General features: G+C 43.6%; 1 protein-coding gene, 1 non-coding gene and 1 pseudogene across 2 annotated transcripts; 2 read left to right on the top strand and 1 right to left on the bottom strand.

Annotated features, from left to right (window-relative positions):
- Nucleotides 1–369: 369 nt before the first annotated feature.
- LOC118857202 (aldehyde dehydrogenase, dimeric NADP-preferring-like) lies at nt 370–17,676 on the top strand. Its single transcript, XM_036767850.1, has 10 exons — nt 370–531; nt 1,620–1,848; nt 4,203–4,288; nt 6,799–7,007; nt 8,086–8,203; nt 8,887–9,028; nt 13,552–13,718; nt 14,996–15,095; nt 15,598–15,728; nt 17,593–17,676. Exons 1-10 carry the CDS (start codon nt 370–372, stop codon nt 17,605–17,607), a joined length of 1,359 nt encoding a protein of 452 aa, XP_036623745.1. The 3' UTR covers nt 17,608–17,676.
- A 7,831-nt stretch (nt 17,677–25,507) lies between these two features.
- Nucleotides 25,508–25,578, bottom strand: TRNAL-UAG. The gene has a single exon. It is a non-coding gene; the product is annotated as a tRNA-Leu (tRNA).
- A 25,315-nt stretch (nt 25,579–50,893) lies between these two features.
- Nucleotides 50,894–58,629, top strand: LOC118857461 (annotated as a pseudogene).
- The last annotated feature ends 2,319 nt before the right edge of the window (nt 58,630–60,948 follow it).

Below are 60,948 nucleotides of genomic sequence, written 5' to 3'. Positions count from 1 at the left end.
ATGCCCTCCTTCCTCACCTCTGTATCTTTGGGTAGCTCCCATCAAATCACAGCTCAGTGGCCATCTCCCACACCAGGCCTTTCCTGATGACTCCCCGTTGTTAGGGCTCCTCACTTCCCACCCTGAAACTACTTTGTTCTTACCCATCTGTGTACACACTTTAGACTCTCAGTAGAAAGTAAGTTTCTTGAGGTCAGGCACTGGTTTTTGTTTTTGTCTTTATATTCCTGATACTTGCTATAGGACCTGATGTATAACCTCCCCCTGACAAGTGTTTGTTGGATAGAACTGATTGGAAAAGATGAAAATGTTCATTTTCAGTTTCTAAAAGGCCATCTCAGTCTTTTATGGTCCTGTTTCTCAGACACCATGAGTAAGATCAGTGAGACTGTGAAGCGGGCCAGGACTGCCTTTAACTCTGGCAAAACCCGGCCCTTGAAATTCCGGATCCAGCAGCTGGAAAACCTCCAAAGGATGGTGAAGGAGAGAGAAGAGGAAATTACTGCAGCCCTGTATGCTGATCTCCATAAGGTACTGATTCAGTCCGTGAGCCCCACCTTGACCAGGAGCCCGTGCTAGGGACTATGGGATGTGCCAGAGGAATAGGGGCAAACCACATCTGCCCTCAAAGGGCTTAGGGTTGAACTGGGGAAATTATACTCACAAAATGGCTCCTTCCAGCTCGCAATCCTATGACCCTGTAAATACAAGGGTAAAGTGCCAGACAATAGGGGCGTAGACTTTTATGGGAAATTCAGAATGGAGGAAAGAAGGTAAAGGGAAATAATTTGGGATGACTTTGAGATGGGGGGTGAGGAGGTTAGGACTCAAAAGAATGGGGCAGAAGGACAGAAGTGGGAAGGAGATTCTACACAGATAGGAAGTAGAGCAAAGATGTGGAGGCCAGAATGAGCCCAGATTGGGGTGGAGTGGAGGGTTTGAGGCAGAGATATGATTGTACCTTGTAGAGGAGAGGGCACTGAAATCCAAACAAAGATTCACAGTAGCCTGAGCAAGAAGGGCACTCAGAAATGATGGCCTCATAGGCTCGTGGGTGGCTTTCCAGCCTCCATCCAACAAACCAAGCCAAGCCAAGAGTAGAGCTGGAAGAGATCTCAGACTTGGCCTAGTCTGACCCCCTCAGTTTCCAGAAGATGAAAGGAAGTGACTCATCCAAGCAGCCATAATCAAGCTTTCCTATTATGCAGTGATAGCCCACTACCTTCAGGGCCCCTTTACAACCTGCTATACACAGTCAATGTCTATTCCTGGGACTTTGTGGTTAGGAGCCTAGACCCAGCTAACAAAGAGCTGGCATCCAGGGGACTTCTCAGCAGACAGACAATCTTCCCAGTGGTTTTTGGTTTGGCTCTCTGCCTTTAATTTGGGGGGTAGTATCTGGTACCTTTTGGTAAAATGTAAAAAAAGACAAACTCTATGACCAAGGACTTGGGTTTGAATCCTGCTGCTGGTAATTGCTTCCTGTGGGATGATGGGGAAATCATTGCTTCACCTCCCTTGGTCTCCATTCTATCATTGTATAAAATAAGAAGGTTGGGGTAGATGGGGTCTGAGGTCCAGAGACTCTGATCTCACCCTGAATGCCATTGTCTTTACAGAGCAAGCAGTCTGTACTCTATGAAGAGTGCATTTATTTCTTGCAAGAGGTCGAGTATGCACTTTCCAACCTTCCCCAGTGGATCCTGGATGAGCCTGTGGAGAATGATAATACAAAGGATGAACAGCTTTACATCCACTCAGAACCCCTGGGTGTGGTTCTGATCATTGGGAGCTGGGATTACCCCTTCGTTCTGTCCATCCAGCCATTGGTGGGCGCCATTGCTGCAGGTGGGGAAAACTTCTTTCTTCTGGATGATAGATAGGCTTCTAGATTTACAGCTGGAAGGGACCTCAGAGCCCATTTAACAAATTTTACAAATGAGGAAACTGAGGTCCAGAGATGCTGAGTGACTTGAACCTAAGTCCTCTGACTCCAAATCCTGTGTTTTGTGCTGGGAGGAAGGAGGGCTCCTTGTGGATCTTAGTGTTTCCTAGAAATAGCTGCAGGATAGCCCACTGGACCCCATCACTAAGAGGATTGGTCAGTTCAGTCAGATTGCCATAAGATTCATGATCAAATTGGGCACAAGACTCAATTCTTGAGTTAGAATTCATCTGTAGTCTCATCTAGCATACCGAACATTTTAGGAGACCATCCTGCTTGGTTACTGGCTGAGTCACTGGTCACTTGCCCAGCAGTTTCATAAGATCAGAGATTTAATGTTGGAAGGGGCCTCAGAGGTCATCTAGCCTGCCCATCTCCTCATTTTGCAGATAAGGAGACTGAGGTCCAGATAAGACAGTGATTAGTCACTTAGACATTAAATAGCTGAGGCAGAATTTGAATCTAGGATCAGGTCTAAATCTACTTCTTGTTCTTATTGGTCCTTGCTTCTCAAAGAGGACCATGACAGGCAAGTGAATTGGATTTAAGTAAGGCAGAGCTGTGCAAAGTCACCAGCCTCACTTTCTCCTCTGGAGCCATCTGGGTCTAGTGGGGAGATATAGATCAGGACAACTGGAGATGGCCCTGGATGCAGTGGGAGACCTTAGCTTTTTAAAGCCAAGATCTTTAACAGTTCTCCCTTTGACTGAGGAAGTGCCCATTCAGGGATTAAGCCCAGGTAAAACATGAGTCAGAGAACGGCCTCTTTACCTAGTCAAAAAAAAAAAAAAAAAGACAAAAATAATCAATCTGGGAGGGAAAGATACTCAGGGTTTCTGTCCAAAACAGAAAAAAAATGCTATTTATATTCATTCCGAGCCAATCAGGGCCCAAACAATGACCAAGTAGGGCTTGGCCTGGGACCTATTATTGGCCAATCAAGGAGTGCAGAGTGATTTGGGTGTAAGGCAGGGTCCTGAAGAAAAAACAAATTTTCAGCTATCAAAATTCATATTCCTTTGGGCAGAACACCTGCAGGTAAGGGGATGATACCTTATGTGGCCAGAGACAAGATGAGACAAGATAAGACAAGACAAGAAAAGACAAGAGCTATGTTGCCCAACTGGCTGGTTTCAGTTGGGTGCCCAGTGGGGCAACTCCTCTTTCTACTCACAGAGGTTATTGTCTGCCCTTAGTTCTCAAAGAGGACCATGACATCAGGGAGGTGCTGACGTGACATGCAAGTGAAGTGGACCAAATCTGCTTATTAGCAACATGGCCTTGAACATGTGGGCTAAGCCCTCTGGGTCTGTTTGCTTGGCGATACAAGGAGGATGATCTGCAACTCCCCATGTTTTCTGAGTCTCCCATTTTACAGGTAGTAAGAAGGAGAGTTAGGATTTAAATCTCTGACCAAAGGACCCACATTCTTTGCACCCTATATTGCATCCTCCTGTTAGCTTTAAATGTTTACTCTGCATCTGTCTTCTATTTATCACCCCTTTCTTTCATATTCGACTATCTGGGTGCTTCAGTGGTTAGAGTAATGAGCCTGGAGTCAGGAAGAGTTGAGTTCAAATCTGGCTTCAGACACTTACTAGCTGTGTGACCCTGGGGAAGTCACAACCCCTGTTTGCCTCAGCTTCCACATCTATAACATGGATATAATAATAATACACAGCGGGATGTTGTCATGATCAAAAGAAATAATTGTAAAGGGCTTGGCACAGTGCCTGGCACTTAATAGGTAGTATATAAGTGCTAGCTATAATTATTAACTATTCCTTTGTCTTTCCAAAGAAATGAGATATGGAGAAAAGATTGAGGCTCATGGTCTGAGTTGGGAGACTAGTCAGGATAGGGGGTTTGGTCAGGGCTGGAAGACAAGATCCAGGTGCAAGCAAGCCATAGCACTGCATTAGACAGGTGTGTTGCAAGTGTGGGTGTCTATGCACATGTGCATGAATGCAGACATGCTGATGTGTGTGTATGTGTCTGTGTGGTTTGTTGTGGCCTCTGATCTCTGAGCCTGGGGGCTCAGGTCAGGAGAGGACTAGGAGGCTGGGGAATGGAATGGTGGTCACTATGGGAAGGAAGATGGTACCTCTCTCTCTCAGAGGTGCCAAAAGCTGGATTTGCCCTGTATTAGTTAGAGCTTGATGTGGAGGGGCTAAGGGAATACTACGTTTCTTGTTTTCATAGTACAAGAGTCTGGCGTGACACTCAGAGTGAAGGTGTGTTTTCTTGTATCCTATAGGCAATGCTGTGGTCCTCAAGCCTTCTGAGGTGAGTGAGAAAACGGCCATCCTCTTGGCCACACTGCTCCCTCAGTACCTGGACAAGGTGAGTCTCAGCCTCAGACCTTCTCTTTGAGGGAAAGACTGGGCCCTTGGAGTCCCATGAGCAGAATTGAAAGTGGGGGCAAGTAATTCCTGCAGAGCTGAGGGATCCCAGCTGTCTCCTATGCCCCTCCTAGTTGGTGAGAGCTGAAAGTGTGGGACTCTATCTTATCTAAACTTTATGCTTCCCAGGTCAGTTCTGCACTCTTTCTGGGGCTTAATTAATTTTACTGAATTGGCAAATCCCTCACCTGCTCCTTGTTATCTCTGTGAGCTCAGGCTAATCAGGTAACTTGTCTGGCCTTCAGTTTACTCCTCTGTAAAGTGAGGGGTTAGTCTAGAATCATGTCTAAGATCTCTTCCAGCCATAACCCTATACTCCAGGCATTTTAGAGAGCAGGAAACTGAGGCCCAGAGAGAGAATGTGACTTGTCTGAGGTCACACAGCTAGCTGACAGCCCCTGATTCCCAGTTCAGTGTCCTTTCCCCCACACCAAGCCCCAGCCTTCCATACTTGCTCTTCCTATTAGTAAAGGAGAGGTCTGGGGGGAAGGAAGGGGACTCTGGGCTCACCATCGTCCTTCGTTCTGCCACATTCCCCAACTAGGAGAAATGACAATGGAGGCTCTGAGTCTCAGAACCAGTGATCCCCCCTGCCCGCTCCCCTCATCCCCAATACTTCTGAACAATGGTCCACAACCATTCAATTTTATTCCTTTAGTTTCAGCAAAGTGCTAGGTTTTTCAACAAAGTGTTCTAGGTGCTACAAGAAAGATGAATTTTAAAGAGAAAGCTTCTGCCTTCCGTGATCTTACAGATTAATGGGAGGATAAAACATGAGTCCTTTGAAATTGTCCTGGATCGTTGTATTGCTGAGAATGGCTAAGTCATTCAAAATTGATCATTATTACAATGTTGCTGTTATGGTGTATTCTGTTCTCCTGATTCTTCTCACTTCATTTTGCATTGGTTCATACATGTTTTTCCAAATATTCCTGAAACCATCTTGCTCATCATTTCTTATAGCACAATAGATACCACATTAGATTTATACAACAATACAACATTACATTTATATACCACAACTTGTTCCCCCATTCCCCAATTGATGGACATCCCCTCCATTTCCAATTATTTTCCAGACCCAGTTATGGTTTTGCTAAGTCAAAGGGTATGCATATGAAGAGTACTGAGGATATAACTTTTGAGTATAGTTCCAAATTGCTCTCCAGAATGGTTGAAGCAGTTCACAACTCTACTCACAGTACATTAGTGTCTCAATTTTTCCACATCCCCTCCAATATTTGTCATTTTCCTTTTCTCTCATATTAGCCAATCTGATAGCTGTGAGGTGGTGCCTCAGAGTTATTTTAATTTGCATTTCTCTAATCAGCAATGATTTAGAGAATTTTTTCATATGAGTGGGGGATGCATTGATTTCTTATCCTGAAAACTGCCTGTTCATATTCTTTGATCATTTATCAATTGGGGAATGATTTGTATTCTTATAAATTCAACTCAGTTCTTTATCTATTTGAGAAATGAGGCCTTTATCAGAGAAACTTGTAAAAAAAAATTCCCCCCAGCTTTCTGCTTTCTTTTTAATCTTAACTGCATTGTTTTTTTTGTACACACCCTTTTTAATTTAATAGAATCAAAATCACCCATTTTACATCTTGTAATTCTTTCTCTCTCATGTTTATTCATAAATTCTTCCACTATAATGGATAAGAGTTTGAGGATGAATTGGGGAGGAAGGGGAATTGCAGGGATAGGGAACAGTGTGAACAAAGATACAAAGATGGGAAAGACAATGCCATTTGACTGTGGTTATGAAGGGAATTGGCAGGGGGTAAAGCTAGAAAGTCAGGGGGTACCAGATGGTGGAGGGCACCTGTTTGATTATCTATCTGTGGAAGGGTAACCAGGTATCAATCAGTCAATAAACATTTATTACATGCCTACTATATGCCAGGTACTGTACTTAGTACTGGAGATACAAATATGAAAAACAAAAACAGTCTCTGCCCTCAAGGAGCTTACAATCTAAGGAGGAAGGACAACATCTGAATGAAGCTAAAAAGGCAGGGTGGGCAGGTTGAGGGAGGAGGGGAGAAGAAGGTAGCCAGCACTGGGGCATGGTGGAGAAATCCAAAGGACTCTAACTGAGTGGAAAATGAAAAGATGATTGGCCTGGGTACCCTCCTTAATCAGAGGTTTTAGAGGACTTCATCACTCTATCTTCTCATCAGAGGACAGATGATGAAGTGTCAGTACCCAGGCTGATGCAGTCTTGCATGATGATAAGGCTCCTGGGGGGCATGATGGAGAAGTGGGAAAGAAAGCCATGATACTATTCAAGCCAAGGGATCGTAGGAGCACAGATTTGGAGCTGGCAGGGACCTTCAAGGCCATTTGGATCCTCTGATGCCAACTCTAGAGATTTCCCCACTGGACCACCTGAGTTTCCAGACGAAGAGTGTTACTGTTCTCCTCTATGTGTTTTCATGGCAGGACTTGTTTCCAGTTATTAATGGTGGTGTTCCTGAGACCACAGAATTGCTCAAGGAGAAATTTGACCACATCCTCTATACTGGCAGCACAGGAGTGGGCAAGATTATCATGACAGCTGCGGCCAAGCACCTGACCCCAGTGACCCTGGAATTGGGAGGAAAGAGTCCCTGTTACATTGATAAGGACTGTGACCTTGATGTTGCCTGCAGGTGAGACTGGATATCAGAGAATCCCAGACTGCTAGAGAGTGTGGGAGTTGGGAGAGGCCCAAGGAGATCTTTTTGAGTCATAGCATCACCGAATGAATGAATGAGAAAGCAGTAGATACTATGTGTCAAGCACCATGCTTTGTCCTGGGGCTACAATAACCAAAGTTAAGATAATCCTTGTGTTCAATGAGCTTATGTTCTAGTAGGAAGAGACACACATGGGCAGGGTGGCCAGGGAGGAGTACTTAGGTTTGGAAAATCCAATGGCGGTGAGTAGGGTCATAGCTTAAGGCAACTATCGTATAGTAGAAAATCTGTTGGGTTTGGAGGCAAGAAGGCCTGGCATTGCTCCTCATTATCAATGTGACCTGGGCAAGTCGCTTCACCCCGCTCTGAACCTTGTTTCCTCCTTTGTGCAATGACAGAGCTGGGCTAGACAACCTCTAAGGTCCCTTCTGGAGCTAAGTCCCGGGAGCCTGTGGCATCCATGCATGGCACCACATGGGACATTTTGTTTTTGATTTTGGTGCATGGCCAGGGCACAGATGAACCTTACTAGCCCATATACATGAGAACAGTGAGCAGACCCCACAGGTTCTGGGTATGTTAACATACCATTAAACCAACTGTCAAGTTTTACCATTTCTGTTGGGGGGAATAACTGGCCTCCTGAATGCTACTCTTTCTCACCAGTTGTCTTGATGTGGGGGAGGTACAGACTGAACATTCCACTTGACTCCTCTCCCATGAGCCTGTTGCCTTGGGTTCCAATCCTACCCCATCTGGAAGATGCTACTGGAACTTCTGTTCCAGCCATCCTCATGAAGTAGGGCAGGGAGAGGTGCCATGCCTTGCATCCTACAACTGCTGATGGGGCAAAGTGCCCCTGCCCCCGAGGAATGGAAAACCAAGGAGTATATGGAAGATTATTTTTCAATAACCAGGGCTGGATTGTATCCTCCAGAAGCCAGAGTTATGACTTCCTCCAGAACTCCCAGCAAATGAAAAACACACAGCGTCCCTATTCATTATTCATGATGGGAATGTTCTTGATTTCCTTGGAATTTGTTTTCTTCAGACGTATCACCTGGGGAAAGTTCATGAACTCTGGCCAGATTTGTTTGGCTCCAGACTACATCCTCTGTGATCCTGCTCTGCAAGGCCAAGTAGTGGAGAAGATTAAAAAAACCCTGAAGGTGAGTCAGAGGATTGTAAAATCACTTATGCTTGCCTCACAGACACTCTGAGTGAGGGCAGGGCTATAGGTCCTCTCAGAAGGAATGGATTTACTCTATAGCCCCGACCTACCACTTCCTTGGTGCCACACACTGCACTAAGTGTTGGGGAGGGGAAGAAAGGTTAAAAAAAATCTCTTGCTCTCAAGGAGCTAATATTCTAATAGAGTAGAACATGGAAAGAAAGAAGTACATACATGATATAAAGTGAATGGGAACTTTTTATAGACATTCTTTTGACAGATTTTGATTTCTGAATTCTATCTCTCCTTCTAGCCCTTCCCCTACCTTTTCAGAAGGCAAGCAATATGGTACCCATTATACATGGGAAGTCATAGAAAACATAACTAGGTGCTTACAATGTGCTAAGCCCTGTGCTAAATACTGGGGATATAAATAGAAAAAGGCTGACAGTTCCTGCTTTCAAGAAACTCACATCCTAAGAATAGGGATGGGGCCAGGACCTGTGGTTTCATTGGGTAGAAGGAAATTCCAGGTGAGTGAACACTCTCTATCAATGCAGGTCAGGGCCCCCTCTACAACTTTGAGTTTTAGGGAGTGCTTTTTGTATCTGAAATATTTTAAAATGATTTTCTGTACATTCTATCATAACCTCTTTTAATGCCCATGCCTCTTTCCTAAAGGAATTCTATGGAGATGATGCCAAAAGTTCTCCTGACTATGGAAGAATGGTCAACAGCCGTCACTTCCAAAGGGTGATGAGCTTAATTGAGGGACAGAAAGTGGCATATGGAGGGAATGGAGATGAGGCCTCTTGCTATATAGGTGGGTTGCAACTGTCTGTCCCTTTCCATTTAATGTGAAGAAGGCAAGTTTGTATTTTTCAACCAGTAGTATTTAGGCCGGTGCTTAATAAATGTTGATGGATTGATTATATTGAGTGGGGCTGAGATGGGGGCAGCTCTGTCCCCCTGCCAGTGTGGTCCTTGGTGTTGCTGCCCCCCAGGCATGTCCTGTTTCTACCTTCTGCCCTGTGACTGTGGCTTTGGGCAGAATGGGAGGGAGGGAGGTGAGATCAAGTATTTGGTTGAGCCCTTAGAGAATCCATAGCATTTTGTTTTTGTTGTTTTATTTTTCTTTTGTCTTGGAACCTCCATTTTCTTAAGGCCAAGGCAGGTTTTCAGGAGGTTCCAGGACAAGTTGATACAAAGGATGACTTTGGTGCATATGGATTAGATACAGTGATAGGTGCAAATGGATTAGATTTCTCTGCCCCTTTAGAAGACCTCGTAATTGGGTGTGGTGTTACTTAATAGTCTGATAATGATCTAAGTATTGCAAAGATTTGGGCAGGGGTGATGAACTGCATCCAGAAAGGTGTGTGAGCTCTCTCTCTCTCTCTCTCTCTCTCTCTCTCTCTCTCTCTCTCTCTCCTACCATCTCTCTCCCTGCTTGACCCACTCAGTCAGTGTTCCGATATTCCAAACTAACATTTCAATTCATCAGTCAATCATTTATTAACAGACTTCAAGCATCTTGTTGTTATCAATGGAGATCTGCCCTTGGAGCCAGGAAGACCTGAATATTAGCTGTGTGGCCTAGGACAACTCACTCAACCTCTTATTGTTCTCAGCGACTTTCTTGTTGTTGTTGTGTGTCCTCAGGTCTCAAAGAGGACCGTGACATCAGGAAGGAGATGTCATGACTTGCAAGTGAATTGGATTATTAGTGCAGCAGGGCTGTGCAAAGTCACCACTAGCCTCAGTCTCTCCTCTGGAGTCATCTGGGTCCAGGGGCAACATATAGATCAGGAAACTGGACATGGGCCCAGATGCAGTGGGAGACCTTGGCCTTTTTAAGCTTAGGTCTCAGTTTGAGGCCAGACCCATTCAGTGAGTAAAAATAAAGCAAAAAATGGCCTGTTTTAACTAGTTAATAAAATAAATGAATAAATAAATGAAATAAAATCAATCAGGGAGGGGAAGACTCTCAGGGTTTCTCACTAAATGATAAACAATCGCTATTTATTCATTCTGAGCCATCAGAATTCAAATAATGACCAGTAAGGATTGGGCTGGAACCTATTGGCCAGACAATGAGAGCCAGAGTGATTTGGGTTTATGGCATTTTACATAAAAAAGAAATCTATCCCATGAACCTCAAGATGTCTTGCTAGGTTTCAGCAATCAAATTTTATATTCCTTTGGGAAGAGCACACTCAGGTAAGGGTATGATTCCCTATGTAGATGGAGGGAGAGGAGAGAGAAAAGGCAGATGAGAGAGAGGGGGGAGGAAGGGAGGAAGAAAGGAAGGAAGCAAGCAAAGAAAGAAGATATGAAGGGAGGAAAGGAAGGAAAGAAGGAGCTGTGTTGCCCAACTGGAACTGGCCACCTGGGTACCCAGTGAGGCAGCTACTACTCCTCACAAGTTGTTTGTCCCTTGTTCTCAAAAAGGATCAGGGCATTAGGAAGGAGATATCATGACTGTACAAAGTCACTAACCTCATTCTTTCCTCTGGAGCCATTGGCTCCAGAGTGCTGTCTGGTAAGGCATAGGCTGACTCTGATATTAGTGTAAGTGTAATGTAAAAGATGGCACTGGAAATGAGACTTCGAGGAAGCAAGGAATTCCAGAAGGTGGAAGTGAGGAAGGAGTGAATGGCAGGCATGGAGACTAGACCAGGCAAATGCTCTTGTACTTGAACAGGTAAATACACAGATAAGTATTAACACAAGGCAGTTAAGTGACGGATCAAAGGGGAGATCCAGACAGGCCCTCTCCCAAAAGCAGAGGAAAGAGACACTACTATTCCCCAGCAAGGCTTATGGAAGGAAGTGGTGGCAGAGGATCATGAAGGGTAAATCGGCTGAGGCTGTACATTCCAGACTGAGGCGGGACAACAGCCTCCTGAGTTCCAGGAAGAGCTGGACATCCAGTTTAATAGCAAAGTGGTCTGGAGTGCATGGAACTTAACAGATTGCTGGACTGAGGAGCTGGAAAGGAAATTGGAAGTCATCTCTCCAATCTCCCCTTAAGTTTTTAAGGTTTATTGATGCCTTTTGTTTAAAAAATAAAAGTCATTTCCAGATATAGGTTCTTCTTAAAAAAACCCTCCTTTTAACAAACAATGACTTTCTAAGATGATAATCACTGAGGTAGAAATCTGTACTGGTAGAGGGAGTTTCCTCCCCTGGGAAGAATTTTCAACATAAATGAAATCACAGGTCCATTCCCTATTTCTGTGCCTATATGGCAAGCATAAAAACAAAACCAAGTTCTGCCTTCAAGAAGCTTACATTCTATAAGGAGATACATCTCCTAGTTAGGTCTTTCTTATGAGGACATTCTTTTTTTTTTTTTGGTGGCTATCAGGGTTAAGTGACTTGTCCAGGGTCACACAGCTAGTAAGTGTCTGAGACTGAGTTTGAACTCAGGTCCTCCTGACTCCAGGACCTGTGCTCTATCCACTGTGTCACCCAGTTGCCCTGAGGGCATTCTTCATAGTGAATTCTTTCCTTCTTGGCTCCCATCAGGGGCATTGGTTAGCCCAGGGTGGGGTTTAGGGGTGGGAAGTAGACAGGAAGAAAAGGAAGGAAGGCTGGGTTATACAAACACATGTCTTTAGCTCCCTCCAGCTTCTTCCAGAAGCAGTGCCTTCCTGCCCCCAACCCACCCCTATGGCAGGAATGAGACAGGAAACACAAAAACTAGGCTGGGGATCTTGAGGCTGATCACACTGAGGGCATGGACAGGGCAGAGGACAGAAGTATCCACTGAGCCTCCCTCCCATGGTAGAGCTGGCTCCTACCTGACTCAGCTTCCATTCCTCTTGGATATCTTCCAGAGGAGGAACCACACACAATCCATGATTCTGAATTCAGGGCTTGTAATTTCCAACATCCTTGTCACCAGAGAGGAGGAAACTGAGACCCAGAGGAAGGAGATGTACTCACTAAGGTCACAGAGGCTGCAACTTTCAGAACCAAGCCAAGCCACTTGCTCTGACTCAAAGCACTTCATCCTTTTGCTTTGCTTCATGATGCCTCATCCCCATTCTCCTACCCCAGTTGCACCCTTAGTATTGGCCTGTGGGCCCCCAGTGTAGGACCCTTAATCTGTGCTGTTGGCTGCCTAGCCTTTGCACTTGATTTTTTTAATTAATTCAGGATTGGAGAGAGGGGAGTGGGTGGACTTGTTTTCCCCAGGATTTGCTTCTCTTTGTGTGGGCAGAAGGGTGGGGCCAGGGTGGCTCAGCTCTGGTACTCAACTCAGGCCACAAGAAATCCATGGACCTATCTTTTTATTTGCCTCCTTTTTTGTTTGTTTTTCGTGTTGTCCCAATCAGGCTTGAATCCTCCAGAGCTTCCCCTTTGGCCTCACCCAGCCAGACCTGATGCTGGTCACCTGCTTTGTTATCGAAGTGATCTCAGAATCCACCAACAGACAGATATTGGGGAATGCCAGAAGGCGGTTTGGGACAGCATCTGGGATTGTCCACAGCCCTCTCTGTGGCACCAGTTTAGAGTTCCTGGGACAGCCTAGCCTCCCAGGCTTCTTACACCCTCCTCCTTCCTTGTACTCTTCCATTCAACAACACTCACCTCCTTGTGGTCTTTACTCATCATACCACACTTCTGACCTGTGGGCATTTTCTCTGGCTGCCTCCTGTGCCTGGAATGCTCTTCTTTCTCTTCTCCACCTCCGGGATTCCTTCAGGTCTCAGCTAAAATTCCACCATCTGCAAGAACACTTTCCTAGTTTTCCTTCCTCTCAGTACCTTCCCTCTGAGATTTCCCCCAATTTATCCTGTCTAGATCTCATTTCCATGAAGTTAAAATATAATACAATAAAAATTTATTAAATGCCTACTATGTGCTAGGCACCACACTAAGCACACAAAAGAGGGCAAAAGAGAGTCCCTGCCTTCAAGGAGATTATAATCTAATGAAACATAGTCATTTGCTTGTGTCTCCTCCACTGGATTGTGAGCTCCTGGCAGAGTGGCTTGGGTTTTTTTCCCTTTCTTTGTATCTAGTCCTGAGCTCAGTGCCTGGCACATAGTATGCACCTGTCTAGTCGATTGACTGACTGAGCCACTGAGAAGTTAAATGACTTTCCCAGGGGCACCAAGCCAGCAGTGTGTGGCAGAGGAAGGAGTCTTTCTGATTCCAAGGTCAATTCTCTATCCACTCTGCCACACTCTTCAATGTATTATTGGTTATTGGTTGAGAAGGTGCTTTGAAAGGCTAGCTGGCTGGGTGTGTCTGGGTGGGCTGTGCATGAGTGAAGAACGAGCCAACCCCAAGGTTTCTTACTTGGGTGCCTGCTTTGTTTCTTGGTCTTTCTAGCCCCAACTATTCTCACCGATGTTGACCCAAGGTCTCAGGTGATGCAGGAAGAAATCTTTGGGCCTGTTCTCCCCATCGTCTGTGTGAAGAGCCTGGAGGAAGCCATCCAGTTCATCAATGAGAGGCCAAAGCCCTTGGCTCTCTATGTGTTTTCTAACAATGACCAGGTAATGAATACTAGGGACCCTTCCCCTGACCTCTCTGTGCTGCTCATCTCCCCCACAATACACTCACACAGGCTGCCAAGGCTCCCTTTCCTCAAACCAAAGTCAAACACTCTATCTAGTGCAGCTGGGACCTAAATGGTATCCAGAGCATTGAGTGCCATTCCAGCTTTGTGGGACATTGAAGGTAGAGCTGTGTTGTAAAGGGACAGCTAGGTGGTGCAGTGGATAGAGCACCAGGCCTGGGGTGATGAAGACTTGTCTTCCTGAGTTCCAATCTGGCCGTAGACACTTATTAGCTGTGTGACCCTGGGCAAGTCATTTAACCTCTGCCTCCAAGTGGAGGTAATAGTACCAACATCACAGGTTTGTTGTGAGTATTTAATAAGAAAATATCTATAAAGCATTTAGCACAGTGCCTGGTAGAGCTGGAATTCCAACTCAGGCCCCTTGACTTCCAAATCCAGGAGCCTTTCTACTGGCTGATGGGAGATTTGAACCCAGTTCTTTTGACTCCAAATTTAATGTATTCCCCAGTATTGTACATGTGCTCTTAGCCCTATCTTTAACTTCTCATTCTTAACACTAACCCCCACTGGAATCCAAACCGCTGGGTAGGTCGGCTTCCCTCATACAGAATCACAAAATCCTAGGTCTGGAGCTCAGAGACACCTTCTAGTCCAATGCCTCATTTTATATTTGGGGAAATTGAGGCTCAGAGATATGCCCAAGGTACTAAGTAGAAGAACCTATATTTGAACCCAGGTCTTCTGACTCCAAATTTAGCATATTTTCTAGTATATTATGCCTTCCCTTTGGAGGGGCAGCCTCTGCCACCTGGAAGAGAGGATATGCCTCTGGTCAAAAGACAGACTGGCCTGGCTAGCCCCTCTGCTTTCTGGTAGGGAGTTGCCTCTCCCTTGTCCTCAGGAGCTCTGGGTTAGTCTGTCACCAGGAATCCCAAGCCAGTGTGCGCTGTCTGGGAGCTCATCAGATATAGAAGATCAAAGCTACAAGGGTTCTTCCTAGGGAGGCCCAGAGAGGGAGGGTGACTTGTCCAAGGTCACAGAGCTAATGAGGAACAGAGCCAGGATTTAAACCCAGGTCCTCAGACTCCAAATCTGGAGCTCTTCCTATTAGATCACATTGCTTCTCACTCTTCTGACCTCACAGCTATGTCCCCCTTCCTGGCAAAATTGGGTCATGGAACTAAAACTGGAAGGAAGATCTTCGAGGCTCTCTGGTCCATTCGATAAATGAATCTTGGTGGTGTCTTCCAGGTCATCAAGAAGATGATTGCAGAGACTTCCAGTGGAGGTGTGACTGCCAATGATGTAATACTCCATGCTGGTGTCCATACTCTACCGTTTGGTGGTGTGGGTGAGTCCAGTCCTCTCTGACCCCTGCCCATTCCTTGCCCTTCCTCCTGACCCCAGGGAATGTAGCACACCTGGCCTGGCCACGGGACCCCCAACAAAGATGGACGAGAAACCATATTCCTATTTAGGGTGACAGCACCTGCCTCCCCGGGTTATGGCGAAGAACAGACCAAAATGAGGTCACGTGTGTAAATGCCATCACAGACCTCAAAGCGAGCTACAGAAGGGTGACCGTTGTTCTTGTGGTTAAAGTCATTGCTGACATTAATTCACTTGGACACTCCTCAATGGGGTGGGCAGAATAGGAATAGAGCCTAGCCTGAGATATAGGAGGAAGAGGAGGAGAAAGGGTGGAAAGGGAAGAAGATGGAGGAGAGAGGAGGAGGGAAAGGAAAGGAGATGTGTGTGATGTAGAGACAGTGGGCAGAGGGGAAGAGCAAGGTTCCCCACGATCTGTGAGCTGCCTCCCAAACACACACATGGATTTTCTGACTTCCTTGCAGGTGACAGTGGCATGGGTGCCTATCATGGTAAGAAGAGTTTCGAAATCTTCTCCCACCGCCGGTCCTGCTTGATCAAGCCTCTGAAGATGGAGGACTCTGACAAATTCCGGTTCCCACCTTTTCCTGTTAAGGTGAGAGAACCCTTGGATGTCAAAACTGAGAGGGATTTCATTAGTTATAGGACCATGGATTTAGAAGTGGAAGTCTTTTGAAAGGCTATCTAGCCCAAACTCTTCATTTTCAGAAGAGGAACCTGAGGCCCAGAGAAAGTAAGGTGATGTGTCCAAAGTCACACCTTGAATTAGTGCCTAGTCAAGATTAGAGCTCATATCTTCTGACTATCAGGGAGAGGAAAGCTGAGAAAGAAGGATTTCTTACCCTTGAGACGTTCACCAAAGAGACAGGAGAAGCATGGAGTCTGGACGCCATTCTGGGGCTGAGTAGTAAACTTAAAAGTGGAAACTATTAAAAATAGAAGAGAAATAAACAAAACAAGATAAAAGTCTACAGAATTGACCAAGAAACTAAATGCTGGTTTTGTTTTCAAAGATTTTGGTTCTCTTTCTCAGGAATATATGTACATAGACCATGTACGAAGGCACAGAGAAATGACAAATAAATGTTAAAAAAAAACAACCAAACAAATCAGAAATACTAAGTATCTCTTTGACAGATCATAGTACAACAAAATTCAGAGAACAAAAGAAAAAAAGACTTAAAATGACATTCTGAATAACGAGTATGTCCAGAATAAATCTAGGTAATAGTTAATAATGTTGTGAAAAAGAACAAGATTCAAAAAAAGAATTAGGTTTTTTAGTATATTGATTAGTTTTGTTGGACTTTTTTTTCTCTCATTCTCTCTCTCTCAAGCTCTCTCTCTCTCTCTCTCTCTCTCTCTCTCTCTCTCTCTCTCTCACTTTTTATTATGTATTATAAGGGATGGGTCTCTGGGAAGGAGAGAAGGAGAGATACCTTGGGAAATGTTGGTGATATAGAGACAAAATTTATCAATACATTTTTTTTTGTTTAGAAAAAGAAAATGATAACAACGAGAATATACCAAAGTTTCTGGGATGCAGTTAAAATAATCCTTTAAGGAAAAATTCTCCCTCTAAAAAGTTACATGAACAAAACAGGCAAAGAGGGCATTAAGGACCTAAATCTGGAATTTTAGAAATTAGATGAACAAGTGAGGTTATACAGTGGATAGAACAGGGGCCTGAAATCATGAAGACCTAGTTCAAATCAGGCCTCAGACACTAACTAGCTGTGTGACCCTGGGCAAGTCACTGAACCCTGTTTGCCTCAGTTTCTTCATCTGTCAGATGAGCTGGAGAAGGGACTGGCAAAGCACTCCAGTATCTTTGCTGAGAATACCCCAAATGGGGTCACAAAGAGTCAGACATGACTAAAAACAACTGAACAACAACAAAGTAAAAGAGGAAATCTTGAAAATTAGAAGAGAAGTAGACAAAACAGAAAATAAAGGCTATTTTAAAATACCTTTAACAAAGTCAATGAATCTTTTGCTAATATTGATTAAAAAGTTGCAGGAGAAAAGTCTGATCTCCAAAGGTGATGCTTCACTTCGTGAAATCCATAGAGAAGGACTGAAATCACAGAGGAGTTGGCAAGGACCTTGGAGAGATTTCTAGTTTAATCCTTTCATTTTAAGGAGTAGGAAATGGGGGCTTGGGCAGGCTAAGAGCCTTTAATGGGATTACACCCTGAGTTCATGGAAGAGGTGCCTCTGACAGGGACAGTACCATCATAGCATCTCACCCAGACCAAGGGAAAAACATTTCTAGTCTGGGAGGAAGAGGAGGTCAGAAATTGGGTGGAGCTCAGAGAGAAGGGGGTTTAGACTGGATGGCCTCTGTCTCCTCCAGCTCTGATCCTATGAACCTATGACTTTGCCTGACAGAAGTGGGGAGCTATGGAGGGACTCAAATCCCCTCTCTAATCACCTCTCTCCTTCTCCCTTCTTCACAGGATTCACTCAAGTGAGGGGCAGCCATGGTCCTTTGCCTACTGGGGCAAACTGATGTCTGGAAGCCCATCATTTCACTCCTAGCTCTGAATCTTCACCACTGTTGTGCTCACAACCTCACCCCACTCTTCTCCCTGCCTCAAGCAATCCTACCCCTCCCTCATTTAGCAGCTTGAGTGTTACCTCCTCTGGGAAACTTTCCCAGGCCACCCCAGCCTACAGCTGGGACACCTTGCTCCTTAGGACTTCTGGAGCATCCACTATCTATACCTGACCCTCGGCCTTAGCATAGATTCCTTTGGGTTGTTACTTAGCTGTTCTGGGCTCCTGTGTCTTCATCTTCCTAAGCATACTGGAAGCTCCTGGAAGGCAGGAATCAGCTTATCTTTTTTTTTAATCCCCCCCCCCCACCTTGGTACCTAGCACAGTGCTGAGCATTTCACATTTATTCATTAAAGACCTGTTGAATGAACAAATGAGTGAATTTTCTCTTTTTTAAGTGAAGATATGAATTCCATTTCTCCACAAGAACATGGGACTTGTCCACCATCTTAGAATATAGAGACAGTGAGGAGACAGTACGGTATACAGGAGAGGACACTGTCTCAGGAGTCAGAGGACGTGGGTTGGAGTCTGACCCTTACTAGCTACATGTCCTTGGATAAATCACTACCCCCACCACCATGGGCCTCAGTTTCCTCATCTATAAAATTAAGAGCTTCAGTTAGGTGGCCTCTGAGGTTCCTTTCAGCTCTATGACTCTTGGATGTCTTTGCCATTCAAAGCAGCCTTGCTGTTGCCCCTCTGGATGCCAAGGAAGCCTACATAATTATAGGCAATGAGCCTCATTCACTGCCCATGGTCAGACATTTGCTGTTGGTCCTTATTAATATTAACCTTGGTCACAACGAGCCATGTTCTTAGTCATCCTGTGCCTTTCTGGTCATTATCTACCTGAATGGAACCTGGGGAAAGACTAGAAGCCCCTATTTCAGATATGCTGTGTGAGGTAGAATCCTCTTTGAAGCCTATTCATCGCTGATCAGATGCTGCCAGGGTACACTGCATGAGGAAGGGATGGAGGTGATTGGTAACTGAGACGCTACCCTAACCCCGTGCATGGTCCTTCTCACATGTGGTCACAATAACCAGCTGGGGATCCCAAGCTCTGAGCTTCCCCTGGTGTATACTAGCTCCCACTCCCTCATGGAGCCTCTGAAAGAACTCTCTCCCTCAAACATATTCCTCACACATACACCTCTCACCCACTAGCACATCAGGTCTAGAGCAGGAAGAGTCCTTTGAGGTGATCAAATCCAATACCCTCATTTGACATCAAGGAAAATGAGACCCAGACTGATGAAGTGACTTTTCCATGTAACACAGTTAGTAAGTGTTTGAGGCGAGATTCAAACCCAGATCTTCGGGACTCCAAGTCCAATGACCAAGGCATTACTCCACACTTTTTGGTCTCAATTCAACAGATGGCTGGAGTTGTTGCCGCCCTTGCTAGGAATTGTGCTACAGTGCAAAGAGGCTGATGTTGGAACCTGGGGACGTGACTTCGAATCTCACCTCTCATACTGTCTACCTGTGTGACCTTGGGCAAATCATTAACTTCCCTGGGCCTCAGCTTCCTCATCTGTAAACTGAGGGAGTGGGATTCAATGGCCTCTGAACTCCCTTCCATCTCTAGACCTATGACCTCCTTCCACGGCTCCCAAGCCATTCTCTGAAGCTACAGATTGACCAACCTGAGTTTCAGAGATCCTTCCAGACACTCTTCAAAAGCTGCATGAAGTCAGAGGCCTCTATGTTTAAAAAATACATTTTTATTGATGCCTTTCATTTTTCACATCACCATTTTCCCTTTTCCCCCTCAACGAGAGCCATCCTACTTAACAAGTAGTCTTTTTTTAGAATATCATTTTTTTAAATTTTGAACTTAAATACAAAATAAGAAAAGAAAAAAATAACACTGGTACACAGTAGAACACAGGAGAGGATTCAATATGAAACCATAAATTTCCATTTCAAGAAATCCTGGATAGTAAATATTACTCATTGTAGTCAAAGATGTTCGACTTTTCTTTGCTTCCTTGTAGGTTTTCTTTTGTTCTCTGCTGTGCACTTCTTACTTTGTTCCACCCCCCGCCCCACGAAGGTTACAATTAAGTGCACAAATAATATATGTGTGTATGTATATATATGTATGTACTTATATATACACACATACATATACAGATGTGTGCACACACATATATACACACACTTATATATACATATATACATACATAGATATTTGTAATCATACATATATAATGTATATATATGCAAATATATGTACACATTTACACTCATACACATATATGTTAGTCCATATCATGCTCATTTCCACACCTGCTTCTCTGAAGGTGGACAGCATCTTCCTGCATAAGTCCAAATCTTTCCATGCTTTTCGTTTTTTTTTTTTTGTTTGTTTGTTTTTTTGCTTTTTTTTTGGGCAGGGCAATTGGGGTTAAGTGACTTGCCCAAGGTCACACAGCTAGTACTTGTGTCAAGTGTCTGAGGCCAGATTTGAACTCAGGTCCTCCTGACTCCAGGGCCAGTGCTGTACTGACTGCGCCACCTAGCTGCCCCTTTCCATGCTTTTCTAATTCAACCAGCTCATTATTTTCTGCACCACAGCAATATTCCAACCCAATCACATTCTGTCTGAGAGATTGTTTCAACAATCCTGTCACCTTATAATATGGCCTAAGGTCTGATACTACGGAATCTGTTTCCTTTACCTCTTCCTTCGCCTTGTCTTTTTGAAGTTTCTGACCCTTTGTTCTTCCAAATAAGATTTGTTATTATTTTTTTAACTCAGATAATTTTTTAGTTAATTTAATTGGGGTGGCATTACAGAAATAGAATATCTTTCCCCAGGTTCCATTTGGGTAGATAATGACTGGAAGGGCACAGGACAACTAAGAACATGGCTCATTGTAACCAAAGTTAGGTAAAATTGTCATTTTTTATATTGACCTCACCCACACATGAACAGTAAATACTACTTTGGTTGTTTAGATCTTACTTTATTTGTATAAAAAGTGTCTTATGTTTGTGTTTATATGGCTCCTGTGTCTGTTTTGGCAGGTATACTCTCAGGTATTTTATACTGTCTAGTTATTTTAAATGGTCTAAAACAACATTGAATAGGATGGCTGACATATAGTGTAGTTTCCTTATTGATTAAATCTATTTTAGCTTTAACTTTGCCTGGGATCATAATTATGTTAGAAACATACTTAGTCTAGGAATAAACAATACTCGTTGGAAGGCCAGGAAGGTTTTAATTATATCTTACATTTATTCTTTCTGAATAAATGGGTACATCCTCTGAACAGAGTACAGGGGAGTACAAGGACTCAGACCAATGCCAGTCCCTTTATTGGCTCATAGTTCGAATCTCCCACCTGACTCTTCATTGGCCAGATACAAGCCCCTGAACTGGCCATGTCATGCCTCCCTCGGACAGCTCCTTAAGCATCCATACAAGCCTCTAACCTTTCACTCTATCAGAAGCCTGGTCTCTGCTAGAGGACAGCTTTCTAATCAGTCACCTGACCGACATTCTGCTAATGCTGGGAGTGGGGCGGGGAGGGGGGAGAAATACTTTCAACTCTGTGGAAACCAAACTGCTCCCACCATTTGTCACAATTACTACCCCTGCTTTTTTTTTTTTTTTACATAATGAATTCTACTCCCGGCTTCTTTTTTATGTTTGTGTATATCTCTCATTTTTATAGCATTTCCTGAAAGAACATATGTTGGATTCAGATTTTTAATCTGCTATCAGTTTCCACCCTATAGGTAAAATTCATCCCATCCACGTTCTAAACTAGGATTACTTGTTATATATTTCTCTCTTTCCTATTTTCCCTCACTGTTCTCACTCTATTCCTATCCCTCCTTTCTCCTCTACTTTACTTCTACCTGCTGCCTTGCCCTCATATTCCTTTACCTACTCACCCTGCCAAGAATCCCTCCCTTATCCTCTCCCCCAACCCTATCCCCTTACCCTCTTGTTTTTCTGGATTTAGAAGACTTTTATGCCCTTCTAACAAGTAGCATTTTTTTTAAAGCCAGAAAAAGAAAGAGGAAAAAACCCAGAAATACTGGTCAAACAGTTGAAATAAAACCTAAAAAATATGTACAATGTGTAAGCCTTGTGAGCCTCCCTCCTCTGCAGAAGGGTGGATTGGGATGGGATGGGAGTGCCCTCTAGAAGCTGAGACATGCTTGTTCATATTTTTGTAAAGGAGAGAGTTTTCCAATGTCTCGACTTGAATGTAATGCCATAGCCTTGATCGTCCCTTCTTCCCAGGATGCTTAGCATCCAAGGGCTTGGGGAGCCAGATTGATCTGCTTGGTTGAAGACAGAAAAAGTGATAAGAAACAGTGAAGGAGGAGGAGAGGACAAGAAAGGGGAAAGATGGATGTGAGCATGTGCTGTGGAATTGTAACCCTCTCCCAGGATCTGGTCTGGGCTAGCCAGAAATCTTTTCCAGCATGCTGGAGCAGCTAGTTAGAGATCAGTTCTCCTCCCAGGAATTCAGTACCTCAGACTTCACCTATCCACACGGTACACAATAGCCTTGGTGACTCCTTGTTGCAGCAATCTGCTAGCAGCTGCCATAAGGGTGTAAGATCCACCAACAACCAGCACACAGAAAGCTGCCAACACAGGTTCTTTTGATGTGCTTTACTAAGGGAAGTAACGTTAAGTGGTTAACAATCCCAGTTTAATCAAACATACAAATATCATTTACTTAGTTCGGGGGAAAAGCCAGCACCCTGAACTTCAGAGAAAACACAAACAAATTACAAACATCCATAGACCTTGTCTGATTCAAATCTCAATGTATAGTTACCAGAGTTTAACAAATTCCCAACATCCGGGTTTACAAGCTGGAGGGCTCTTAACTACAGCTGCCCAGTCTCCACATCGACACACCTCCAAGAGTAAGAGCCCCAAGCAAATAGCTCTGTTCTTTCTTTTTATACAGTCTTTGGACGTCATCAAATGTCATCTGAGCTACCAGAACTTAGGCACCTGGCTCTGGTCTTAGCAACTCCCTTTAGGACCCTGGGGGCTTCACACCCACATAGGCTTAGCACTTAGGAGATAGGGGTTTGGGCCTGGGGTTTAGCATCTAGTAAGGCTCAATCAAAGACACCCAACTTAATTGATATTAGACTCCTCTGAGAAACTGCACCCAAGGGAAGTCTTTGTGGGAAATCCTACTTCCTGCCTTATCTGTTTTCCATAAATTGAGAATTTCCCTGAGCTGGCAAACCTTGGACTCTCAGCACTCCCAACTTTCAGAAAAAGGGAGAGGAGGGGAGGAGAAAAAGGAAAGAAGGAAGGAGGGGAGGAAGGAGAAGAGAACCTTGACCTCGAGAGATGATTTCATCTGACATATCTGAAACTACCTGTGTTTGCTGCATTTTTTGCATATATATATATATATGTATATATATATATGTATATATATATATATATATATATATATATATATATGCATTTTACAAATATTTACATGTTGTTTCTCCCATGAGACTGTATGCTCACTGAGGGCAGGAACTGGGTTTGTTGTCATTGTTTGCTTTTTTTTGTATCTCCAGCATTTAGCACAATGCTTAGGACATAATAAAAATATAATATATATTTCTTGACTGATTGACTGATACTGCTATATTTTCTTTCTAAGTAAAATGCTTTTGCTTTTACCATAACATGAGATCAAAGATAGTTTGTTTTAAGCTGACTCCGAAAAGGAGTTTCCAATGGAAGAGGTTTAAGCCAAAGTTTATTTTTTAGTTTTCAACATTCACTTTTATAAGATTTTTGAGTTCAAAATTTTCTTTCCTTCCCTGCCCCTTCCCCAAGACAGAAAGCAATCTGATATAGGCTATACGTGTACAATCATATTAAACATATTTCCACATTAGTTGTGTTAAAGAATCAGAGCAAAAGGGAAAAACCATGAGAAAGAAAACACAAAGAGACAGCATTTTCCATCGTGAGCTTTTTGGAGTTGTCTTAGATCATTGAATTGCTCAGAAGAGCTAAATCTAATGAAGTCAGTCATCACACAATGTTTCTGTTTATAATGTTCTCCTGGTTCTGCTTGCTTCCCTCAGCATCAGTTCATGCAAGTCTTTCTAGATTTTTCTAAAATCCACCTACTCACCATTTCTTATGAAACAATAGTATTCTATTACATTCATATACCACAGTTTGTTCAGCCATTCTCCAATCGATGGGCATCCCTTCAAATTCCAATTCTTTGCCGCCACAAAAAGAGCTGCTATAAATGTTTTTGTACTTATGGGTCCTTTTCCCTTTTTTATGATCTCTTTGGGATACAGACCTAGTAGTGGTATTGCTGCAATCAAAGGGTATCAAAGGGTATGCACAGTTTTATAGCCCTTTGGGCATAGCTCCAAATTGCTCTCCAGAATATTTGGATCATTTCACAACTCCATCAACAAATGCATCAGTATTCCAGTTTTCCAACATCTTTTCCAACATTTATCATTTTCCTGTTTTGTCATGTTAACCAATCTGCTAAGTGGAAGGTGGTACCTCAGAGTTATTTTAATTTGCATTTCTCTAATCAATAGTAATTTAGAGCATTTTTTTCATAGGACTATAGATAGCTTTAATTTCTTCATCTCTAAACTGCCCGTTCATATCCTTTGAACACTTATCAATTAGGGAATAACTTGTATTCTTATAGATTTGACTCAGTTCTCTATATATTTTAGAAATGAGACACTGGCTGTAAAATTTTTTTCCCAGTCTTCTGCTTCCCTTCTAATCTTCATTGCATTGGCTTTGTTTGTGCAAAAACTTTTTAATTTAATGTAATCAAAATTATCTGCTTTGCATTTTATAATGTTCTCTATCTCTTGTTTGATCATAAATTCTTCCTTTCTCTATAGATTTGACAGGTAATTGTCCTTGATCTCCTAATTTGCTTATAGTTTCACCTTTTGTGTCTAAATCATGTACCCATTTTGACCATATCTTGAAGGTTTGCCGATCGCTTTATAGACATTACCTTAAGTGAACATCATAGTAAGCCTATAAGGGGGGAGTTATTTTTAACCTCATTTTTACAAATGAAGAGTTCAAGTCTCAGGGAAATGAAATGACTGCCCAGAATCACACTAGTAAATATGAGATAGGATTCAAACTCAGATGTTTCCAACTCCAAGTCTAGTGCTCTAACCACTGGACAACCAAACCATGAGGAGTAGCATGAAAACAGTCAGGGGAGAGGGGGAGGGTTGAAAAACCATGATACTCCTGTCACAATGAGACAGAAGACCTGGCGGGGATCCCCCCATTTTCTAGAAACCCTGGAGATAACCAAGTCATTACTGTCCCCTGTTCTCTGTCCTGGCCTCAGGCACCATTCAGAATGAACTTCATGGTTTCTGCTCATTCCATCCCTATGGTTGCCCAAAGGAGATGCTGCCTTCATGGCCAAGAAGGTTATATAACACAAGAGCTGTTTACTTCCATTTATTTCTTGGTGAATTTTGAACTGCCCCCAGGGACTTGGCTTGTGAGACCTTCGTTACTGAAGCAAACAGAAATTGTTTGTGCAGGCAAAGAGGCCCTGCCCCAACCCACCCTCTGTTCCCCTCCTTCCTGCAAAGGGGCCAGAGAAGAAGGGAGCATTGATTGGTCTGTGGAGCCTCTTCCAATCTGTTTGATGTCGTGGAAAGGTCATGGGCACACAGAGCCAGAAGGTGCCTTAGATAATTTTGAGTCAGACCCATCTTTGTTCAGAGGGAGAGAGAGGCAGAGGTCTCCAGAGGGGAAGTGGCTTGTTGGAGGTCACACAGCTAGCAAGGAGGCAGAGCTGGGATTTGAACCCAGGCCTTTTGATTCTAGATAAAATGCCATTCCATTAGGCCACACTGCCTACTAGTCCAGGAGACCTGGGTTCAAGGGCCAATTCTGTTGCTGACATATTGTGACCTTGGGTAAATCTTTTCTCTCTCTCTTCAGTATGATTCATATCATCATGTATTTCCAGAGCCGAGATAGCCTAATGCCTTGTAGAGAGAATTCCACAGGAGAATGGGGTTCTAGGTCATACTAATCTAATTGTGTGACTTTAAGCAAGTCACTTCTCCATCTCTGGGCCTCAGTTTTTCTCCTCTGGGTCTTTAGAAGCTGTGGCTTCAGCCTCTGCAGAAGCAGTGACCAGACCACATCTCAGCAGGGGCTGGTTCTCAGGATGATGGCTGTGGACACTGGGCTGGAAGTATGGCAGTTCCCAAGGCTCTTGGGTTCAGGGTCCTGGACTGTCTCCATCAGGGTCTGGGGGGAGATGGTGGTCAAGGTGACAGTGGTGGTTTGGCTTGCCTGGCCCCTGCTGCCTCCTGTTTCTCCCCTAGGGTGCTCTGCTGCCTCAGCCAGGCTAACCGACCTGCCTTGTGTGTGGCAGTTGGTGGGATACCTGGCCCTGTGATATGGTCAGAAGTACAATTTAGAAATAGCATCTTGACAGCTGAGAGGACATGGAGTAGAATAGAAAAAGGCTTGTACAAGGAACAATTAGGAAGCAAATGCAATGGTACAGGCAGGACGTAAGGAGGGCCTGGGCTGGGGGATGGCTATGTGAATGGAGGGAAGGAAGGGAGAGTTAGGGCCTGGATGACTTGGAGGATGATGGGAACAGGGGAGGCTTGGGAGGGGAAAGATGAGGACTTCTGTTTGGGTCATGTCCAGTTGAGTTACCTAACCTGAGATAGCTCATTTGAGATGTCCAAAAGGCAAGCAGTGATACAGGATTGGAGTCTGGAGGGAGAAGTTAAGGCTGGATCTACAGATCTGGCCATAGAGATAATCACTATGGAAGCTGATGAGATGACAGATTAACGTGGTATAGGGAGGGAAGAAAAGGTGGCCCTGTGCAGAGCCTTGGGCAACACTCAGGGTTATTTGGCATAGTATGATTGAAGATCCTTCAAGGGAAACTGAGAAGGAATGGTCCGACTCTAGAGTCAGACTGTACCAAGATGCTGCTGTGGATTGAAAACAGAACATCAGAACAGAGAGGGCCTTAGGAAACAATTGAATGCCTCCCATTGTGTAGGAAAAAGCTGAGGTTCAGAGATGTAATAAAGAGACAGACAAAAGAAAGGATAGATGGTAAAAGGAAGGATGGCTGGTTAGCTAGGCAGATGATGGAGACAAGGAAGGAAGGAAGGAAGAAAGGAAGAAAGGAAGGAGGGAGGGAGGGAAGGAAGGAAGGGAGGGAGGGAGTGAGGGAGGAAGGAAAGAAGGAAGGGAGGGAGGGAGTAAGGGAGGAAGGAAGGAAGGAAGGAGGGAAGGAAGGGAGGAAGGAAGTAAGGAGGGAAGGAAGGAAGGAGGGAGGGAAGGAAGGGAGGAAGGAAGGAAGGAGGGAAGGAAGGAAGGAGGGAAGGAAGGAAGGAGGGAGGGAAGGAAGGGAGGAAGGAAGGAAGGAGGGAAGGAAGGAAGGGAGGAAGGGAGGGAGGGAGGAAGGAAGAAAGGAAGGGAGGAGGGAAGGAAGGAAGGGAGGAAGGGAGGGAGGGAGGGAGGGAGGAAGGAAGAAAGGAAGGGAGGAGGGAAGGAAGGAAGGAGGGAGGGAAGGAAGGGAGGAAGGGAGGGAGGAGAGGTGGCTAGATAGACAAAAGGACAGATATCAGAAGGAAGGATAACTAGCTAAGTAGATGACAGACAAGTATATAGAAAGATAGAAAGAAAGACAGATGGATAGAGACAAAAGGACTGATATTCTTAGAAAGGACAGCTAGCTAACTATATGATAGACAAATATATAGAAAGCTAGATGGAAGGATATATAGACAGATAGACAGACTGAACTATACACACTAATATTTCTCTATAAACCCCATAATTCCTTAGGCAATCTGTAAATTAGTTTTTACCTATTGTCATAGAATCGCAGACTGTTAGAACTAGAAATAACTCAGAGACTATCTAATCCAACCTCCTCATTTTAGAGGAGAAAACTGAGGCCCAGAGAGGGAAAGAGTTTGTCTGAGGTCACACAGCCATGCTGTACTTATAGCTAGTCAGCTTAAGGGTCAAGGCTTGAGTCTGAGTTATAATCTACTAATTACATGGCACTTCGAGATTACAAAACCTTGTAACAAAAGGTAACAAAAGACTTAAAGTCTAAGGCTCTTTTTACTCAATATGCTCTTAATAGAAAGAGCTCTATCTAACCTAAGAGTAACAAGACCTAGTTTTTGCCCATAACTGGCAGACCTTGGGCAAATCATGTGACCTCTCTGGGCCTCAGTTTCCTCCCTTGGACTTGATGATCCCTAAGGGCCTTTCCTGCTCTCACATCCTCCAGTTCAATGATTCCTCTCTACTTATCACAGATGCTGCTGCCCATGTAATCTTTATTGGGGCAGACAGGTTGGCTGGTTCTGTAAATGCTCAAAGGAAATTGGATGTTTTGGGGAAATCCACTTGGCGGCGTTAATATGACAGCTGGGTTTCCTGGTTGATTTCCTGAGCTTTGCTTGGGGCTTTGAGATAGGGAGCGAATGTTTGCAAAGAACAGGGCTTTAGAGGGCAGGGCAGAGAGGGTACTCTTTAAAAAAGAAAAAAAAATTTCCGGTTACATGTAAAAACAATTTAACATTAAAAAAATTTGAAATCCAAATTCTCTCCCTCCCTCCCTTATTGAGAAGGCAAACAACTTGATATAGGTTAATCACACATAGGCATGCAAAACACATTCCCGTATTAGTTATGTTGTGAAAGAAAACACAGTGCCCCCCCACCTCCCCGCCAAAAAGAGAAAAATAAAGGAAGTGAAAAATAGTCAGCTTCAGTCTGCGTTCAGACTCCATTAGTTCTTCCTCTGGAGGCAGATAGCATTTTTCAACATGAGTCCTTAGGAATTGTCTTGGATCCTCATATTGCTGAGAAGACAGTTCACAGTTGAGCATCATATTAAACCGCTATCGCAAAGTTTTCATGGTTCTACTCACTTCACTTTGTATTAGTTCATGTAAGTCTTTCCAAGTCTTTCTTGGTAAACTTGCTTGTCATTTCTTATAGCATGACAACATTCCATCACAATCATATACCACAACCTGTTCAGCCATTTCCAGATTCATGGGCATCCCCTCAATTTCTAATTCTTAGCCCCCACAAAAAGAACTGTTATAAATATTTTTGTACATATAGGTCCTTTTCCCTTTTTTAAAAAATCTCTTTGGGATACAGACCTTGTAGTGGTATCGCTAGGTCAAAGAGTGTACACAATTTTATAGCTCTTTGGATATAGTTCCAGATTGCTATCCAGAATGGTTGGATCAGTTCACAACTCCACCAACAATGCATGCATCTCAGTTTTCCCACATCCTCTCTAATATTTGTCATTTTCCTTTTCTATCATGTTAGTCTGATAGGTGTGAGGCAGTACCTCAGAGTTGTTTTGATTTGCATTTTTCTAATCAATTGTGACTTAGAGCATTTTTTTCATAACACTACAGATAGCTCTGATTTCATCACTCTTGGTGAAGGGGTAAAGTAGGTAGATGCCTTAGAATGGGTGACCCAACTGAGCTGAAGTTTGGGCCAAGTGCCATGATCTGGATTTAAGTCTTGTCTCTGATAAGTCCTGCCTCTAAACCATACTGGACAAGTCATCCTGGACAAGTCACCTAACTTCTTAAATCTTCAAGCCAATCTCCAAGACTGGGGATGGCAGGGAAAGTGCATTTGCAGGCATCGGTAGATATCAAAGAAACACATTAAAGAAATCAAGAATCCAGTCTCTGTCCCATTGCTTGATGTCAAGCCTAAAGCTACCTCACTACCCCTTCCCCTCAGTGGTTCAATTTCTGCCCTCTGGGACCAAGCAGAATAAGGGTGATCCCTCCTCTTTATGACAGTCCTTCAAATAGTTTAAGTCATCTATGATTCCTACCCAGAGGTGTTTCTTCTCCAAGTTAACATTCTTAGTTCCTTTGACTGATCCTTATATGACATAGATTTAAGGCCCTTCACTATTCCAGCTGCCCTCTTCTGGGCTTTCTTCTCCTTAATCAATGTTCTTCCTAAGCCATGGAGTCCAGAATTGGACACACTACTCCAGATGAGGTTTAAGGAGGGCAGAACACTGAGGGCTGAACACCTCTTTATTTCTGGAATCCAAGTCTCTTGGAAGGCAACCCAAGATCACATTTGTTTGTTTTTTTTTTTAACTGTTACACCACACTGTTGACTCATATTATTCTTGGAGTCCATTGAAATTCTGAGATCTTTTTCAGATAAATTGCTCTCTAACCAAACCTGTCCCATCTTGTACTTAGGAAATTGATTGCCTTTACCCACATGTAAGACTTGACATTTAGCCCTGTTAAATTTCACCTTATTAGATTCAGCCCAATTCCCCAGTGGCCAGGTGTTGGCTAAATTCAGCTGGTGGTCCAACTGCCTATTTGGGGGGAGCTAAGAATGATTTCTACTTTTTAAAGAGAAGTTTTATTGTATTTTAAGATGTAATAACCATTCTTAGGTCACCAGTGATACAAGAACAGGTTGTGGGCCAGATTTAGTCCTGAAGCCATTGCTTGTCAATTCCTGCTCTAGCCTGTCCAGATCTTTTTGGATCTAGATTCTATCATGAAGCATGGCCTTCCACATAAAGTTATGCCTTCCAACTTTGTATAATCTGCAAATTTGGTAAGCATGATATTGATGCCTTTGTCCAAGTCACTGATAAGAAAGTCAAACAGCACAGAATCAAGCACAGGTCACTGGAGACCTTCTGCCAAGTTGAACCACTAATGGCAGCTTTCTGAATGACACCTTCCATCCAGTTCTGAATTCATCTAAGTATATTATCATCTTGAAACATATGATCTACCTCCAGATAGAGAAGTGATGAACTCATATGGCTAATTGAAGCCTGTTTTCTTTTTTTTTCTTTCTTTTTGGACATGGCTAACGAAGGGTGATTTGTTTTGCATGACTAGACACATTTGTAACAGACTTTATTTTTCTTACCTTCTCAATGGTTGGTGGAGGAGGGAAGAGAGAATTTGAACTGAAAATAAAATAAAATAAGTTATACAAAGTACATCATCATCTAATCCACATCTCTCCATCTTCTCCATGAGAATAGGCAGAAGAACTGTATCAGCAGCTTTGATAAAATTTGAGTAAACTAAATCCATGTGATTCTCCTCTTCTAACTCTGTGAAAAAAAAGGAAATAAGAGTGGTCTGATGTGACTTGCCCAGGATGAATCTGCATTGGCTGTGTTTCTAGGTATGCACCAGCCATCATTTAATCATCCATTCTAGAACTCTCCCAGGAATCAAAGTCAAGTTCACAATCTTCAGACTGCAGAAATCTTCCCCCTCCCCTTTTGGTTTTTTTTTTTTCCGAAAGTTGGGGCAGCATTCATTTGTCCATCATCACTGACAGTGACTCACCAAATCTGTCTGCCAGTTCTTTCAGTGCTTGAGAATGGAGTCCATCTAGCCCAGGTGACTTTATTCATCGAGGTCAACTGGGTGGTGTCTTCCCATCTCCTTTTTCATCTAGTGGTAACGTATTGGGAACCATGTTCGTAAATGAGTGAATGAATGAATGAATCAATTGACAAGCATTTCTCAAGGGTTAATGATGTACCAGACAGTGTTAGGGGCTTGGGATAAAAAGACAAAAATGAGGCTCTCCCTCCCCTCATGGAGTTTATATTCAGTCAGGGGAGATAACATGTATACCTATGTGAAATACAGAATTTTTAAAAATTGTGATGTGTGTGCATGTCCATGTTTGTATGTGTTTCTGTCTGTTCCTGACTCTTAAACAGCCTCTAGAAGTTCTTAAGACAGATGAGGGGAGTGTAGCCAGTCCCATCCTTATTCTTGTTTAGCAGGTAGCAGCTCCTTGGGGGCAAAAGCCAAAATCTGACTGTAGCATTAATACCCCAGATCATGCTTGTTTTCATGGCACTATGTTTTTCTCAGGATCTTTTCAACAATTATCTCACCTGCTCCTCACCCTATGCCTGGGGGTAGGGAAGCCTAGGAGTTACTCTTCTCATTTACAGATGAGGGAAGGGGACAGGAAATCCAATTACTTTTCCTTTCTCACCTGTAAAATGGGGATGAAAGGAAGGATGGCATGATTGGAAGGGAGGTGACTCAATAAGTGGAGCTCTAGAATGGGAGTCAGGATGCCCTGAGTTCAAGTCCTGCCTCAAATACTTACTAGCTATGTGACCCTGGGCTAGTCACTTAACCTCTGACTCCCTCAGTTTTCTCATCTACGAAATGAGGGAAATTATAGCAACTACCTCCCAATGAAATTTTAGAAAGAGAAGGAGGAATAATTGTTTTACTTATGTCATTCGACAAACATTTATTAAGCTGCTACCATGTGCCAAGTTGTACCTTCAGTGAACTTTGGAGGTGGGGGTACCATATACAGATAAGTATAACCTCAAAGTGTTTTGTTTTTTTTTTTGGTGGTGGGCAGGGTGTGAGTGTGAGAAAGGAGAATGATACCTGGAGGAAATTTAAAAAAAATCCTCTTCAAGGAGTAGTTTGTGGGCCAAACCTTAAAGAAGCCAGGGATGCTAAGAGAGGACAAGTACTTCAGGCATGGAAGAAAGCCCCTTTGTCACTTACAAGAACACAGATAGGAGGGCTTGGCTGGAACATAAGGTGCTTGAGGAGCAGCATGAAATCTACCACCTGTGGGTGCTCAGAAGCAGCTCCCCAGAGAGAATGGGGCAGCGACTCTGTGGTTTTTGTCTAGTACAATACAGGGCATAGCACAGGAGCTTAACAAACACTTTTTGAATGACCTGTATACTCTAAAGAAATAGTTCTTATTCTCTGAGCTTCAGCCCTGGTTTCTTCATCTGTTATACAGATATTAATAACTATTAATCATAACAACAATAGCATTTATATAAGACTTTAAGGTTGCAAAGCACTTTCCATATGTCGTTTCATTTGCTAGTAGATATTGTTTATTATCCTCAGTTTGCAGATGAGGAAACTGAGGCACAGACTTGCCCTAGGTCAATAATCTCGACACTTGGCAGAGCTGCTAGAAGGAGGGTTACCCGAATGTGGATTGTTATCATGACCAATCCGTAGTTCTGTGCTGTGGGCTAAGCAGTGAGGAAGAAATCCAGGGCTGGGGTCCCTGAATGGCCTTCTCTGTAGCCTCTTCCAGCTGCTGGATTGGGCAGAACAAGGAAGGTTTCCAGAGTGGTTGGGTCAGGCCCAGCCTTCTGGGGAGAAGCAAGAAACCAGCTGGAACACAAAGACATTGAAGGTCTCCAAGAAGCTGCTTCGTAAGTCAGTAGAGTAAACAGCCTGCCCCCTCCAGCAACCCTCATATTTGCATGCTTGCTTGCTGACTCCTGGCCCTTGGCTGATGAGGAAGAGAAGGTGGAAAGTGTCTGAGGTAGGGCTGTTGTGCAATTCTCCAGCTCCACTATCCACCCCCACCCCAACCCCTGCCCTTCTCACCTCCCCTGCTGTAAATTAATCTATAATGAACAGCCCTGCTCTTGTCCAGGACCCTGCAGCATCCCATCTGCTCCTCTTTTAAGGGTCCTGGGGTTGGCTTGTAGCCAGCACACTTACACCTTAGGGACTGCTACTTAGAATTATCCATCTGGCCAGTCCTCTCCACCCCTTTCCCCTTCCAAGGAGCCCTCATCACTGGGACCCCATTGGCTCTTTGGTTAGTTGGGACCTTCCCCTGGGGGAGAGGAACAGAGAGGGGAAAGAAGTATTGGTCCCAGCAAATGTAAAGGATGTCCGAGCTGGAAGAGATCTCAGAAATCATCTAGGCCAAGCCCCTCATTTTACAGATGGAGAAACTGAGGCCCAGAGAGAGGAAATAACTTATTCAAGGTCACACAGCTGTTGAATGGCAGAGGATTTGAACTTAGCTCTTCTAATTCCAAGTCCATCAGCCCTTTCCTCCATAGGATGCTATATTAATTTACCCCTAGGTCTGGGAAAGGAACAAAAGAGGCATATAGACTAGGGAGCCAAGAACAACAGGTTACCTTTAAATTGTGCTTTGCATCTATAACATCTCTTTCCCACTGCACCGAGAATCTTCCTTTAAAACTACTCACCATGAAGCTCAAAGTTCCCACCCACTGAATCTCATCACTTTTAGACCAGGAGGTGGCATAGTAGATAGAGTATCAGGCTTGGAGTCATGAGTTCGAATCTAGCCTCACACTAGCTGGGTGACCCTAGGCGAGTTCACTTAACCCTGTTTGCCCCAGTTTCTTCATCTGTCAAATGAGCTGGAGAAGGAAATGGCAAAATCACTCCAGTGTCTTTGCCAAGAAAACCCCAAATGGGGACACAGAGTCAGACATGACTGAAACATGACTGAACGATAACAATCAAATCTTAATAAAAGAGAAACTTCCTTTGAATAAAAAGCTCTGTGATATCAAGAGACCCCTCCCCCACAAACCATTACTGAGTGGTAGAGCCAAGATGCGAACCCAGATCTCCTGGCTTAGAGCTCAGTCAGTCCGGCTATTTCTATTTGTTTCCTATCTCCATTCACAAAGTCCATGTCCATCACTTGGAGAATGGCCAAATGATTATGGTACATGAATGTAATAGACTGTGACTGTGCTGTAAGAAATAATGAATATAGAGAACTCAGAGAAGCATACGAAGCCAAATGAACTGATCTATAGCGAAGAAAGTGAAGCCAGGAAAATAATATACACAATGAGTAAAACTATATAAATGGAAAGAACATCTAGAATGACCAAGCTTGATGCTGGAGAACAGAGGAAGGAATGTGCCTCCTCTCAGCTTGTCTGCTCTTCCTCTCATGGGTGTGCCTTCGCATTAGTTGACATCCTCTGATCTTGGAATACCATTCTGCCTCACCTGTTTCTTAGAATCAGTTTTTGTTCATCAGTGGTTTCAGTGTTGGCCAATTCTTCATGATCCAACTTGGGTTTTCTTGGCACAGATAGTGGAGTAGTTTGTCATTTCCTTCTCCAGCTCATTTTTACAGAAAAGGAAACTGAGGCAAACAAGGTTAAGTGACTTGTTCAGGATCACACGGCTAGTAAGTAACTGAGGCCAGATTTAAACTCAGGAAAATGAGTCTTTCTGAGTTCAGGCCTGGTACTCTATCCACTGAGCCACCTAGTTCCCTTCCCAACTCAGCTTAAATTCCACCTTCTGAAGGAAATTTTTCCCCAGTCCTCCCCACCAGAGAATGCCTTCCTCTTTAAGGTTACCTTGCATCAATCAATCCATGAGCATTTATCACTCACCTACTAAGTGCCAGCTACTGAGGGTACAAATACAAAAAATGATACAATCCCTTACATTCTAAAGGGGAAGACAATGAAGACACATGTAAGTGATGCAGGCTAAAGACAGAGAGAACAAACATAAATAGATACGAAGTGGTTAAATACAAGGTAGTTGGGAAGAAGAGCACTAGCAATTGGAGCGGTTGTGTAAAAGGTAGTGCTTGAGCTTCTGAAGGGACAGAAGGCTCTATGAGATAGAAGGAATGTCCTTCAAGTGTGGGGCCTGACCAGTGCAAACACACAGAGGTGGGAGATAGGAATGTTGTGGGTGAAGAACAGAGAGAAGACCAGTTTTGCTGCTGCATGAGGGGAAATCCTATCCAGTAAGGCTAGAAAGATATCTGGACTATGCTGTGCAGGGCATTAAAAGCTAAACAGAGGAGTTTACAGTTTATCCTAGAGGCAATAAGAAATTGATGAAGTTTGTTGAGTAGGGGAGTTTGTGTCCAGTTGCAAATTCTCTGTTTCCATTCTCTTTCCTCCTCCGCCTCATTTCCCCTTTCCTTCAAGAATTTGGATGCTATGCCATTTGGACATGACTGCTCTGCTGGTCTTTCTGCATTGAAGCTGAAGCGAATCTGCTCTGGCATCTTAGGTGATCCCTCTAGGTTTCAAGTGTATCTCTGAACCAACATTTTTGCATTCTGCATTCTGTCTTAATCTGAGGTCCACTGATTTCCCCCTGGCCAATCATTGCTCTGGCTGGCCTAGAGCCTACATCTCTGCCCTGCCCAGAACGTCTCCGGTCCCCGTACCCAGATCCTCTCTCTTTGATTCATTTCTTGAGTATTTCATTGGGGGCGGGGGAGTGGGTCACAAAGAATCCTTTTGCCATGGATACATGTAACCATCCCACCCCTTTCTTCAGAAAGCCCCATCTGGGTGCCTTCCACTTCCCAGCAGGACTGCTCTCAGCTTCTACCATCCCTCTTTCCAGAGCTCTATCCTGGCCTAGAGCACCTCCCAGCCCCAGGACCCCTTCTATCAAAGTCTCTCTGTGTCTCTGTCTCTGTCTCTGTCTCTCTCTCTCTGTCTGTCTCTGTCTCTGTCTCTCTTTCTCTCTCTCTCTCTGTCTGTCTCTGTCTCTGTCTCTCTGTCTCTCTCTCTCTGTCTCTCTCTCTCTCTGTCTCTCTCTCTCTGTCTCTCTCTCTCTCTCTCTCTCTCTCTGTCTCTCTCTCTCTCTCTCTCTCTCCCTCTCCCCACCCCCAAAAAGATACCTGCAATATCACTGGGCCAAACTGGGAAATCATGCCGAATTCAGGGTACTCAAGCTCGCATGACCCGAGCTAGATTAAAGGCATCACACTTTCCAAATGCCAGCAGCTGAACAGGCAGACACCGAGCCACCATTTCAAATGCTAGGGGGCAGCCAAGGACTGCCTCAATAAGCCCTACTGAGAAAGGGCAGCTCCCTGGGAGCCCCACAAGGCAGTGTTGTTGGGTTACTTTTTCGATTCTCCGCCAGAGATTAAATGCCAGATTTAGCCTCTCCTTCCAGAAGGCAATATCTTCCTGTTTCCAGACACAGGCAATAATCCATGCAGACTTCATGAGCCTCCAATTAACCCTAAGCTGATGTCCACTGATTTCCCCCAGCTGATCATTTCTCTGGCTTGCCTAGAGCCCACATCCCTTTCTGAGGGATGTTCTCACAGGCCAAGATGGGGCGGGGCAGGGTGTTCTGAGAGGCCAAAGTGGGGAGCACAGGGCATTCTGAGAGGTGGAGGTGAAGAAGTTGCATGCCCTCAGTACAGAGTAAACTTTTAGGAATTGATAAATTGTTATCCTTGTATTCTCGGCACCTTACGCTATGCCTGGCATTTAAATGCTTGTTGACCCAAATTGAATAGTGCCTATGTTTCCCTGCCTGTAGAATCTACGCATTGCCCCAGGCTGAAAATTTTTCCTTTTTGAAATTCCACCCCTGTGCCTAAAGCAATTGATTCAACAGGTGACCCCTGAATCTTTTTTCCAAAAGTCAGACCCCAAAGGCTCAACTCATTAACACACAGCATTAATGACTGATAAAGATATAACTCCTCCATGGTATTTTACTTATAGAATCTTTTAAGATATCTTTGAAAATTACATTTTATTTTTAAACATTTATCAAGCATTTATTTTTTCTTCCTTCTATCCTACCCAACTCCTACTGAAAACAAAAGGAATAATAAAACACTTGTAACCAAAGCTTATAGTTAAGCAAAACAGATTTCCCTATTGGTCCTATTCCGAAAGGTTTGTCTCATTGTGCAGATGAATTCATTCCAACTCTACCATCTCCAGTTGTCCTGACAAATTTCTGGCCACTGAACCCAGATGGCTCTGGAGGGGAAAGTGAGGCTAGTGACCTTGCACAGCCCTGCCTCACTCAAATCCAATTCACTTGCAAGTCATGGCATCATCTTCCTGATGTCATGGTCCTCTTTGAGAACAAAGGACAAATACAAACAATTCCTGTCAAGTAATTGGGAGGATGTCATGCTTCATTATTGGTCCCCTAGAATCATCATTGCTCATTGATCTGAGTTATTAAGTCTTCAAAACCGCCTTTTTTTATTGTAGCGCAAATTGTTCTCCTGGATCTGCTCACTTTCCTCTGCTTCAGTTCATACAAATTATCCCAGATTTCTTAGTGTGAGAAATGTGCTCTCTCTAAACAAAGAACAATACTCATTGTGAAGCCAGGAAAGTTCTCATTTTATTTTAGCCAACTATTCTACATTCTTAGCAAGTGGGTATCTCCTATATAGAGACTAAGCTTGCTCAGACAAATGCCAACCTTTTTATGCTGTTCCCAATTCAAATTTCCCCCCCTTGCTCTCCATTGGCTAGATGCAACCTCCAGAACTGCCCAAGTCATGCTCTCCTCAAACAGCTCATCAAGCAGGTATACAAGCTTCTAACCTTTCATCTGATCAAAAGCCTGGTTCTGCTAGGTCACAGCTCTGATTAGAACCAGTCACATCTGACTTATATGCTGCTATCACTCAAAACTGGCAGGAGTACTTTTAATCCTATGGAAACAGAATTTCTCCTATTGTTTCCCACAATTCCTCCTTTTTTATTCTATTCAAATTTTGTTTCCACATCTTTAATACTCTCTTTCTCATGCGAATTCTTCCCCTTATCCATTTCCCCCTTTTAAGTAGGAAGGGGGAAAGGCTGATCAATGCACCGACAAATCAAAAGGGGGCAGTCACCTTTGTAAAGACAGATACAGAGACCCAAAAGAAAAACAATAATGAGCAACCCATTGTCCCTTTAAGATTCAGAAGTCTCTTCTCATACAGCTGCCTGGCAGAGAACATCATCCGATGAAGTCCTTTGGTCTGGGCACCTGTTCCAGCCATCTTCAGGACAGCATCTCAGCATCTTCTTGTAGGAACCCACTTTTATGTCCATTTTCCTACAAAAGTGATCTTGACACAATTTTAAATTACCATTCCTAAACCATAATCATACCCTTATTGTCCTTACAAAATCAAAATTGGAACCTTGGCCAATAACTAACTGTAACGAAACTGAGACAAGTCTGATATTAACCAAGCGACACAAAAATATTCTCACAAGCTCTTGACCTAATTGCCTCCATACTATTACAAAGAATTAAAGGACTCTAACTTATGCAGGAATATATATATATATATATACACATACACGTGTGTGCGTGTGTGTGTGTATGTGCGTGTGTGTGTGTGTACCAGTAATAGATATCAAGGCTAAATAGTTGTTGTTTGGGCTAAAATTCTAGGCCTAATATCTCATCTTATAGTAACCTCAGATATTCCAGCACCAATGCACCAATCTATTATTTAATAAATTTGGTATTATGCTTATAAAACCTTTGATTATAGAAATTTGCTATTAAAAGAGTAGGGACATAATTAAAGCAAGGGAACATTTCCCTAATTTCATGTCAATTCCAGGAAGAAGTTGTGCAGACTATAAACTGTATTTGAGCCAGGCTTAAAGTCTGCCAGGTGTCAGTGGGGAAATCAAGTCAGGAGAATCCTATCTTAGCTCAGGCAGAATAGCCATTCTCCTAACCTTCCCATGAGATCACCCTCTGCAGTTCATGCCTGCACCTCACAGGGTTGCTGGTATCATGGATCACTGGCTCAGCAGCATTTCTTGATAATTGTGCTTGAGTCAAACTCAGAATAACAGTTAACAGTTCCTTAAAATCTTAAATAGTAAGTTCCAATAATCAGTTTCAGATATGACCATAATCTCACATTGGTTAAGGATGTGGAACATTTTATACCATTTTATATCATTTTTGTAATTTCAATAAGACTCAGAGCCTGAACTAATTAACCAGAAGAAAAGCTTGACCCTAACAGTCTCTTTGTTCTCTGAGTAAGCTCAGAGATGTCTCTATCTTATGTCAACAAACCCAGACGGAGTATTCCTTTCCTCTATCCATGGCCATTAAGGGTGAAAACCTTGATCCCAGACACTATCTTGAATTATCTGACTTTTCCTTTTCTTAATATTTTATGGGCATATACTATGTTATGGAATGTTAATGACAAATTAAACACAGAGATCCTGGGTTGTAATTTCAAGTGACACTTTGTCAACTATCTGATTTGTTGTATTTACAATCTATTCCATCAGGTAAAATCCTTGTCTTGTATCATAATTAACATACATGGGGGTCATAAAGATGACATAATGCAAGCTGCTGTGTTGGGACCAAAAAAATGTATTTCAGCTTACTCATTTCTTTGTTCAGTGAGTCAGATTTAGTTTGGCCCCCATGCATGCATGTATCTGCTAAGTTTAAAGGGAATGAATGAATAAATAAATAAATAAGCAATATGAATTTTTTTCTATCACCTAGCTCATTTGTTTCCTTCCACCAGCTTTCAGGTTTAACAGTTTGAACTACAACAAATTAGCTTACAAATAGAAAATTAGTAGGCCTTCTAAAAATTCTACAAATACCACAAAATTTCCAGATTCCTTGGTCACAAAACCTCTTGTACATAATTGACAAAAATTACAAGAGGAGATCCCAAACAAGTTCTTTTCATAATTACTAAGTTTCCTTTCACAAACGTACTTTAGTTAATATTTTATAGCAAAATAATTTTAACTGAAACTTCCTTTTAAACAAAGATAAAACTTGGAAGTTTATGAATAACAACAGCTTCTTAACTCATTCATCATTCATATATATATATATATATACACACACATATATATATATATACACACACATACATGCACAATGTAATTCTAACAACTTTTAGACCATAGAAACGTAATAATGCCCTAAACATTATTATGGATTTAAAATTTGAAACAACCCATTATCAAATTAGGTGAATGTTTTTCTAAGTCACCTTATACAGAGAATAATAAATCTCATCATTAATATGTGGAAACTATAACTTTAAACCACTGTATATGCTTTCATGATAGCCAAGATTTCAAAATGGAAAATGTGCCACAATATTACTGTTACTTGTTTATAAACAAATATAAGAATTCCAAATTATCACATTTTATCACATCTTTTTAAAAAAAACAATTCATATGTAACGAATTTCAGATTAAAATTTCTTTAACATCATTTCTACCTAACAATGGTCTCTAAAATTTTACAATCTAAGAGGACTTTAGAAATACAATACAATTTTAAAATACAGTAATAACTATAGAAATTATTGATCTCATCACTTTTGGTTTTTAAAAACCCACTTCAAAGGTATCAGGTATGGAACAATTACCTTAAATTAGAGGAAAATAAAAACGTTGTGTCTTACATATGCCAGTCTTTGTATTAAGTGCTTTACAATCATGATCCCAAGTAACAATATGCAAATATTTTAATTACATATATATGTAATACTTCTGGCCTTTTAAAAGGAAATATTATCCACAAATTTATACATTCCCCAAAAAGATATGTGTCTGTATATTCCCGCTCTGAACCATCCCCCCTCCACTTCCTCAAAAAGCTGAAGTCCCATGGTTTTAAATTCCAATAACACCAACCCCCATCTATCTCGAAAGGCAGATAGACATAATTCCTTCTAACTTTCCATAACTTTGTCTGTTAGTTAACAAATTGGGCTATGAATTTTCACTTTTCAGCCCCTTACACTTAAAACTTCCTTGTACTCTTTCAATGGCCCCAAGTCATCTGAAGAAAGATGGAGGAGGAAGTGGCTAAGAGCACATTGCTGCTCCGCCACCCCATCTAAACTATTCTATTCTATTCTACCTTCCAAATATTTTTGCTCACTTTCCTTATCTTCACTCAGACCCTCCTTTACATTTCAAATAAATTTAAAAAACATATACTCAGGAATTTCATCCAGTTTTTCTGTACCTTAAAAACTAGAGTTAAATGCCTAACAATTTATACATCAAGAGAACTGCATTTCTCCCCCTTATTCTGCAATTTTAAAGACATTGCCTGATATCAGATACATTGATTCAAACATAAAATAGCTTTGAGATGTAATTAGACCCAGACTCTAAAATCTAAAATTCACCTTATAGCTTCTGGAGAGCCTTTCAGGAGCCTTAAAAAATCCTGAAAGGTTTTTTTTTTTCCAAAAAATCTCTCACCACAAAACATGAAACATTTCACAGACACACAGATGACATTTGCTAAGACATTTGACAAGAAAGTGTGCACAAAAAACCAATTCAGAATTTGAAGTCAAACCAGTCAAAAACTCAGAGTTGTAATTTACTCTGACTTTTATTTAGCCAATTTCAAAAGGATATCCTTCCTGAGATCTCTGCCTCCCCCAGCACCTCTGACATGCTGAGATATTTCCACACCCTCCACTAAGGGACTATTTTTGGAGGGGTGATAACTGGGGTATCTTTAACCCCCTTTCCCTGGAACCTTTCTCTCCTTGTTCCCATCCTGCCTTCCTGGACTGAGATCTTTTATCTTACAATTTCATCGTGGCTTCTCCCTTTTCTCTTTTTATGGGACAAGCCCTGACCAGCCACCTTCCTTCAGTTTGGTCACTTTTACCAGAACCTCTCTCAGACCTGTAGGACACCCCAATCATCAAAGTGGTACTTAAATAGTCAATTTTCCCAATCTGACCTATGCATACGGTCTCCTACTTGCAGCAGATATATGTCTCTTATTATTTTACCCACGTCCCTAGGTTCACAGCGAACCCCTCCCCCCAAAAAATAGTCCCAGGAATTTAGTCTGAAGAAGGGAAACTCCAGCCTGTGGATATTCGAGCCATTGGAATTCCAATGGGGCTCTTCCTGTTCTTCATAGTGAGTTTTGCCTTTTTTGGATGCTAGAGATTCTGGATGAACCCCCAAATTGTGAGAAAGGTGGCACTCCAAATAAGAAACAATACTCGTTGTGAAGCCAGGAAAGTTCTCATTTTATTTTAGCCAATCATTCTATGTTCCTAGTGAATGGGTATCTCCTGTATGGAGACTAAGCTGGCTAAGACAAATGCCAGCCTTTGCTCTCCATTGGCTAGAAGCAACCTCCTGAACTGCCCAAGTCATGCTCCCTTCAAACAGTTCATTAAGCATGAGTACATGATCAGAAGCCTGGTTCTGTTACATCACAGCTCTAATTAGAACCAGTCACATCTGACTTACATTCTGCTATCACTCAAAGCTTGCAGAAATAAATACTTTTAATCCTGTGGAAACAGAGTTCCTCCTATTGTTTCCCACATTAGAAACTGCCCTGTTATTTCTTAAGCACAATAGAAGTGCATGACGTTTCTGTGACATGATTTCTTCAGCCATTCCCCAATGGATGGGCACCCCTTTAGTTTCCACTTCTTTACCACCACAAAAAAGAGCTGCTCTAAATGTTTTTGTACAAACAGGGCCCTTTCCTTTTTCCTTGATCTCCTTGGAATATAGACAGCAGTGCGCTGGTAAATGTTGAACAACCAGCTTTCTGAAGAAAAAATGTGTAGGTGACTCACTTTTAGCTTTTTCTCCACCTCTTAAATTTAGAAAAGCAACAATACAATAAATCAAACACCAGTTTGAAACATTTGCTGATTTCTGAGCTGAAAATGCTCCCACTGAACACTGGATAATCATTCATCAGTATGAGGTGGCTCCCTAGATATAGGTCTGGCAGAGGTATTGTTGGGATCCGGAGTGTATATGAGATGAGGTAGAAAGAAGTGCTTGAGACAGATGCAGAAGCAAGATGCAGGATGTAAGATATGAGATAAGATGCAGGATGTGAGACATGAGATAAGATGCCGGATGTGAGATATGAGATAAGATGAAGGATGTGACCAGCAGGAAAGTGATCAAGGAGGATTATGCATTGAAGGCCTCTGCTGTGGATTTACCTGTGTGCTTTTCCAAAGCATCCCAATTAACTGACATTCCAGAACAAATTGTGCCCTCCCCTTCCTTGGTCCCTTTGCTCATTTGTACACCTCTGGACTACCTGATATCCCAGGCATTCCAGAACCCTGCTTGCCTTTCCTCCCTTTCTCCTGTTAAACTGTTAGTTAAGACCAGACAGCTAACCTAGCCAATTGCTCTGTCTCCTATGGAAGGAGGGCCACTCTGTCTCTCCCACATGCAAGCATTGCCTGCTTGGGAGTGTCACCCCAATAAATGCCTTTACTTGGAGGCTAACCGAGTGAGTTCTTCAGGACACTAGAACCCACTTATTTTTCATCATTTCTGGTGGCACCCCAACATTCTTGAGGTGCACTGTGAACTCTATCATACGCTAGTTCAGTGACTTTTCTTTCTCTCTGTCTGGCAGACCAGACCAGAGGTGTGAAAGTTCCATTCACCCACAGTATAGACATTATGAACTAAGCCCAGTAGAAGGAAGGACTACCCGCCACCTTACCTCCCCTTTTAGGCCCTGTGGCCCCTGAGAGTCTGGTTTGGGGTTTGGGTAAGTTTCATTTGTTCTTTTCAGTTCTAGGTCCAGGCAGACCCCAAGAGCTCAAGCCAAGGCAATCTTGGAGGGAAGATTCCAGGCCAGGTGTTGCTGCCAAACCAGAAGGAAAGCTCTGAGAACCAGGGTACCAGGAGGGAGCCTAAGGGCACTTTGGACTTGGAACTTGTGGGACCACTTTGGCACTGAGTTAAGCTGTGAATTTAATTCCCCTTTCCTCCCCAGAGATCAGGGGCTAAAAAGACAGGATTATGCCTCACAGGTATTATTAGAAAGAAATGTTTGTATGTTTGTTCTGACTCTAACTTTGAAGTAAATACTCCTTTGTAAAAGCAACTTTGACTGTTAAGTGGTTAAATGAAACTGGGGTGCATGGGACCCCTAAAATTGGGGTATACAACTACTGGGGGGCTTGAGCCAATGGTAGAGAGACTAGACACTCCCCAACCCCTTAGAGTCCCCAAGGGGAGGGGTGAAATGTAACCCACTGGCCTTGTCAGTTTGGGCCCGGTAGTCACTGTTACACAGTCATCGGAATATTAAATAAAAGTTCCCAGTCTCCAGGTTAAGAAGCCCTGAGGGCTGCCTTTCTAGCATTCTGAAGAACCATTTCAAACCTGACAAAAATATTTGCTGAGAAGCCTCAGCTCCCCGGGCAGTTCTATGCCATTTGTCGATTCTACAGGAAATTTATCAACAAGTACAAACAGGCTCAATTCTTTAGAAGGGAATCATGCTGTTTTCGAACCTTTTTTCTCTTTCGAAATATTCGAAAACCTCTTTCTTGAAATTATTCATGACCTTAGTTTCCTTCTCTGTAAAATTTGAGTTGGGGTTGGAGAGATGGGCAGAGATGGGGTTGGACCAGATGTTCTCTATGGTAACTTGCAGCTTTTAATCAATGATCCTATAACCCAAGTCACTTCTCTTTGGGTATCAACTTCCTCCCATGTAAAGTAGAGGGTCAGCTTAGACAAGATGCCTCTAAGGTTCCTGACAGTTCTAAGTCTATGATCCGATGACCTAAGTCACTTTGTGTTTATGGGCCTCAGTTTCTCCATCTGTAAAACCAGTAGCTTGGATAAGTCAACTTCTAAAGTCTCTTCCAGCTTTAAAAATATAGGGTCCCTCTGACCTCACCTCCAGCACTGACCAGACCTCACATTCGTCCACCAGGTGAGGACCTTAAAATGTCAAGTTCAGTGACCTGCTGCCTTCCCAGAGGGCCCCTTACCTGCCAGCCCAACAAATTATTGGTCTATATATATAAATACACACATACACACACACACACATGCTCCCTCACTTGTATGTCATTGTCACTACATACATGCTCTCTCACTTGCTTGTCATTGTTCTGATCAGTAACCAAATAGGAAATGTTCACCTACTAATGTTTTATTTTTAGTCTTGTTTTTTTTTGCCAAAGAAAAACAAAGTCTTTTTTTAAAGATTCGCCATATTGGGTAGATTCTTAGGGAGCCTGAGCATTGTAACACTAATGCCAGCAGGTCAGATTAATCTGAGCTGAGCTAGATTGAATCTGAGCCTAGTCTTGTTTTTTTAAAATGTCTTCTACGAAGCAGAACTTTCCAGTTATTAGGAGAGCTAGAATAAAAAACCCAACCTTCACTTGGCTCTGCCATCCCCTAAAGCTACCATCTCATAGCTTTCCCCACTTTCACAAACTCTTAAACTAGGGAGGGAAAAAGGGCTGTCTATACCTGCTGCTTCCACTTCCATTTCTCCTTTTCTCATTCACTTCTCAGCCTCTTATAGTCTGGCTTCTGGCCACATCACCCCACTGAAACAGCCCCATCTAAGGCTACTAGTGATCTCTTAATAATTAGATTCCATGGCTTTCTTCAAGCCTCAGCCTTCCTGACTTCCTCCTACCTTGGAGTCTGTTCCCCTCATTTTCTCCTGTATATTCTCTCTGTCTCTCCTCTCAGTCTCTCTCTCTCTCTCTCTCTCTCTCTCTCTCTCTCTCTCTCTCTCTCTCTCTCTCTGGCTCGCTCTCTCTCTCTTGCTCTCTCTCACCTTCAATGAAGAGAGTGTGTTCTATTTTACAATTCGGAATGGTGCTGGCATATTCATAGCATTCATTATGGGTATTGCATTAGTGCTACACCTTCTCTCTCTCTCTGTCTTTCTCTCATTGAAAGGAGGCATTGGGGTACAGTGGAAAGACCCTGGCTTTGGGTTCAAATTATCCTTCTCATACTTACTACCTGTGTGACCTTGGACGTTAGTTTATTTATCCATTTATGCATTTATTAAGCACTTAGCATGTTAGGCACTGTACTAAATGTTAGGGATACAAATATAGTTCCTGTCCCCAAGGAGCTTACATTCTAAAGGAGGAAGATAACACATTAAAGGGAGAGGGGAGCTACCTACAAGGGTACCGGGTGGTGACGTCTGAAAAGTCAGAGCCGTAGACAGCAGGGAATGAAATGTAGCCAGCTGGGGACTTTTCCCAGAATGGAGGACCCTGGAACGAACTCATCAGTGGAAGAAGAGAGCTATTAAGGTGGATGGAAGCTACAGGATGAGAAGGCCCCAGGAGCTGAGACATTCCAGAGTGACATGACATTTATGAAGCACAGATTTACTGAGTACCTCCCAGTACCCAGGCACTATTCTGGTTCTTGGAAATACAAAGATAAAAAAGGAAACAGTTCCTGCCTGCAAGGAGCTTCTAGTCAGCTGGAAAGTAGAACGTGATTGACGATAGTAGTTGTACCATCATCATTATCTAAAAATTGACCTAATAATCATTATCTAATAATATCTAATAAAAGTTGTACCATCGTCATTGTCTAATAATATCTTGTAATTGACAAGAAAGTCAAACTTCAGAAACACAGACGAGAATTGGCATTCTGTGAACTACAATGTTGAGCAATTCATGATAAGGAGAAAAGATGAGCTGGTCACATGGTAAAAGCAAGGGACAAGAGATGAATAACCAAACAGTCGCTGTTTCACCTCCAGAAAAAAAAGCAAACACCAAACCCTTGTAAAAGCAAAAGAAAAGCAAAAGAAAAATCCTATTGGCCATTTTCAAAAATGTGTGTTTCTTTCTACACTTTGAGTCCATCACCTCTCACTCAGGAAGTGGATAGCAGGCTTTATCATGAGTGCTCTAGCCAATCAGGTCTGGTGATCATATTGTTCAGCATTCTGAAGTCTTTTAAAACTGTCCCTTTTTACAATTCTGTTGTTACTATATAAATTGTTCTCCTGCATCTGCTAACTGCGTTCTGTATCAGTTCATATAAATCTTTCCAAGTTTTTCTGAAACCATCTCTTTTATTATTTCTTACAGCACAGTAGTATGCTATCCTATTCGTTTACCATAATTTGTTAAGCCATTCCCCTCATGCCCTCTCAATGTCAGGAAAAAGTGAGTGTTGGGTGGTTCCCCATGGTGAGCTCATAGGAGCACATGGACAGGGGTTGCCCACAAGGATCGTGAAATGCATCATTGAGAGGACCTCCCCATTTGCATCACAGATCCATTGGAGAGTTAAAGCCCACCAACACCTCCCCACATTTGACATGTAGAGTAGTAACATGTAGATGTGGGAGACCAAGTGTTTATTCAGTTCACATAACATTTGCTGACTTAAACAGATGGACCACTTGCAATAACTCCTAGGGTGGGGAAGGGCAAGGGTTCAAAGACCACGGGGTGGGAACCAGTGAACTAAGGCTGTAATTCCTCCCACATATACACACATACACTACACACCCAGATGAAATTTCCCTAGCAACCCAGCAGCAACAGTTCAAATAAGATTTCCTTCCAATTATCAAGGTTAATGCCACACTTTCCAGAGTGACTTCCTAGAAACTCTTGCAAATGTTCTCAGAGACAAACTATAAAGATCATGAGTTACCACAATCCTCAATCCTCACTGAAGGAGGCGGTAGGGCAGTGGTAACTTCGAAATCATTTCTAGTTTCCACCCCTTTCCTATCCCAACATATCACCTTGGAGCTGGTGCTTGGCATATCATGCCACACTAACTTCATTTTCCTCTTTGGAGAGGGCCATTAGAGAACCTGACAAAGTCTTCTCATGCTTTGTTCTCATGAAGGATGGAGATATATGAACTGGATGAGACAAGTTTGGCAGCTTCAGGGCTGCAGGACTGGATAGAGGGAGAAAACCACTGATGATTAATAGATTGGGATCAGCCTGAGGTTGGAGGGCAATCTCATGAAGACTTAATGAAGATTTAAATGGCCAATCAAGATTTCATATAACATAAAACTGAGAGAGGTGGCTCACATATCTATGACAAGATGCCAGAGGCCCTGGGTTCCAGTGCCACTTGCTACCTATGTGACCTTGAGCATAAACATTCTAGGCCCTGTTTCCTCATCTGTAAAATGAAAGGGTTGGATTAGGTGCTGTCTGAGGTCCTTTCCAGTTTTAGAGCTATGACCTGAGACTCTTTCTCTTCTTTGAGCCTTAATTTCTCCTTATGTAAAATGAGAAGGTTGGACTAAATTTCCTGTGGGATCCTTTTGCCTTTTAAATCTACGATCTAAGTCATCTCCCCACTCTGAGGCTCAATTTAACCATCTATGACATAAAAAGGGCTGTAAAAATGTACTGAACAGTGCATACCCTGTAACTTACCATGATTAAGCTGATTATCATGATTATCAATATTCTGATTAGACTGAAACCCCAAAAGACCAAAGAGGGAAAATATTTATAGCAGCTCTTTTTGTAGTTGCAAAAAAAGAAATGGAAAGTGACGGGGCGCAATGGATAGAGTGCGAGATGTGGAGTCAGGAAGACTCTTCTCCCTGAGTTCAAATCTGGCTGTTTACCTCAGTTTCCTCATCTTTAAAATGTTCTGGAGAAGGAAGTGGCAAACCACTCCAGTATCTTTGCCAAGAAAACCCAAAATGGGGTCATAGAGAGGGGGACATGACTGAAAAACAACAACAAAAGGGAGGGCCCATTTATTTAATGGCTAAGCAAATTATAAAATATGAGTGTAACGGATATCGCTGGGCTGTAAGAATTGATGAAAGAAATAGTTTCAGGGACACCTGGGAAGCTTTAGATGAATGGATGCAGAGCAGGGCGAGCAGAACCCGGAGAACAATGATACAGTAACAACAACATTGTTAACACAAACAACTTTGAATGACTGAAACTGATCCAGGCAAGGACCAACCGTGATTCCAGAGGATGCAGGATAAAGCCTGTTCCCCACCTCCTGATCAGGGACAGGCTCAGGGGACAGAAGACACATTTTTGGATATGGCTAATGGGGGAATTTGTTTTGCTTGACCATGGATATTTGTTATAATGGTTCTCCCCACCCCCGCCATAAGGGAGGACGTAGGAGGGAGGGGAAAATGTGGTTTTAAAGTGCTGATGTTTGTGTTTATACTGTATAAGGGTCTTTTCATAGGATCTAGAGCAGGAAGAGGCCCTAAAGGAGAAGGGAAAGGAACGAGCATTTAACGAGTACCTACTATGTGTCAGGTACCGTGTTAAGCACTTTACAAATATTCATCATTCGATGCTCACAACAACCCTGGGAAGTAGGTGCTGTTATTATCCTCATTTTATAGTTGAATTAACTGAGCATGATTTGCTCTAGCTGATCTTTACAAGAGACTGAAAAGAGATGAGAGTGGTTTGGGGAGACTAGGTAGAGGGAAAAGAGTACACGAAGACCTGTGAAAAAGAAGGGAAGATCCCAGGGCAGGCAAGAGGGTGTGGGCCTGAGGTTACAAGTGGGACAGTGGCAGCAGGTAGATGAGGAGCCAGCCTGGCTAAATGCAATGTGGAGCTGGAATGTGGCTTGGGATCTCTGGCCAGCCAGGAGACAGAGCAGGCTGATGTGCCCTTCTTCAGCCACCAATCAACTGGGCTGGGTCCTAGGAAGTGGGCAGAGATGCAGTCCAATAGCTCTTAGTTTTAGATTGAACAGATTATCAAATTCATCATTAGCATGTACTCCGAGCCCAGCCTTCTTCTAGACTCTGAAGGTGAAACAGCAAGCAAGATTCCAGCCTTCAGAGTTCTTCGTCTGGTAGTATACATGTGCAAGTGCACCAACACACACACACACACATACACACACACACACACACACACACACACCGCATCCAAATAAATCTTTGGGAGTCCCTGGGCTCCCCATCACTTGTAATCCCTCCCAGTCCCTAGTGATAGCAGCCTTTTCACATTTATGGCCATTGAATTCTTCCTTCACTTTTAGGTGTGCACAATTGATAGCAAATTAAAGCATGCCCCAGAAAGTTCTATGCTGCAAAATCTATTAAATTAACCAAGAGACAAAACTGACTTCTTCAAGGCCACTCAGTTGGTCTGCATCAGAGCCAGGCCTTTACCATGTTAGGATACGATACAAACCAACAGTCTGATTCAATTCAGAAAATATTAGCTAAATATTTACTAGATGTCAGTCATCACAGTTGGGACTTGGGAATATCATGAGGAGTTAAAGGTAGTCCCTGCCCTCAGGTAGATTACATTCTCCTGAGATCAGGATCAGTAAAGGCTTCCCATAAGTGGTGGCATTGGGGGTGAGGGGTGGGGGTGGATAAGGGAAGAGGGATTTGGTGATACCATCTCTATACTCTAAGGGTAAAAGAGGAATCTTCAGTGGTGTCTGAGTGTGTGTGTGTGTGTGTGTGTGTGTGTGTGTGTGTACACCTTCCCTTTCTCCTCCTGCAGCTAAACTGGGCTCTGCTCACAGAATCTGAGCAGCCTGGAAGGAAGCTGCATGAGATGCCAAGCCTAGGGATATAGGAAAGCAGAAGAGGTGTCAGCCTCAGACCACCAGAAAGGATGGGGATGTGGGAAAGGGGCAGGGGCTTCAGCTGTGACTAGCATCCATGACAGAAATAACCCTGCAGTCAGGACAGGATGTTTGAAATGATCATCCTTACCTAGAAACATACTAATTCCTGGTGGCAGGACACATGAAGGTGAGAGCAGCAGAAGGGAGCTGCTGGACACCACAAGGCAGAGGGGCTGCCAGGGGCCATTCTTGGACTCAGGCCAGTCATTTTGGGGAGGTGGGGAGGACAGGCAAGGAAGCTGCCCAAAGACCTGGCTTTATGGTTCCTGCTTAAAGAGAGCCTCATTTTTCTCAGCTGGAGACATCAGCACTGAACGGTAAGGGGACCCCTTTCTCTGAATGAATGGAGGTGTGAGAATCTCAGACACCGCCCTGATCAGGGAGTAAGAAGACACTGCTGAGCCATTCTATCAGGGCAAGGAAAGGCTGGAGCTCCTCGAAGCTCGGTCTGGGGAAAAGCACAGGGCAGGGCTCCAGGAAAACTGAGTTGTGTCCTGGTTCTACAACTCACAAGTTATGTCACATTGGGCAAGTTTCTTCACTTGTCTGGACTTCTGTTCCTTTATCTCTAAAATATGGAGACAAATCACCTTTATGGTCCCTTCCACCTCTAAATTCTATGCTCTTGCTTGCTACTTGGGTGATATTGGCCAAGTATCTTCATCTGGTTGGACCTCAGTTTCCTCATCTGTAATATTAGAGGGCTGGACTAGGGGACTTCCAAGAACCCTTCTTGTCTCTGACTTTCTGTGACTCGATTCCCTCTAATAGTCACTAGGCAGGATTAGCTTCTCCACTGTTGACTTGGTTCTTTCTTTTCCCTATGTCTGCCTTGTCCCTTCTGTCTGAGTAAATTTCTTTAATTAGTCAGGAAGAGAGAAAGTGATTTCTTTCTTTCCTTTTCCCAAGTAGAAAAGTGATCGCTGTCACTTTTACTATATCAGACAATTCTCTGCACTTGAGTTTGATGACTGGCTTCTGGTGACTGCATGTAAGGCAAAGAAGGGGCTGCCAAGGTGTGAAGAAAGCCTTTCCTTCCCTACCTTCACCTCTCTGTGCCCCGCCCAACCCCATACTACCTTGGTCAGGTCCCCGAATATGACCGTAACTATTTGAAGTGAGTAGGGGGGAAACTATAAGGAGGTAAGTGTGAGTGACCAACCAGAAGAGACTATTCAAGGCTGCAGCATTTATATTCTAATAGATAATACCACTGTCCCCACATAGCCCTAAGGTTACTAGTGTTCACTGAGAGAGTTAAATAAGATACAGTGGGAATTCTGGGAGTGGCTGTGTTAGGTTTTGATGATATTAAAAGAAGGAAGGAAAGGGAAGGGAAAAGGAATATACTAGGTAAGATAGGAGGAAGGATGGGAAAACTTGCTATTGCATATAAGCAGAGTGTGCATTAGAAATCCATACAAGCCAACTGTGGTGGCAGATGCCTGTAGTCTGTGCTACTGGAGGGCTGAAGGTGATCTGGTGTCAGCACGGAAGTCCCAGGGGAGTGAACCTTGTGGAGCAGGGGACCACCAAGCTGCTTTAGCCCAAGTTGGAAATGAAGCAGGTCAAATCTTGTGTGCTGATCAGCATTTGTGAATGGCCATTGCACTTCCACCCTAGGGAGATGTGGTCTCCAAAAAAATCAAACAACAAAACCAATTCAGTACAAACAAGGAGGAATGAGATGAAAGGAGCACATGAACTTCACCTGAACTGATCAAAGAAACGATGCATAAGCAGAGATTTTGGTGCAGAAATGCATTCAACTCGAGAGAAATAAGAGGGAACAAGAAGAGAGAGAAGGGAATAAGTGGGTAAAAGGGGTAAATCATAAGTAAAACAAATGCTAACCTCGGAAAAAGTATCCTTAAGAGGGATTTCAAAGGAATGAAAGAAAATGTAAGAATCTGTAATTGGGATCTGGGTAAGAGGAAAGGAAGAGGAGCAAGGGAGAAAATACAGATTGTATCAAGCAAAGAGCACAGAAGCTGATAGTCTTATCACCTGATACTGGAGCTAGCTTTATATATAATGAAGATAAAATGGACTATCTAAATCATATAAAATTTAAATTTTTTGCACAAATAAAACCAATGTAGCTAAAATTAGGAGGAAAAGACTTAAGTAGGAAAAAATCTTTTCACTGTTTCTCTAATAAAGGTTTCATTTCCAAAATACATAAGCAACTGATACATATTTATAAGAACAAGAGCTACTCCCCAATTGACAAGAGTTCAAAGGATAGGAACAAGCAATTTTCAAAGAAAGAAATCTAAACTATCAATAACATATAAAGAAGGTACTCCAAATCAGTGATATCAAGCTCAAATAAAAACAGGGGCCACTAAACTGTACATAAGGATTCTTGCAGGCTGCATGTTGATTTAGAAAACCATATATTAACATTATCTATGTTCTATTGTATTTTTATTTATTTTCTTAAACATTTCCCCAATGCATTTTAATCTGGTTCAGACTGCATGAGCTGCAGTCTGTGTTTATATTTTTGCTCTGGATCACTAATGATCAGAGAAACGCAATTTAAAGCATCTCAAATTCTACCTTACACCCATCAGATTGGTAAATAGGACTAAAAACAAAATTGAGAGTTGTGGGGGAAAGGCACACTAATGTGCTATAGTTGGAACTATGAGTTTAGGTCATGCCACTATCCAATAAACTCCCATGGCTTTTTATTCCTTTCAGAATCAAATATAAACTCCTCTGTTAGACTTTTCAAGCCCTTCAGAACCCAACCTGCCCCAACCTCTCCAATCTTCTTAAACTTTCCTCCCCTCCAAGTACCCTACAATGATTTAATGACACTGGCCCTCTGCTATTTGCAATACACAGCAAACCATATCTCAGCTCTCTTCATTTTCTTTGGCCGCCCCCAAGGCCTCTGTCGGGGGTGGGGGGCTTCCTTCCGAAGCTTAACAAATGTCCTCCCTTCTCCAAGACTCTATTCCCAGCCCTCCTTAATGTTAGCCCTTTCCCTCTGGTACTGACTCCCATTGACACAGGATACATCTCATTTGTGCTTGGTTGTTCACATGTTGTCTACCACACTGGAATATGAATTCCTTGAGGATTTCTGTCTTTGTCTTTCTTTGTATTTCCTGCACTTAATACAGTGCCTAGAAAATAGTAGGTGCTTAATAAATACTTGTTGACTGACTGGCCTGTAACCAGAATGGACTTTGTTTTCTTTGAATGACTCAGCTTACCTCATTGAGCTTCCCTGTACACTGGGGCTTGCTCTTCCGGGGCAGGAAGCCCAGCGACCATGCCAGGAATCAGAGAACTTCCTGTGTGATGAGTCATGGGGCTGGCTGAGGGGAGGTGTGTTAACCTGGTCTACGCCAGGGGGAGGGGCCAAGTCAAGAACCAACAGGCCCTGGTCATTCAGGTGGTGCTTAGATGATGTCAAAAACTCTATAAGAGGGGAGAGGACAGCTTGAAGATCTCCTTTTCCTTTTCCGGTTGGAGCCAGAGACGCCTACAGCCGAAGCTGAGCTGCCGGTAGCAGAGCTGACTGGAGGCCAGTGGGTAATCTTCTTACCGCAGAGGGGAAGCATGTATACGATTTTGCCTTATACTATCTCACTTCTCTGTGGCCTCCTGGTTACCCTTGTGAGGCGGACTTATTGGGCCTGGAAGCTTTTGATGAAAATATCAAAATGGGGACGCTGGTTTGTGGGCTTGTTACTGTGGAGTGTAAATACATGCTTTAGTTCTCCTGCCTTCTGCCTAGAGAATTCCTTATATCCTGCGGTTCCGGACCTTTTAGGCACATATGAGATTCTCTTTTAAATCATAAATTCTGCCTTCCTAATATATGGCCATTGGAGGGTATGGATAACTTGAAGGAGGGGAACTGAGTATGCTTCTGGGAACGTACCCCCTTCTCTTATCTCGCAGTCTCCATGGGGCTCGGGCTAAGGCACCAGTCCCTGGGGTTTGGAACCCAGCTGAATTTGGACTTTCTTCCTCCTGGGGGGCTCCAATCAACCAATCAGGCAAGGAAGCCTTAATTGAGCACCTACTATGCCAGACAGTAGGGATAAAAAGACAGTCTTGACTCTCAAAACTCCGCTTCTATAAATCGATCAATTGACCCATCAACAAGCATTTAAGGCTTCCCTGGGCTGGCAATGAGACTGTGAAGTCTGTTGGCTTTGGGTGGGTCTGAAGGTCTGATTCTCACCCATACGTGGTAAGGCTCTTGAGAAGAGAGTCTATAATGGATTTATCTTTGTATCCCCATTCCTTGAACGTTGTAGAAACTACATTTTGTAAAAAAAAAGAATTATTTTTCATATCCTGATATGTCCATCCCCTCCCCCATGTAGGAACCAGATCTTATAACAAAGAATAAAAAAGGAAGAGAAAAAAACATTTCAGCAAAACTAACCAACACATCAACCAAACTGCACACTGTAGGCAATGCTCCACAGCCACAGTCCCCCACCTCTTCCAAGAAGATGTGGAGGCTTAGCAGTAAGTGCCCATTAAAGCAACTGAATTGAAGAGTGAGAATGTGTGGGATAGAGGTGGCTGGGTGGTGTAGCAGACAAAACTTTGAACTCAGAGTCCAGAAGACCTGAGTTCAAATCTACATGCAGACACTTGTTAGGAGTGTGACCCCGGGTGAGTCACTTAACCTGTGTCATCTGTAAAATTGGGATGATAATGGCACCTGCCCTCCTGGGTTGTTGAGTTAGCATGTATCTGTAAACCTTACCACATAATAATAGTACTTGCTATTAATAACACTGGCTCTGGAAACAGAGGACATGAGTTCAAGTCTCTCATTTGCTCTTACTACGTATGTGATTTTAGGAAAGTCACTTAACCTCCATTGACCTCAGTTTCCTCAACTGTAAAATGAAGGAGTTAAATTGGACAATCCATCAGAGCCTTTCTTGCTTCAGACCCAGGATGTGGAGTAATTCTGTGACCTCAGGCAAATGACTTCACCTCTCTCTGAGCCTCAGTTTCCCCATCTTTTAAATAAAGGCGATCTAGTAAGTCTGTGCCCAAGGTGGGGGGGGCGGGAAGCCAGGGGAAAATAGGAGTTGGGTCACATGTCTAGCCCCTTTTGAGCTCAGGGTCTGATAGGAGAACCCAGGTTCACCTTCAGGAAATAATGAGCAGAGAAAACTACCCAGAGTCCATTTGAGGTTGTGAGCAGTGGCCATAAGCCTCCCTCAAACAGCCTTCCTCCTCTCCAAATGGCTGCTGCCTCCTGGATCCTCAGCCAAGAGACTGTCTTTGGACCTTTTATACCATAAGATCTACTCCTGTTTTTTTCCACTCCCACCATAGCACCTCAGGGTCACACAGGTCATAGGCTCATAGAGTTAGAGCTGGAGCAGTACTTGGAAGCCAGGGAGACATTGTCATCACCTTCACCATCCTCACCCTCACCATCATCATCCTCACCATCCTCACCTTCACCATCTTCACCTTCACCAACCTCACCTTCACCATCATCATCCTCACCCTCACCATCCTCACCTTCACCGTCCTCACCCTCACCATCATCATCCTCACCTTCATCTTCCTCACCTTCACCACCCTCACCCTTACCATTCTCACCCTCACCATCCTCACCCTCACCATCATCATCCTCACCCTCACCCTCACCATCCTCACCCTCACCACCCTCACCATCATCATCACTGTCATAACAAGCATTTATCTGGTACTTGAAGAAAGTGCTTTAGAAATATTGGTTCCTTTTATCCCCACAACAACCCTGGGAGGCAGGTGCTATTACTATTCTAATTTGAACAGATGAGGAAACTGAGGCAGAGGTGGAGGTCTGAGACTGGATTTGAACTCGTGACTTTCCTGACTCCAAGCCTGTGCCAACATGTAAACAACTAGGTAAACACCAGGTATATACAAGGTAGATGAGGAGCGTTCTGAGAAAGGAAGGCACTAGCAGGTGGGAGCAGGGCATACAGGCCTTTTGGAGGAGGCGGTATTGGAGCTGAGTCTGGAAGGAGACCAAGGAAACTGAAAAGCAAAGAGGAGAGGAGGGGCATCCCAAGCATGAGAAACAGCTAGGTCAAAGGCCCAGAGAGGAGAGAAGAGGAGTCTCCTTCAAGCCACCACAAGTAGGCCAGAGTCACTGAAAAGGTTTGAGTGGAGAGGAAGGTGCAATGAAACCAGAAAGATGAGAAGAGGCCAAGTTGTGAAGAGCTTTAGATGCCAAGGGTCTAAGGAAACTGAAGCCGGCATCGTCACCATCATTATCATCACCAATATCATCGTCACTGCCGTTGGCTCAGTGGTGGAATTCTTACAATGCACTTTACAAACACTAGCTCAGTGTCTCTGGGAGGCAGCTGCTTCCTTCCGGTCTTGTTATGCCCGTTTTTCAGACACAGAAGCCAAGGCACAAAGAGAGACAATGACTTGCTCATGGTCACACAACGAGTCAGCATGGGAGGTGGGATTCAAACTGAAGGCCCTCCTGACATGAAGCTTGAGGTCACTCTGTCTGTCCTCCTGTCTCTCTGTCTCTGTCTCTCTTTATCTCTGAGTCCTCGTCTGTTTCAGTCTCTGTGTCTCTATCTCTGTCTCTGTGTTTCTATTTCTATGTCTCTGTCTCTGTGTCTCTGTCTGTCTGTCTGTCTGTCTCTCTCTCTCTCACACACACACACACACACACACACACGCACGCACGCACACACACGCACACACACGCACGCACGCGCACACACACAGAGTCAGTGGCAGCACCTAGCCTCCTGGCTCATTCTGCCCCTTGGTGCTCCCTCCAGTAACAGCTTTCTCATGTTCTCTCTCACACAGGGTTCTTTTCTGCTTGGGTATCATGGGGTTTCAGTCATTGGCAGTCCAGATGAATCCACCCAACTGCAGTACCACAAGGAGTGACTTCTCCCAGACTGTCACCATTCTGTACTTGTCTGTCCTCCTGGTCCTGGGCACTGTCCTCAATGCCCTGGTCCTTTGGGTGTTCTGGTGCCAGATGAGGAAGTGGGCAGAAACCCGGGTGTACATGGTCAATCTGGCTGGGGCAGACTGCTGCCTCCTGCTGAGCCTGCCCATGGTCCTGTACACGACAGTCAGGGACTACTCGGAGGACTTGCTGTGTACAGTGTCCCAGAGCATTTACCTGATCAACGGTTACATGAGCATGTGTCATCAGCGCCATCACTGTCAATCGCTATGCTGTCATCCAGTATCCTCTGTGGGCCAGGATGTGGCGCTCCCCCCGTCAGGCTGAGGGCACCTGTGTTCTCCTCTGGCTGCTCGTCATCTGCCTGGTTTCTTTACCGGCTACCCAGAAGCTAGACGGCCAGAACTTCTGCTTTGGGAAGAGTCAGACTTGGGGCATCTGGGCCATTGTTTCTCTTTGGTCCTGTTCTTCATCCCTCTCATGGTCCTTGTTTTCTGCTCCGTGCGGGTACTCCAGAACCTGGTCAGGAAAAAGGCACAGGTGCCAGTCCAGGACAGGAGGCTGATCAACAAAGCTCTCTGCATGGTTTCAGCTAATCTGGTCAACTTCATGGTCTGCTTCCTCCCCCAGCATGTGGCTTTATTGGCCAAGCTCATGACTGAGTATGTGGGGACCTCCTGCCCTGTTGTTCAGCATGTGGTCACTTCTGTCACCTTGCCAATGCCAACTGCCGCTTAGATGCCACGGGATATTACTTTATGGCCCAGGAGTTCCAGGAAGAAGTAGGGGTATTCTTAGGCATGCCCAAGTTCCTCCAGAGTCAGACTCAAGGCAGCCCAAGCACTGACCACCCAGGCCTCCCTGAGCAAGGAAAAGTGGAGGTAGCCTCAGAGAATTCCCAAGCATTGCAATCCAGTTAAGGGGACCTGTGTGAAGTTTGGTGTAAAAGGGCTATCTCTGCTTACCTCCTGACTCCCTAAGGGCAGGGCCCTCAAGATGGAGCCCAGCTCAGTGATGCCATGCCCTCCTTTAGTGGGTTCTCCTGGGCCAGGGGGGACATCTTGGAGGTTCATTTGGAATGTGAGGGTTGGAGTTCCAACCCACTTTAAGTGCTTAATCTTTTGGGGAGCTGTACAGACATTTGGGCCTTAATGGGTTCCCCTGGGCCAGTGGGGACATCTTGGAAGTTTATCCAGGATGTGAGGGTTGGAATTCCAACCCACTTTAAGTGCTTTAACCCTTTTGTGGAGCTGCACAGACATTTGGCACTCTTCTAAGGTTGTTCCATTTCTTTCTGAATTAGGTTGTTTGATCGAGTGTGGGGTGAATTCAGACACAGCCCTAGGAGCAGGAGAAATCTAAGTTTGGCTTTGTCTCAGATGCCTCCTAGCTAGGTGACATTGGGCAAACGATTTCCCCTCTTGAGGCCACAGCTCCCTCATCAGGAAAATAGGGGGGTTGGACTTAAGAACCTTCAAGGTCCCTCCCAGCTCTGACACTCCAGGATTCTCTGATTCTGAATGTTTTGCTCTCCCCAGGGTCTGTTTTAAGTAGAGCCTGGAGAGGGTAATGTCGAATCCAAAGGAACAGGGCAGTACGCTACCATGGACAGTTGCCCTGGATTTAGGCTGTCTTACCTGTGTGATGTTCAGCAAACCACCTGACTTCTCTGGAACTAGGTTTCCTGATCTGGACAAGGAGAAGGGGTTGGACCAGATGACTTCTAACTCTATTATTCTATGAAGTGTTAATGGTGGGGGGGGGGGGTGCAGGAGAGAGAAGGGAGAGGGGAAATCCCCTCTTCCTCTTTTCAGAATCACTGTTAATTGGGAAGCTTTATCTAACTGGGCCGGCCAAGACTTTGGACTTATATAAAAATAAAGACAATCAAAACTGAGATTTTCCCAGATCAAGGAGAAAATATTGCAAGCAGCCAGAAAGAAACAATTTGAGTATTGTGGAAACACAATCAGGATAATACAAGATCTAGTAGCTTCTACGTTAAGGGATCGAAGGGCTTGGAATACGATATTCCAGAGGTCAATGGAGTTAGTATTAAAACCAAGAATCACCTACCCAGCAAAACTGGGTATCATGCTCCAAGGCAAAATATGGATTTTCAATAAAATAGATGACTTTCAAGCTTTCTCAGTGAAAAGACCAGAACTGAATAGAAAATTTGACTTTCAAACACAAAAATCAAGAGGAGCATGAAAAGGTAATCAAGAAAGAGAAATCGAAAGGGACTTACCAAAGTTGAACTATTTTGTTTGCATTCCTACATGGAAAGATGTGTACAATTCATGAGACCTCAGTACTGGGGTAGCTGAAGGGAATACACATATATAGAAAGACAGGGGGCACAGGGTGAGTTGAATGTGAAGAGATGATATCTAAAAAAATGTAATCGAATTGGGGGATGAGAGGGGAATGTGTTGAGAGGGGAGAGGGGGAGAGATGGAGTGGGGTAAATTATCTTGAATGGAAGTGGCAAGAAAGGGCAGTTCTGGGAGGGAGAGGGAGGAGGGGACAGTTGGGGGGGAGTGGGTGAATCTTGCTCTTGTGGGAGTTGACCTGAGGAGGGAGTGGCATGCACACTCAATTGTGTGTCTTGCCCCGCATTGGGGAAGGAGGAGGGAGATGGAAGGGGGTGGGACGATGGAGGGGAGGGCAGATGCAGGGAGGAGGTAATCAAAGACAAACACTTTTGAAGGGGGGCAGGGTCAAGGGAGAAAATTGAATGGAGGGGGATGGGATAGGAAGGAGCAAAATATAATTAGTCTTTCACAACATGAGTATTGTGAAAGGGTTTTCATGATGACGCACATGTGGCCTATGTGGAATTGCTTGCCTTCTTGGGCGGGGGGGAGGGAAGGGGGGAGAGAATTTGGAACTCAGGGTTTTGAAAACAGATGTTCAAAAAAAGGGAAGTTTTTGCATGCAGCTGAGCAGTAGGATGTACAGAAGTGGGGCATGGAAGTCCATCTTGCCCTGCACGAGGGTGGGGGGTGGGGATGGAGTTGGCGGGGAGTGGGGCTGGCTGGGGAGCGGGGCAGTCAGAATGTGTGTGGTCTTGGGGTGGCGGGGGGGGAGGGTGGAGGTGGGGAGAGGGTTTGTGGTTCGAGCTCTGCTGATCTAAAAATATTGAATAAATAGAAAAGTACTCAATGTACAAGATGGACATCATTCTAGAACAGCCATGTATTTCCTCTATACATGTATACATGTATTTCCTTATA

This window comes from Trichosurus vulpecula, chromosome 7, assembly GCF_011100635.1.
Source record: "Trichosurus vulpecula isolate mTriVul1 chromosome 7, mTriVul1.pri, whole genome shotgun sequence".
Lineage (NCBI taxonomy): Eukaryota > Metazoa > Chordata > Mammalia > Diprotodontia > Phalangeridae > Trichosurus > Trichosurus vulpecula.
Note: the sequence above shows the minus strand (reverse complement) of the source record. Positions and strands in the feature narration are given on the sequence as shown.

Excerpts from the sequence above, each read along its gene's own strand:
- LOC118857202 (XM_036767850.1), top strand. The coding sequence starts at position 370 with ATGAGTAAGATCAGTGAGACTGTGAAGCGGGCCAGGACTGCCTTTAAC. Across the intron at positions 532-1,619 it reads TGTATGCTGATCTCCATAAG|AGCAAGCAGTCTGTACTCTA; the intron begins GTACTGATTCAG and ends TTGTCTTTACAG. Across the intron at positions 7,008-8,085 it reads GACCTTGATGTTGCCTGCAG|ACGTATCACCTGGGGAAAGT; the intron begins GTGAGACTGGAT and ends TGTTTTCTTCAG.